At 39.9% G+C, this 72,089-nt stretch overlaps 2 protein-coding genes and 1 long non-coding RNA gene across 3 annotated transcripts in view; 2 read left to right on the forward strand and 1 right to left on the reverse strand.

Annotated features, from left to right (window-relative positions):
* LOC140498107 (uncharacterized) overlaps positions 1–4,190 on the reverse strand; it is an 11,538-nt gene extending 7,348 nt beyond the window's left edge. Inside the window, exon 1 of the long non-coding RNA XR_011965006.1 lies at positions 4,077–4,190. This is a non-coding gene — a long non-coding RNA (uncharacterized lncRNA). The remainder of the gene's footprint in view (positions 1–4,076) is intronic.
* Positions 4,191–16,239: 12,049 nt separating this feature from the next.
* On the forward strand, positions 16,240–17,630 carry LOC140498108 (olfactory receptor 7A10-like). Its single transcript, XM_072599398.1, has one exon. It carries the CDS (start codon positions 16,527–16,529, stop codon positions 17,592–17,594), a length of 1,068 nt encoding a protein of 355 aa, XP_072455499.1. The 5' UTR covers positions 16,240–16,526; the 3' UTR covers positions 17,595–17,630.
* Positions 17,631–36,792: 19,162 nt separating this feature from the next.
* Positions 36,793–37,852, forward strand: LOC140498109 (olfactory receptor 7A10-like). Its single transcript, XM_072599399.1, has one exon. It carries the CDS (start codon positions 36,848–36,850, stop codon positions 37,841–37,843), a length of 996 nt encoding a protein of 331 aa, XP_072455500.1. The 5' UTR covers positions 36,793–36,847; the 3' UTR covers positions 37,844–37,852.
* Positions 37,853–72,089: the final 34,237 nt, after the last annotated feature.

Below are 72,089 nucleotides of genomic sequence, written 5' to 3' on the forward strand. Positions count from 1 at the left end.
TTTTAAAATTTTTCTTCTGTGCATAATATAATATATTGCATATGAAAATGATTTATGAAGTATTCTGTGTAGGAATAGAGGCTATTGTGTTCATGGCCCTCCTTTAATTTCTGGGCATACAAGGAAAAAAATTAAAAACTATCCTTGTTTTCAACGAGTTTATATTCTATGGGGGCAGGATATGATATTTAATAAGATAAATAAATGTGGTGAGAGTTAGAGAACACTAAAGAATTGGAATATAAGGAAAAACTTTTAGAGTGAGATAGTGCAAAACCTGAGCCTTGAAGCAAGGAAAGTTTTATAAAGACTCTGATGAGAAGGAATGCATTTTGAACATGGGGGACAGACTGAGAAATGGGAGCTGGAGTGCTGAGTTTGGGGAATAGTGAATAAACCTGTTTGCCTGGAACACAGAATACTTGAAGGGGTATAAAATGAAACATGTGGAAAGGTAACATTGGAGCCAGACTATGAGGAGAATCCATTGCGAAAGTGAAGAGTTTTTTGTTTTATTAAATGGGCAATAAGGATCTCTAAAAGCTTCCTATGTAAGGGAGTGATATGGTCAAAGGGTGATAAACGTAGCAGTAGAAGGAACATTTGAGGTACAACCTGTGCTTTAGGAAGGTGGTTTTGCCAGCTGTGTGGAGGATGAGTTTGGTCAGGGAGATAGGGGGGAACACACAAAGCAGAAGGCTAATTAGGAAGTCCAGGGTAGTCCAGGGTTTATAGGACTGATTGGAGGTTATGTGAATGGATAGAAGGGGATAGAAATAATTATGTACATATATATGTATATATATATAGATATATAAGCTAATGTTAATATAGTATTTTAGGGGTTGCAACATGCTTTATACAATAGCTCATATGACCCTTACAGTTACCCTGGGAGATTGGTGCTATTAAATCCTCATTTTGCACATGAGGAAACTGAGGCACAGAGTGACTTGCCCAGAGTCACATAGCCAGCAAGTGTCTGAGGCACAATTTATATTTTATATTTATATTTTAATTATATTTAAATATTTATATTTCATTTACATTCAGTTCTTCCTGACTCCAGTCCTGTAAGCTATCCATTATATCACTCAGCCGTGTATGAGCTATGTTGGGGGGTAGACTAAGTCAGACTTGGCATTTGATTGAGTGTAATGGTTAAAGGATTGGGAAAAGTGGAGGATGAGTCTGAGAATGTAAACTAGAGTGACTAGAAGAACGATGGTACCCTCAACAGAAGAAGGGAATTTTGGAGGAAAGTCAAGTTTGGGAGAAGGGAATGTAGGGGATATGAATTCCATTTTAGAAAGAAATGAGAGAAAATTGACCATATGATTTATTCAATGGGGATGTTTCCCTGTGCAGATAGAACTTGTTGTAAGTCATGGATTCAGAAGCAGAGGAGACAGCAGTAATACTTGGGCCAGGCCCCCAAGAACTAGGGAAACAAAGGGTTTCTAGGTGGTAGAGGGGAGAAAGAGTTGTACCTGGAATTAGTAAGACCTGAGTTCAAATTTGCCTTCAGACGCTTACAAGCTCTGTGACTCTGGCCAAGTCACTTAACCTGTCAGTTTCGGTTTCCTCAACTTTAATAAGGTAACGATAATAATGCCTACCTCCCAGAATTGTTGTGAGGATCAAAAGATATCATATTTGTAAAGGACTAGACTGCCTGGAACATAATAGGCATTTATTAAATATTTCCTTCCTTCTTCACTCCACCAACTTTAATCCCAAGTCTTTGTATTTTTTTAGATGTTTTCTATGAGGCAATCTGAACAGAAACTAGCCATCACCTGTTGCCCAATGTTTTAAAGTTCATTTTCTATGCACTAAGTTAAGCTAGTCCTAGGTCAACAGACCAATAGCTACCCCTTCATTGTCAAATGTATTTAAGCTTGTAACACCTATCAGACCTTATACTGTGCTGGTAAACCTTTGAGGATCATGTGTCACTTAGATAAGTAATTGAAGAAGGAATAAATATAAAGTGTTATTTTTATTGTTATTAACTTTACTTTCATCATCATTACTGTATTTGTCCCTTTATCCTTTTCTTTAAAAATGAGAGAAACTTGTAGAATCTTAGTGTGACACAGTGTAAGGTGTGTGTGTTCTTTGTGGATATTCTATGTGATGCTAAATGTGGTATCAGTAGCAGCCCATACTAGCTTGGGTGTTGTCTTCTATAAGCCTATAGAAAGACAAGGTGAGTTTTTACAAAGGTGTGTGTGTGTGTGTGTGTGTGTGTGTGTGAGAGAGAGAGAGAGAGAGAGAGAGAGAGAGAGAGAGACAGAGACAGAGACAGAGACAGAGACAGAGAGACAGAGAGAGGCAGAGAGAGAAAGAGAAACAGAGAGACAGAGAGAGACAGAGAGACAGAGACAGAGACACAGAGAGAGAGACAGAGAGAGAGAAACAGAAAGAGAGAGACAGAGAGAGAGAGAGAGAGAGACAGAGAGAGAGAGAGACAGAGAGAGAGAGACAGAGAGAGAGAGAGAGAGAGAGAGAGAGAGAGAGAGAGAGAGAGAGAGAGAGAGAGAGAGAGAGAGAGAGAGAGAGATTGGAAGAATTTGTCCACAGGAGGTTCTATACTCAAGACATTAGTGCACTGATATTGTTAAGGTCTTTGATGTATATTTGCATGTTGCAGTAAATCCTTTCTAGTATACATGCTTGAGTGTATGGGGTTCAGACAGTCAGAAAAGAAAGAAGCCTCCACTGACTGCATTCTGAATTCAACCCTATGGATTAGTGTAATGTATTATGTGGGATTCCATAGCTCTTTCCACATTTCGGAAATTTTCTAGCTTGTTTCTGGCCCACTCTGTTAATATCAGTTCACCACGGAGACTCAAGAATCCCATTACAAATAAATAATCTCTCTCCTTCACACTCTATATCATTTTTTGGGATATGTATGTACATTGTTTGCATGTTATCTCCCACATTAGAACGTGAATCGGGACCGCTTTGTCCCCAGCACTTAGCACAAAACCTGGCACATAATATGTGCTTAACAAATACCTTTTGATGATGCTAATGAATAAACTCTTCAAATTTTAAAAAAGAAATAAAAAAGCAGAGGAAGATTAGGACCTGTGTCAGAACAGGGCAGAGGAAAGTGACACAGAAGAGGAAAAGTAAGAATGACCACTGAACATCTGGAGCTGAGCAATGACTGTGATTTCTTCCTTGAAGAAGAAGGGTCACAAACCTCTGAGGAGAAGGGAATTGCTTGCACTCCAAGGAATTGTGCTTGCAGGCCCTAAGCTGTTCTCAGCTAACAGATCATCAAAGGGGGCTAGAGGCAGAGGAGACAACACTGGTGGTTGCTGACTTTCTGCAAATGTTTGGCACTAACCACTAACAATATGGAAGTCTGGTATCTTCCAGGAAATGTATACAGTCCTTTAAATACTTGAGAAGAACTTCTGAGTCCCCCTTAACTTTTCTGTCCTTCAGATTGGAAAAATCTCATTTCCATCGATGAGTCCTCATATGGTATGAACCATGCCCATTTCCTTTCTGCGGACTCTGACCTTCTTATCCACATCCTTTCTAGAGGAGGACTTTATAATGCTTAAATGTGAGCAGAGGAGGGTATAGTGGGGTTATCACTTTCTTATTCCCAATTCACAGTCTTCTACCCTTACTCCTCCCCTTATCTTGGGGAGGGGTATCAATATACATGATGATACCTCTTTAAACACTCTAACCTCTCAATTTCTCAGTCTCCTCAATTCGGGTGAGTCCCTCACTCTCCACCTAAGCTACATGTAAGGGTGGTCACCCTTCTGATCTTCTGATTACTCATAGATGATGTGCTTGTAGGATAAAAAACTCAAATTCCTATATTAGATCATAACTCCCCATCATTCTGTCTCTCTCAATGACTTTATCCTCACTGAGGGCCTTGAATACCTCCATCTTTTAACATTCTCTCAGGCTTTCATTCCTGTTCCAACTTACCTTTCTTCTCTTCCCAAACTTGAATCTATAGTTAACCAGTTTAACTTTATACTGTCCTCTTCTCCCCAACCCTTTACGTCTTAATGTCTTGGCACTCATACCTGGCCCAAACTGCAGTTGTAATTACCTCCACCTCCTGCCTCCTCCATTTTTGCTCATTTGTTGCTAAATAAATATGAAGGAAATCACACAATTAAGGTGATTATATTCACTACAAATTTGTTATATATTCTCAACTGGGCCCTTATTGTTGCAGGACAATCCTTTTTATTCCTTCATGATTGATTCTGAATTCTACTCCCCATGGAGTTTATCCATACAAAAGTTCTCCCCATTATCTCAGCTGAGGACCTCACCTCGTATAGGAAGTACATGGTCTCTTCCTTTTCTCTGCTTCTTGAACCTACCTGACTTCAACTTTCATTCTTGGTTTTAATCCTAGTTCCTTTGACTTCTGGAATATCACATTCCAAGCCTGTCAATTACTTAATGTAGAAGCTGCCAGATCTTGTGTTTTTCGGATTATATTTCTATAATAATTGAATTGTTTCTTTCTGGGTGCTTGCAATATTTTCTCCATGACCTGGGAACTCTGGAATTTTGCTGTAATATACCTAGAAGTTTTTCTTTTTGGATTTCTTTCAGGAGGTGATTGGTGAATTCTTTCAATATTTATTTTACCCTCTGGTTCTAGAATATCAGGGCAGTTTTCCTTGATAGTTTCATGAAAGAGGATTTCTAGGCTCTTTATTTGATTCTGGCTTTCAGGTAGACCCACAATTTTTAAACTGTCTCTGCTGGATCTGTTTTTCAGGTCAGTTGTTTTTCCAATGAGATATTTCACATTATCTTCTATGTTTTCATTCTTTTGTAATTTCTTGGTTTCTCAAAAAATCATTAGCTTCCATCTGCTCCATTCTAATTTTTAAAGAACTATTTTCTTCAGTGTGTTTTTAAACCTCCTTTTCCATTTGGCTAATTCTGTTTTTTCAAAGCATTCTTCTCATTGGCTTTTTGGACCTCTTTTGCCATTTGAGCTAGTCTATTTTTAAAGGTGTTATTTTCTTCAGCATTTTTTTTTTGGGTTCTCTTTTTGCAAGGTGTTGACTCACTTTTCATGATTTTCTTACATCACTCATTTCTATTTCCAATTTTTCTTCCACCTCTCTTACCTGAATTTCAAAATTCTTTTTAAGCTTTTCCATGGCATGAGACCATTGCATAATTATTTTGGATTCTTTGGATGCAGAAACCTTGACTTTTATACCTTCCTCTGATAGCATGCATTGTTCTTCCTCATCTGAAAGGATGGAAGAAAATACCTGTTCACCAAGAAAGTAACCTTTTATAGTCTTATTTTTTGCCATTTTTGAGCATTTTTCCAGCCAGTTCCTTGACTTTTGAGTCCTTTGTTAAGAGGGGGGTATACTTTGGGGACCTGTAAGTTCTGAAGTCCTCCAAGGTGGCACAACCAAGGATGAGGGACTTCCTCCACTTGCACTCTGGGAGCAACCACAAGGTTTTCCGCCCAGGATCTGTGAGCAGAATTCCCTCTCCAGAGCCTCCACCAGCTCCACCAGTCAGCCTTCCTCCTGATCCCAGGATCCTCAGGGGTGAGACCCAGATTAGCTGCTCAATTCCCCCAGGGTGTTTAGCCAAGGCCTCCAAAAATGGATGCTGCTCCTACCTGGGGCCCAGGCCAGACCATGTTTCCTCCTCTTCGAGGAGAAAGAGCTTTCTCAGTGACCTTTGAAGCTGTCTTTGGCTTTTGTGGGTTGAGGAATCTGGTAACCACAGGTGCTGAGAGGGATTCTATCCCATGAGGCCTGCTCCAGTCCTGTCCCTCCTGTGTGAGTGGCTAAGGGTGGGCTATACTCTTCAGGCTGCACTGCACTCTGAGTCCAGTGCTATTGACCTTTCCTGTCAGCTTTTCAGAGTACCTAAGGGTGGAAATCTCTTTCACTGTGTTGTTTTGTGGCTTCTGCTCCTGTAGAATTTGTTTAGAGTCATTTTTATAGGTATTTCATGGGTTGTGTGGGAAGAGTTAGAGTATATGCATCTTTCTACTCTGCCATCTTGGTTCAGTTCCTATTTTCTTCCTTTTTTACAAAATAATTTTACTGAAATCTTTTGTTTTATATTGCTGACATTTCCCTCTGTATCCTTTTCCTTCCTCCCCTCAATGATTTGCTTCATATAACAAAGCATATCATAAAAGAAAAAAAATATGAAAAAGAGAGAAAAAGGCAAGTACTGCTGATCAAGATATTGAAAAAAAATCTGGAAATAAATGCAATGTTTCACGCATGTGAACTCCCCACCTCACCTCTGCTAAGGAGCTGGAGTGATGTCCCAGACCTTATAGTGCATCCTTTATAAATGCTTGTTGATTGATTATTGATTCTCTTCTTGGTGACTACTGACAGTATAGTAGAGCACTGGACGTTGAGTCAGGAAGACCTGAGTTGAAATCCAGTCTCAGACACTTTCTAACTTTGTGACTTTGGGGAAGTTACTTAACCTCTTTGATTGTCTCAATTTCCTCCATTATAAAATGGACATAATAATGAAAGCACCTACCTTACAGAGTTGTGAGAAACAAATAAGATAATACTTGCAAAAAGCACTTAGCACAGCATCTGGCACATAGTAGGTGCTACATAAAAGCTTATTTCCTTCCCTATCCCTTCCTCTTCTCTTATCTCTTCCTTATGGGCTATGCTTATTCTTTGTAATTTTTCAACAGTCAAGTTCACTAGTTTTGCGGCGTCTTTTCTTCCCATTTCCGTTGTTGTGGTCATCGTATACATTGTTCTTTTGGTTCTGCTTCCTTCAATTTGCATCAGTTCATGTAAGTCTTTCTATGCTTCTGTATTTTTATCAGTTTTATTGTTCCTTACAGCACAGTAATATTCCATTATAATCGTGTACCAATATTTGTTTATCTATTCTCTGATTGGTGAGTATTTATTTTCAATTCTTTTCTTGAACATGACAATCCATCTTCTGATCGAGCTTTCCTTCACGTCTGGAATGATTTCCCTTTTCATCATTGCCTCCTGGCTTCTGTGGTTTCCTTCAGATCTCAGCTAAAGTTCCACTTTCTCTTAGCAGTCTTTCTTGGTCCTTCTTCACCTTGGTACTTTCCTTTGGAGACAACTCATAATTTCTTCTGTACGCATCTTGTTTGTACATAGTCATTTGCATGTGGTGAGCTCCTGAAGAGCAGGGGCTATTTTTTGTCTTTTTAAAAATTTTCTCAAACATGATAGATTTTTAAATTAAATTATTAAATATGAAATAAATGTTTCATAAATGCTAATTCACTTACTGAGTGATATGCTACTAAAAAAGTATTACTATATATATCTTGACCTATATGGAAGTCTCTCTCTCTCTCTCTCCATATATATATATATGTATGCATATAAAATATATAAATGAATATGTATAAAAGGAAATAAGTTACTATATATACATGCATATACACACATATGTACATATATACACATACATGTACATATATGTATATAAAATGAGACCAGATCTCCATTTCTGTGTGATACGGCCCCCTTTGCAAAAAGAGGGGCAGAATCCTCTCTGTGTAGGCTTCTTCACGTGCATTGTTAGAATACATCTTCATTTACCTGGAAGTGGGGATTGGGCTCCATTTATCCTTTGGAGGGAAGTGAGGTTCAAAGAATGATGGGGTTCATGGAAGATGAACAACCCAAATGTCATACCTGAGAAGGGAGGATAGAGGAATCTCCACCCAGCAAGGAAATTGAAAAGAGTGCATTAAGGGGAACCTTTACCTTTGAAGCTGGTGTCCCAAAACAAGAAGTTGGTTATCACAGAAAATTACACATGAAAAGAAAATCAAAGGTCATATGTTCTAGCTCAGACCTAGGGTGGACATTCCAATATTATAAGATTTAGTGCCATAAAACAATTTAGAGATCTTCTAGTACAAATGAGGAAACTGAGGCCCAGAGAATTTTTTATAGGAGAAACAGGATTTGAATTTGGGCTCTCTCTTTAAAAATTCTTTGTTTTTTATCATTGAAAGTCTTCATCTAGTCCTATCTTGAAGATCTCAACTCACTAACTATGGAGCATTTGTATATTCATTAAACCTGGAATGGACCTAGGAGATAATTCATTCCAACACCACTCCTCAGGTAGGAGTCTTTCTCTACCTGACAAATGGACATCTATTCTCTGCTTGGTGACCTTCAGTGATGGGGAACTTAATATCTTCCAAGGAAATATACTCATAGATTCAGAGACTAAAAAGGACCTTAGAGGTCATCTATTCCAACCATCATCCAAATCATGGGCTCTGTTTACAACAATGCAGAAAAGTAGTTTTCTATTTGAAGGTCTCAAGGTTTTGAATATAGAACTGCGTTTTTGAATGACTCTCACTGTTAGGAAGTTTTCTGCCAGGATTTGTTGCCCCATGGGGAGCTGAGCTGCTCAGGGAAGGATAAGACAATTTTATGATTTTTCTAATGAGGAGCTGAGGGCGTTCAGCCTCTAAGGTCCAGAAACTTTAAGTATTTCTCCTGTTCCTCTTACTGCCCAGGTTCAAAAATTACTTATTCCAGGCTAGTAGAGAGCCTTCTTTTGTCTTGTAGAGACATTAATCATCATGTCTGAGGCCACTGGCCCAACTTTTTGGGGTGACTGCTGTTACCTTCCTTGTCCTTCCTGCCAATGATCCAAGAAAGAAAAAGAGTCAGGCAAACCAGTTTTCTCTATGATGTAAGTGGTTATGGGGAACAGGTAGAAAATGAGAAGAAGGGAAACAAGGGAAAGGGAATGGAACTTGTTCCTCTGCAGAAATTCAGGGAGATCATGCCAAGGCCTGTCCTGAGAAAATCATGGTTTAACCCAGCCCAGAGTGCAGCTCAATTTCACCTAGCCATGAGTCTAGCTGGAAGTTCAGACCCTAAAACTTAGCCTAGCCCTACCTGGTAGTAGGTGGGAGGGTCGGGCAGTACAATGGAAAAAATCCTGGACTCATAGCCAAGTCCTAGCCTTATCACTGATTAGCTCTAGGACCTTAGACAAATTCCTTCTCCTCTCTGGGCCTTAGTCATAAATGGCGATGATGCCTGCTCTATCATTGGAGTACATTGGTGGGATTTAAAGGGACTTCACAGAAGAACCAGATAAGTCACTCAATTCCAAAAGCAAGAGATCTTTTCTTCTTTACCTTGTATCTGTCAGGCGAACTGTCTAAGAAAGCAATTCATGTGAAAGACAACTGAGGAGGGTCTTAAAGGATTGAGAGTCATTATGTAATTTTCTCCAGATAGGTTTAGCAACACATTTGCATAAAGGGACCATCTGTGGTGAAGACTACCAGGGTTGAGATTTGTTAGGGCATTGATGGTAATAGGACAATGGAGAAAGGGATGTGACCATAAAAGATCAGACATATTCAAAATGATTAACTATAATTCCAAGACTGGACAAGGAGGAAAGTGAAGAGAGAGGAGGAGGTTAGGAGAGAGCAGAGGAGGTCAAAGTCACATTATGGATGAAGAATGTGTTTAAGAGGAATGAAGCTCATGGAGAGAAAGAAGGATAAGCAACTATGATGGGAGAGGGAAATTTCAGTATTCTTGATCCTGTAGCTGGAGCACTTGCGGGCACTGGTGAGACCCAGCATTTGAACATCTCTTTGTTTGGCTGAGTGTAAAGGTGTAAGATGTGGAAGTCAAGCAGACCGAAGAGCTGGGAGGTCAGGGGAATTGGAAAAACATCAACATATGTATTGAAGTCACCGTTTAAGGGAAAGGTATTGTGTTGGAGAGGAAGAGTATAAGCCAAATACTAAAGAAACTCAGGGGGAGGGAAAAATTTATCAAGCTCACTTGGATGTCTTTTTGAGGCATGTGTGTGTGTGTGTGTGTGTGTGTGTGTGTGTGTGTGTGTGTGTGTGTGTGTGTAATCCCACAAGCTACCCAGATAGTGAGAAAAGTCTCAAGAGTTACAAATATTATCTTTCAACGTAGGAATGTAAACAGTTCAGCTTTACAAAGTCCTTTATGATTTCTCTTTCCAGTTTATCTTTTCATGCTTTTCTTTATTCTTGTGTTTGAAAGTCAAATTTTCTCTTCAGTTTTGATCTTTTCATCAAGAATGCTTGAAAGTCCTCTATATCATTGAATAACCATTTATTCCCTTGAAATATTATACTCAGTTTTGCTGGGTAGGTGATTCTTGGTTTTAATCCCAGTTCTTTGACTTCTGGAATATTCTGTTCCAAGCCCTTCAGTCCCTTAATGTAGAATCTGCCAGATCTTGTGTTATCCTGATTGTATTTCCATAGTACTCGAATTTTTTCTTTCTGGCTGCTTGCAATATTTTCTCCTTGACCTGGGAACTCTGAAATTTGGCTACAATAGTCCTAGGAGTTTCCCTTTTTGGGTCTCTTTCAGGAGGTGATGAGTGGATTCTTTCAACATTTATTTTGCCCTCTGGTTCTAGAATATCAGGGTAGTTTTCCTTGATAATTTCATGAAAGATAATGTCTAGGCTGTTTTTTTGATCATGCAATATCATAATTTTTAGGTAGTATCATAGGTAGATATCATAGTATAACAGATCAGGTAGTATCATAAGTTTTAAATTATATCTCCTGGATCTGTTTTCCAGGTCAGTTGTTTTTCCAATGAGATGTTTCACATTATCTTCTACTTTTTCAGTCTTTTGGTTTTGTTTTCTAACTTCTTGGTTTATCTCATTGTCACTAGCTTCCCTGAACTTGATTCTCTCTTTTAAAGAACTATTTTGTTCAGTGAGTCTTTGAACCTTCTCTTCCATTTGGCTAACTCTGCTTTTTAAAGCCTCCTTTTCTTCATAGGCTTTCTGGACCTCTTTTTCCAATTGAGTTAGCCTATTTTTAAAGGTGTTATTTTCCTTAACACTTTTTTGTGTCTCCTTTAGCAGGCTGCTGACACACTTTTCTTTGATGGTCTGAGGCCCCCCCCCCCCCCCATATTCATTTTGGAGGTACTGGAGGCAGAGGCCTTGACTACCTCTGACAGTATGCCTTGTTCTTCCTCATCCAAAAGGAGACACCTGTTCACCAAGAAAGTAACTGTCTGTGGTCTTATTTTTTTCCCTTTTTGGGGCATTTTCCCAGCCAGTTACTTGAATTCTGAATCCTTTGTCAAGAGGAGGGTCCTAGTGCTCCTCCTCTCCACAGTACCATGCTCAAAACTGAGATTCAGATCAGCTACTCAACTTCCCCAGGGGCTTTGGATGGGAGTGAGGCTCCAACTGAGGGCTGAGGTTCAGATCAGCTGTTCAGTTCCACCAGAGACTTTAAGCTGAGCTGCCTGGACAATGGACCCAGGCTGCTTCCATGTAGCTGTCTACCTCTTGCTGCTGTCAGCGACCTGTGAGATAAATCTTTCCTGTTGGCCTTCCAGGTTACCTTTGACTGGAAACCTTTTTCACTTTGTTGTTCTGTGGCTTCTGCTGCTCTAGAATTTGTTGAGAATCATTTTTTACAGGTATTTGGCAGGCTGTGGGGGAAGTGCTAGAGGATATGTGTCTTTCTACTCTGCCATCTTGGCTCCTCCCCACTGGGAGGCTTTTGACTCCTGATCCAGATCTTCCTCTATTAAACTCATCTTAGAAATCAGTTTTCTGTCTCACCACTATTCTAGCTGAAAAATTGGATCTGGCTAATTCTATAAGCACTTACATTTAATTAATTCTAACTACTCCATCTGTGTTCCTTCTCAGCTATGGTAAGCACATCTATCTGCCCTGCCTTCCAACCACTAGTTTCTCTAATCTCTATTATCTGTCATTAATGTATTGGGACCAAGTTCCTCTCCTTGTTGTCTCTCCTCAGTACCTTTGCCTTAAAAAACTGGGATAAGATCAATTTCAGGTGGTCTGTGTATGTAGATAGGAAAAATATTAAATCATTTGTTTCACTAATCTCTAAGAGAATTGAACATTTCCTCTGTTTTAAAATGCTACTTTGAGAAGGGGTTGATAGGTTTCACAGGACTGCCAAAGAAATCCAGGACACAAAAAAGATCAAATACCTCTGTCTTAGACCCTTATGCCATATCCTCTTTGAACTATCTTCCTCCATCTGTGTCTTTTCATTTTGTTTGCCACATCTTTGGGAAACTTCTCCAATGATAATCAGTCCTCTGATTCAAAAGAAAGAATTATCCTTGTAGTTCTATGTCTAATCTTCTTCTTTACTGGTAAGGAAACAGGCCCTGAGAAGTTAAATGATTTACTTAGGGTAACAAAGGGCTGCTAGGTGATGTGGTGAATATAATGGCAGACCTGGAGTCAGAAAAACTCATCTTCTTAAATTCAAATTCTGGCTTCAACTCTTAATAGCTGTGTGACCCTGGGCAAGTCTTTTAACCCTGTTTGCCTCAGTTTCCTCATTTGTAGAATGACCTGGAAAAGCAAATTGAGAACTACTCCAGTATCTCTTCCAAGAAAACCACAAATAGGGTCATAAAGAGTTGGACATGATTGAAAACAACTGAAAAACAACAAAGGTCACAAAGTAAGAAAAGTTTAGATTTGAAAATGGCAGCTTCTGACATTAAATCAACAAATCAGAGCATGACAAAATTTTTAATGTTGATAGGGATGTCAGCATTGTCTAGTCTAACCCAGGGCCCAAATCTATCCAAGAAGTCATCAATTATCATCTGTTTAAAGACTTCCAGTTTGGATTTTAGCTGGGACTTTGGGCAGAGTGGAGGAGGGAGAGTATTCCAGGCATAGGGTATAGTGAGAGAAAATGTTCAGATTTGAGAGATGGACTGTCTTGTTTGTGGAACAGCCAATGCCATTGGATCAAAGAGTATCTGATGAGAAGGAAGGTGTAAGAAGACTGGGAAAAGGTATGTGTAAGGGAAGGGAAAGTCTAGATTATGGTGAAATTTGAATGCCAAAGAGGATTTGTACTTGCCTCAGAGGCAGCTAGAGTTTATTGAGTGTGAGTGGGGGTTAAGGGTTGAGTTGGGGGTAGGGTGTTTGGCTGGACCTGTGCTTTAGGAAAATCACTTCAGTGGCTGAATGGAGGATAGATTAGAGTTGGGAGAGAGTTGAGAGAGACAGAACTAGTAATAGGGTCATGCAGTAGTCCTCTTATGAGGTTAATAGAGCCCTGCTTTAGACCAATGGCAGTATCACAGGCAGTGATCAGTCATCCTGATTTATATCTGCGCACTAGACCCAGATGACTGAGGAGGAGAAAGTGAGACTGCAGACTTTGCACAGCCCTCCCTCACTTAAATCCAATTCACTTGGATGTCATGGCATCACATCCCTGATGTCATGGTTCTCTGAGAATGAAAGACAAACAGCAAGTCCAGTGTGGGAAAACCCAGTATCTCTGTAAAACACCCATTTCACATATTGATAACTCTCATATGGAATTTCTCTTGACATCAAGCCTTAATCGGCCTTTTTGTAGTCTACCCAGGGCTTCCCTGCTCTCTGGGAGCAGATAGATTGTCTTATCCTTCAGCCCTTGAAATACTTATCCCCTTTTGAACCTTCAGCTCTTCAGGCTAAACACCCTAAGTTCTCACAATCAATCCTTCTATGTCATGGACCCAAGGCCCTTTAGCAGCCCAGTAAAGGCACTCCTCTCCTCATTCTCCAGTTTATCAAAAGCATTTTAAAATGGTAGCCATAGTTGACTAGGTAGTGACATGCTCTGACCTGGAAAGATTATAGAATGATCATAACTACTTTATTCTTGGAAACTAGGCTTCTATTAATGCAATCCTAAATTGCTGTAGAGTTTTATCCCTCTTGATTCAAATTTTTTTTCTTTTACTTTTCCCAGTGGGTGGATGGGAAGAGAAATTTGAAAGAGGGAAAACAAATGATTATTATGGAAAAACCTTTAAAAATGGAGAAAATGTTGCATGTTTAGTCACTAGGTGGCTATTCTGTAGTTTGTATTGCGCTATAATATACTATATGTATTACACAGTTCGTATATATGTACTGCATAGCTCCTGTTCAACAAAATTGAACCAGTGAAAGCAAATACACAATACATAAGAATAAAACAGCACATTATAAAATGTATAACACATGGCTGCATCGCCACAGTCCCAGATACTACACCAGGTGTCAGTGGTCTTTCTAAAGCACAGACATGATCATGTCACTGCACACCCTAGCTCCCCTGCCCTCTCCCTGCCTTAGTAAATTCTAGTGACTCCCTATTATCTCTAGAGTTAAACATAAAATCCTTTGCCTGGCACATATAGGTACTTAATTAATGTTTGTTGACTAATTGAATGACTTCAAAGTCATGAAATCTGGGAAATGAGTCATTTATTTTGCTTAGTTCTGATGACTGCTGAATTGAGCGGGCAAAAGAGTATAGGCAATTAAAGACAGTTCAAAACTCATACCTGTCTCATATATCCACCAGGACCATTCCATTAATTACCTGGAAGACTCAGGAACCCTCCCAGAGCTTTGGATCTGGAATCTCTCCTAATTCCCAAAACCTTTCTTACAGATTATTTGTAGAGTGTTTGTATTTTTTTCTCTATTTCATGTTAAACAAATTTTATCACTTGAAAATAATAATTTTTAAGTTTCAGATTCCCTCCTTCTTCCATCCTTGAGAAGTCAAGCACTTTGATATAGATTATTGGAAATTTGTAGTCATGCAAAACATATTTCCCTATGAGTCATGTGGTAAAAGAGACCACAGACCAAAACAAAAAACCCCAACCCAGTAAGAAAAATAATGAAAGTGAAAGAACCTCTGCTTTGATCTGTATTCAGACTGCTTCTGCTCTTTTCCCCAGAGGTATATAGCATTTTTTTCATCATAAGTCCTGAGGAATTGTTTTGGATCATTGTATTGCTGAGAATAGGTAAAGCATTCACAATTAGTCATTGTGCAACAACTGTACAATATTGCTGTTATTCTGTATCATGATCTCCTGGTTTTGCTCACTTAATTTTATATCTGTTCATATAAATCTCCCCAGATTTTTCTGAAACCATCCTCCTTATCATTTGTTAGTATTCCATCATAATCCTGTACCACAATTTGTTTATACATTCCCCAATTGATGGGCAGCTCTTCAATATCCAGTCCTTTGCCACCACAAAATGAGCTGCTATAAATATTTTTTGCTATAAATATATCTCTTTGAGATGTAGACTGAGTATAGTGGTATTACTGGGTCAAAGAGTATATACAGTTTTATAGCCCTTTGGGCATAGGGGCAAACTGTGCTTCAAAATGGTTCATCAGTTCACAACTCCACCAAGAGTGCATTTGTGTCCTAGTTTTTCCCTCCAGCATTTGTCATTTTCCTTTTTTGGCATTTTAGTCAATATGATAGATATGAGGTGGTACCTGATAGTTGTTTGAATTTGCCTTTCTCTAATCAATAGTGACAGAATATTTTTGTCATGACAATAAATAGCTCTGATTTCTTCTTCTGAAAGCTTGCTGTTCATATTCTTTGATCATTTATCAATTGGGAAATGACTTGTATTATTATTAATTTGACTCAGTTCTCCATATAGTTGAGAAAGAAGATCTCAATCTGAGAAAACTGTTGTAAAATTCCTCCCCTCCTTCTGGGTTCTAGCTTTGAGAGGGAAGAAAGTTCACACTAACCACTTCAGGACAAAGAGATTTTGGGAAGACATGATGGAGATAGCCAGCTCTTTTTATGTCTTCCCAGAATCTTTTTCTTCAGCACTTTGACAAGGGATTGGTCTGAACCATCTTCCCTTTTGAAGCTGGAAGCCAGAAGTGCCCAGAATGACTTGAATGCTGAAGAGAACTCAAATGAGGTTGAAGTTCTCCTTCCAGCTGTACTCTGCACCTCACACAGAGCATGGCATTCATCTCTACCAAAAAGGAGACAGCCCCATACCAATGGGTTTTGTAACTGGAGTTACATAAGCAATTGCATCCATCCATCCATCCATTCCTCCATCTATCTATCTGCCCATTAAAAATTAGGATAGGCATATCACCTTCCTTGCATCCATCATCTTACAAAGTTTCCTGCAGCACTTAGAAGGTAACTGACTTTCTTAGGGTCCCAGAGCTAATGTCAGAAGCACATTAAAAAAATTCAGCTGTAAAGTCAAGGGCATATAAACTAGATCACAAGCAGTCACTAAGAAAAATATAAAAAACATTCCACATAAAGAAAGAGATTAGAACACATAGCTCCTAGGCTCATATACTTAGAATTGGAAAGGACTGAAGAGGCCATTTCATCCAAAGTCTTTTTTGCAAATGAACAAACTGAGTCTTTAGATAGAGTAAGTGACTCATCCTAGGTCTCAAAGGAGGTAAGTACAGAGTTGGGATTTTAGACCAGATCTTTTGATTCCAAACCCAGTGCTCTGGCTATTGCAATTGCCCCTCACAGACAGAGTGGTGTCACATCTGATTAGAAGGAACCACCTAGTCCTATCCCTTTAGAAGATGAGGAAATGGAAGATCAGAGGGGAGACATGATGTGCCAAAGGTTGCACGGTAAATGGTAGAGTGGGGAACCCAATTCATAGGCTTCCTAATTAATGTCCTGGATTACTTCTTCTGTGTGAAGAATTTCTGCATTTTCTATCTCATGTCCTCCCATCTCTTTCTTGGCAGAGACATTATCCACATGGGACCAACTAACCAAACATGGATCTCGGAATTCCTCCTTCTGGGACTTTCTGAGAAGCCAGAGCAGCAGCTGCCTCTCTTTGGGCTGTTCCTGGGCATGTATACAGTCACCTTTCTTGGAAATATGCTTATCATTCTGGCCATTGTCTGTGACTCCCACCTCCACACCCCTATGTACTTTTTCATTTCTAATCTGTCCTTGGTGGATTTTTGTCTGGTGTCCACCACAGTCCCCAAGATGCTGACTAACATCCTGACACACAGTAAGAGCATCTCCTATTCTGGCTGCCTCACTCAGATGTTTTTCTTCTCAGTCTTTGCTTGTATGGACAACTTCCTTCTTGCTGCGATGGCTTATGACCGTTTCGTGGCCATTTGTCACCCTCTGCGTTATATGGCCATCATGAACCCACTGCTCTGTGTCCTGTTGGTTCTGATATCCTGTGTTCTTAGTCTCTTAACTTCTCTCCTTCATGGTCTCATGATGATGCATCTGTCTTTCTGTAAAGACCATGAAATCCCATACTTCTTCTGTGATATTACTCAGGTTTTGAAGCTTGCTTGTTCTGATACCCTCATTAACAACATTTTGATTTATTTTACAACTGGCCTGCTAGGTATTGTTCCCCTCACAGGGATTCTGACTTCTTATACACAGATCTGTTCTTCTATTTTGAAATTCCCATCTGCTGAGGGGAAGTATAAAGCCTTTTTTACCTGTGGGTCTCACCTCTGTGTTGTTTTGTTATTCTATGGCACAGTTTTTGGAGTATACATGACCTCCTCGGCTACCCGCTCCTCCTGGAAGAGCATAGTTGCCTCAGTGATGTATGCTGTGGTAACTCCCATGCTGAACCCCTTCATCTATAGTTTGAGGAACAAGGACATAAAGGATGCATTGAAGAAATTCATTAGCAGATCAAGCTCTTCTCAATGATGAGTCATAGCCCTGGGCCTAGGGATATAACTTTGTTAGCTGAGACCAAGTACCCAGGAGTCAGAATCTTGGATTCCAAATATAAGGTTCAGAGCTGCCCAGGGTTGTGTTCTTCTGGCTGACTCTTAACTTTTTGATTGTAGATAACTATACTTCTGTTTCCTGGCCTGTATTTCCCAGCACTTCAATGGCAATGATTTCTGGCTTTATTTATCTTGCTTCATCAGCACTTAGTCTGCTTTTACCAAAGAACTCTTGATCTTATGTCTCATGATATGGGTTTTTGTTATTGGTCCACCACTTTAAATCCTTGGCAAATCAGAAGTTTTCAGAGACTCAGTTCCTTTATCTGTTGAAGTAAGAATTATAATATCTCCATCAATGTTTTTAAAATTTTCCTTCTGTGCATAACATAACATATTGCATATGAAAATGATTTATGAAATATTCTGTGTAGTAACAGAGGCAATTATGTTCAAGGCCCTCCTTTAATTTCTGGGAATACAAGGAAAACAAATTAAAAACTGTCCTTGTTCTCAAAGAGTTTATATTCTGTGGGGGCAGGATATGATATTTAATAAGATAAACAAATGTGGCAAGAGTGAGAGAACACTAAGAAACAGGGAGATAAGGAAAGACTTTTAGTGTGAGATAGTGCAAGAGTTGAGCTTTGAAATAAGGAAAATTTTATAAAGGCTCTGGATGAGAAGGAATGCATTCTGAACATGGGAGACAGACCCAGAAATGGGAGCTGGAGTGCTGAATAGTGAGTAAACCTGTTTACCTGGAACACAGAATACTTGAAGGGGTATAAAATGAAACATGTGGAAAGGTAACGTTGGAGCCAGAGCATGAGGAGGATTCATTGCCAAAGAGAAAAGTTTTTTATTTTCTTAAATGGGCAGTAAGGATCTCCAAAAGCTTCCTGTATAAGGCAGTGATATGGTCACAGGGTGATAAATGTAGCAGTAGAAGGAACATTTGAGGTACAACCTGTGCTTTAGGAAGGTGGTTTTGCCAGCTGTGTGGAGGATGAGTTTGGTCAGGGAGATAGGGGGGAACACACAAAGCAGAAGGCTAATTAGGAAGTCCAGGGTAGTCCAGGGTTTATAGGACTGATTGGAGGTTATGTGAATGGATAGAAGGGGATAGAAATAATTATGTACATATATATGTATATAGATGTATAGATATGTAAGCTAATGTTAATATAGTGTTTTAGGGGTTGCAACATGCTTTATACAATAGCTCATATGACCCTTACAGTTACCCTGGGAGATTGGTGCTATTAAATCCTCATTTTGCATATGAGGAAACTGAGGCACAGAGTGACTTGCCCAGTGTCACATAGACAGCAAGTATCTGAGGCATGATTTATATTTCATATTTTTAATATATGCATATATTTAATATATTTATATTTTATTTACATTCAGTTTTTCCTGACTCTAGTCCTGTAAGCTATCCATTATATCACTCAGCCGTGTATGAGCTATGTTTCGGGGTAGACTAGATCATACTTAGGAACTGATTGAATGTGATTGTTGAAGGATTGGGAAAAGTGGAGGATGAGTCTGAGAATGTAAACTAGAGTGACTAGAAGAGTGATGGTACCCTCAACAAAAGATGGGAATTTTGGAGGAAAGTCAAGTTTGGGACAAGAGGATGTGGGGGATATGAATTCCATTTTAGAAAGAAATGAGAGAAAATTGACCATATGATTTATTCAATGGGGATGTTTCCCTGTACAGATAGAACTTGTCCTAAGTCATAGATTCAGAAGCAGAGGAGACAGCAGTAATGCTTGGGCCAGGCCCCAAGAATTAAGGAAACAAGGGGCATCTGGGTGGTTCAGGGCATAAAGAGTTGTACCTGGACTTAGTAAGGCCCGAGTTCAAATTTGCTTTCAGACACTCACTAGCTGTGTGACTTTGAGCCCAAGTCACTTAACCTGTCAACTTCAGTTTTCTTACCTGTAAAAAGGTAATAATAGTAGCACCTACCTCCCAGGACTGTTGTGAAGATCAAAAGAGATCATATTTGTAAAGGACTAGAGTGCCTGGAACATAATAGACATTTATTAAATATTTCCTTCCTTCTTTACTCCACCGTCTTCAATTCCAAGCCTTTGTATTTTTGTAGATGGTTTCTATGAGCAATCTGAACAAAAACTCTTCATCACCTGTGGGCCAACTTTTTAAGGGTCAATCTCTATGCAATCAATTAAGCTAGGCCTAGGTCAACAGACCAATAGCTGTCTCGGAATTTTCAAATATATTTAAGCTTGCAACACCTATCAAATTTTATACTATGCTGGTAAACCTTTGAGGATCATGTGTCACTTAGATGAGTAATTGAAGAAAGAAAAATAGAAAGTGTTATTTTTATTTTAATTAACTTTACTTTCATCATCATTACTACATTTGTCCCTTTATCCTTTTCTTTAGAAATCAGAGAAACTTACAGAATCTTAGTGTGACACAGTGTAAGCTCTGTGTGTTCTTTGTGGATATGCCATGTGATGCTAAATGTGGAATCGGTAGCAGCCCATACTAGCTTGAGTGTTGTCTTCGATAAGCCTACAGAAAGGCAAGGTGACTTTTTAAGAAGATGAGAGAGAGAGAGAGAGAGAGAGAGAGAGAGAGAGAGAGAGAGAGAGAGAGAGAGAGACAGACAGACAGACAGACAGACAGACAGACAGACAGAGACAGAGAGACAGAGAGAGATTGGAAGAATTTATCCATAGGAGGTTCTATACCCAAGCCACTAGTGCAGTGACATTGTTAAGGTCTCTGAGGCATATTTGCATGTTGCAGTAAATCCTTTCTAGTATACATGCTTGAGTGTATGGGGTTCAAACAGCTGGAAAATAAAGAAACCTCCAGTGACTGCATTCTGAATTCAACCCTATGGATCAATGCAATGTATCATCTGGGATTCCATAGCTCTTTCCACATTTGGGAAATTTCCTAGCTTGTTTCTGGCCCTCTGTCTTCATATTGGTTTGCCATAGACACTGAAGAATCCCCTTTCAAAGAAATAATCTCTCTCCTTTACACTCTGCATCTTTTTGGGGTATGTATGTACATTGTTTGCACGTTATCTCCCACATTAGAATGTGAGCGGGGACCGTTTTGTCCTGGCACATTATAGGTGGTTAATAAATACTTTTTGATGATGCTAATGGATAAACTCTTCAATTTTTAAAAAATGAAGAAAAAAAAGCAGAGGGAGATTAGGACCTGTGTCCAGACAGGGCAGAGGAAAGTGACACAGAAGATGAAAAGTAAGAATGACCACTGAACATCTGGAGCTGAGCAATGACTGTGATTTCTTCCTTGAAGAAGAAGGGTCACAAACCTCTGAGGAGAAGGGAACTGCATGCAGTGCAAGAAATTATGTTTGCAGGCCCTGAGCTGCTCTCAGCTAACAGATCCTCAAAGGGGGCTAGAGGCAGAAGAGACAACACTGGTGGTTGCTGACTTTCTGCAAATGCTGTGCACTAACCAATAACAATAGGGAAGTCTGCTGTCTTCCAGGAAATGTATACAGCCCTTTAAATACTTGAGGAGAACTGCTGAGTCCTCTTTAACTTTTCTCTCCTTCAGATTGGAAAGATCTCATTTCCATCGATGAATCCTCATATGATATGAACCATGCCCATTTCCTTTCTGTGGACTCTGACGTTCTTATCCACATCCTTTCTAGAGGAGGACTTTATAATGCTTAAGATGTGGTCTGAGCAGAGGAGGGTACAGTGCGGTTATCACTTCCTTATTCCCAGTTCACAGTCTTCTACCCTAACTCCTGCCCTTATCTTGGGGAGGGGTATCAATATGCATGATAATGCCCCTTTAAACACTCTAACCTCCCAATTTTTCAGTCTCCTCAACTCTCATGACTCCCTCTCCACCTAAGTTACACGTAAGGGTGGTCACCCTTTCTTGTGATTACTCACAATGACCTGCTTCTATGATAAAAAACTCAAATTGCTATATTAGATCAAAACTCCCCATCATTCTGTCTCTCCCAATGTCTTCAGCCTCACTGGGGGCATTGAATACCTCAGTCTTTTAATAGTCTCTCAGACTTTCATCCCTGCTCTAACTTATCTTTCCTCTCTTCCCCAATATGAACCTATAGTTAACCAGGTGACCTTTATACTGTCCTCTTCTACCTTTTACTGTCTTGGCACTCATACCTGGCCCAAACCGAAACCTGTAGTAATTACCTCTGCCTCCTGCCTCCTCCATTTTTTCTCATTTGCTGCTAAACAGATGTGAAGGAAATCATACAATTAAGGTGATTACATTCACTACAAATTTGTTATTAATTCTCAACTGGGCCCTTCCTGTTGCAAGCCAATCCCTTTCCTCTTCCATCATTAATTCTGAATTCTATTCCCCATAGAGGTTACCCCCACAAACTCTGTCCCCATTTTCTCAGCTGGGGACCTTTACTCATATGGGAAATAGATGGTCCCATCCTTTTCTCTGCATCTTGAACCTACCTGTCTTCAGCTCCCATTCTTTTCTATTTTACTATTCTCTAATGAAGACATGCTCCTTCTAGCCACAGACAACCCATCTACACGTCCCCTTGGTAGATCTCTTTCTCACCTAGATTACTCCCACCATTATCCCCTCATCTAATTTTTAGCCCCTATCTACCATCCTTTTCATGTTTCCTATAAACATATCTCAATTTCCTCCAGTCTTAAAAAACCTTTACTAGAACCTTCTGTAAGCTATCTTTCAAGCTGTCATCCTATATCTTCTTTTTTTCATAATAAAACCTCTAGAAAAATTTCTCCGTGTCTATTGCTTCTACTTCCTCTCCCCTCATGCACTTCTGAACCCTTGCAATTTGCCTAACATTCTCACTACTCATCTGAAACTACTAATGATCTCTTACCCGCCAATTCTTCTGTCTTTTTCTCAGTTCTCATCCTTCTTGATGTCTCTGCATTATTTTGCAGTATTTACCACTGTTTCATCCCAGATACTGATCTCTCCAGGTTTTTGTGACACTTGTCTCTTACCTATCTAATGGCCCCCTTTCTGGTTCATCATTCACATTATGTCTTCCAAATGTGAGTATTCCACCTGGACTGATCTTAAGTCCTCTTTTCTTTTTACTTTAAACTGTCTTAATTAGTTATCTTATCAGCTCACAAGGATTTCAGTGGCCATCTCAATGTAGATGATTCTTTGATCTATACATACAGCCCTGGTATCTCTCTTTTAGTCTTACGTTGTTGTTATTGGTGTTGTTGAGTCAGTTTTAGTCAAGTCTGACTCTTTGTGACCTCATTTGGTTCTTGGCAGAGTTACTGGAGTGGTTTGCCATTTCCTTCTCCAGCTCATTTTACAGATGAAGAAACTGAAGCAAACAGGGTCAAATGACTTGCCCAGGGTCACATAGCTAGTAAGTGTCTGAGGCCAGATTTGAACTCAGAAAGATGAGTCTTCCTGGCTATCCACTGTGCCACCTAGCTTCCCCTCAGTCCCACATTGCCTGCTATCTTTTGGACAGCTCAGATTGAATATCCGAATTGAGATTTAGGCATCTCAGACTCAAGCTATCTAAACTGAAATTTATTCTTTTTCTCCTCAAACCCACTGTCTTCTGAACGTCTCTTTTTCTTTCAATCACCAGTTCTTTTAATCTTGGTGCCATTTTTGACTCCTCAATCTCCCTCACTTCATATATCCAACCATTCACCAGATCTTGTCATTCCTACATCCACAAGACCTCTTGAGAGAATTTTACTCTCTCTGCTTTCACAGCCACTACTTTTGTTCAGGTCCTTAATACCTTTTACTTTTTCTATTGCAGTAGCTTCTTAGTTGGTTTCCTTTCTTCTAGTCTCTTCCCTTGCTAATCCATCTTTCATGGAATCATTAAAGTGATTTTTCTAAAACACAAGTCTGGCCATGTTGCTACCCTATTCAACAACCTTCAATGGCTCCTTATTGCTTTTAGAGTAGCTCCACTATTTCACTTTTAAAGCCCTTCACAATCTGATATGATACTATATTTCCAAGCTTATTTATATACCTTCTCACATTATATAGTCACATGTTTGATTAAACATAGCACTCCTGGTGTCTTTGCACTCATGCATGGAACACTCTCTCTCCTCACCTTTATGTCCTAGAATCTCTGCCTCTTCCCACTCCCCACATCAAAAATTCTCGGTTCAAATGCAGCCTTTTACATGAAACTTTTCCTGATCTCTCTATGTGCTAATCTCCTATCAAACTGCCTCATTTTGCTTACATATTTATGCTTATGTATGTGTATATATGCAAAATATGTAAAAATATGTATGTATATAATATGTATTCTATGATAGAACATAAACCCCTTGAAGGCAGAGATTGTTGCATCACTGTCTTTGCATCTCTAGTGCCTAGCACAATGTCGGACACATAGTAGGTCCTTAATAAATACTTATTGATTGTCAGTATGCCTTTTCTAAAGCTGCTACTTTATTTACTATGCCATTTCATTAGGCTTGTGTTTTCATTAGTTTTCTGGATTACCACATCAGTCAAGTTGAATGATGACTCATTGAGGTTTCAGTAACTGAGGCCACCAGATCTTTACAGAGAAATTGCTCTGTGGCCATGTTTCCTCCATCTTGAAGTTGATTTTTTGAACCTAAATGAGGCACTCAGACATCTTCCATTGAACTAATACCTTCCAGAGCCAAGAACCTCTTCATTTTCACTTGTTACCACCAAGTTCCCCTTCTCAAATATTTGTTTCTTGTTTTCCTTCATGACTTGAAATTCTTGCTTCCCTTCTCAAGCACTGGGGATGGACCATTCACTGGCCAATTCCTAATGGCTCTCTGGGTGTTGTAACTTCTCTAGGGGTTTATGAGGTATTCAGGGAGGACTAGCTTTTCTGGTGTGAGGACTTGAGCCCTTTTTAGGCTTTGGTACACCTTTGGTGTACACCTATCGCCCAACTCTTACCTGTGGTTCCAAGAAGCTGTAGGGGAAATGTCAGCTGTCACAGCAGGCCCTTTGTCTGAAAACCATATTTAAACCCAAGTCTCACATTGTTGGTTAGGACCATCACCCACAGCATGCTGCTCCATAAGACAATGGGAGCAAAGAAGTCTAAAGGGGCTTCTAGCCTTGACTGCACCTGTTTACATCATCCTACATCACTCTTGGCAATGACTCATACTAACCCATGCTGGTATTGGTGAATACCATTCACCTAGAATTCACCCTATATTTGTATGATAGTCACATGCATTCTCCACACATATGCCTCTCACTCATGATCTCCATGTGTTCCCACTCTTTCTACTGATCATATTTCTATATACACATATACAACATGTACACATATGTATACATACATAAACACATATATTTGTGGGATAATGTGCCCAAGGTTAATGGAAGGATTACTCTACTATCACTTTGTTCCCTTACTATTTCCTTAAATGTCTTTGTTCTAGCTGACAGAAAAAGAAAACGTCAGTGAGAGTTCATGAACTATGGTTTTTAAGAATGCTTTATATGTGGGATAGCTACTTGGAGAGCTCCACATATAAGGGAAGGGTGCCCCTGGTACTATAGAAGACCTATCCATTGCCTCTGCTTTCCCAATGTCAAAAGAATCTGGGGTTGGAGCTGCATCTTGAAAATTGCACATGGGGCAAGTGTATGAGGAAAGAGGCGCTGGGGGAGTCTCAGGAAGGAACGCGCATGGGCCTGATCTAGAGAGCCCCTCATCTTCCTCTGTTGCCTTGGAGGTAGGGAAGAACTGTGTATATGTGTGTATGGTTTTTTTTGTGTGTAAGAAACTCATTCATAGACTATGATTATTTCTATGCATATTTGTATGTTTGTATGTATATATCTGAGTGTCTGTATGGTTTCTGTGTGCATTTTTGTATTTCTCTGAGTGTTTCTTAATGAATATATGCATGTGTGTATACGTGTGTATGTATGTGTTTATGTGTGTGTGTGTGTGTGTGAGAGAGAGAGGGAGAGAAAGAGACAGAGAGAGAGAGAGAGACTCACCATGTGTGAAAAGGGGCCTCTAGCAGATTTCTGTCAGTGAGGAGGGAGAGGAAGGCAGGGTCCTGTCTCTGAAGTTGGGGCAGGGGAGTGATAATAGCGGAAACATTTCCTTTCTAGAGCTGGAGGAATTTCTTTCTAGTTCCCACTTGATCCTTATGGGGTTTCTGTGAAAGTTATACTTAAGCAGGGGATATTTTGCTGGAAGGTATTGAGGTCCAGAGAGAAGAATAACTCACTCAATATCCCCTCAAAGTCCTTCATCTCCTTTAGGGAAACCCATCTGCTTATCTCTTCTTACTCATGTTTTCTCTATAATTATATTATGAGAAGATATAAGAAGACTCAGGGAAGAGTGGGTGCAATGGAAAGGGCTGATCCTGAGAGGGAAGATATAGGAGTCTTGCTCTCAGCTCTGCTGCTAACTCCCTGTTAGTCTTTAGTCTAGCTCTTCTTGCCATCACTATCTGGATGGGGGGGAGGAGGGAGTGTCAGGCTCCCTTCCTTTGGATGACCTCCACTCATGAAGCCTCTGAATGTGATGGTGCTCATGAAACCAGTTTTCTGTGAAAGGAACCAAAGAGTCAACGTAGCAGAGTGGAAAAAGTAATGAGAATGGAGCAGAACCACGTTCAAATACCACATCTGCATTTAGTACCTAGACAACCTTGAGCATTTCACTTTACCTCTTTAGGCCTCAGTTTCCCCATTTCTAAAATAAAGGGGCTGTGCTAGACTATCTCTAGGATCATCACTATTCCAGCACTAAATCTGTACTCCTATATTCTCAGACAGTTGATCAGAATAGAGATGGCCCAGATATGGCTGCCAAGGAGGCAGATACTATGGTTTTTCCCCCCAAGAACACAGAAGAAGGAGAGGATTAAAGATGGTGACTGAGTCAGAGTGGGACCACTCCAGGTCATGCACTAACTTCCTCCAATGAGACTACAATGCCTTGGAACTAGTATAATAAGTATAAGAAGGGAGGAATGAGCTTGTTGGAGGCATGGTTTGGGCAGAGTTTCTGGCAGGAAGACAAGCTGCTGGAGAATCTTCTTTTTACCCTAGGAGTTCCCATCCTTCCCAGTCCTTCCTCATACTATGAGGAAGAGGATAATCTTTCTGAACTCCTTCATTAACTTGATTGTAACCCTCTGGGCACTTGTGAGGGGAATTGCAATTTTGGAATTGTGTTTTATTGTTTGAACCCAAAACAACTAAATTGTATTTTCCCTAACATTATTAGATCCAGAACACTAATATGAACTAGTTGCAGGTGGTCTGGGACTGGAAGAAACTTTAAGAACCAGTCACAGAGCAGTGGTTAAATATATTCTAATTTTCTTTTTTTTGTTGATTCTGTGTCTACCAGTAAAGAAGCTCCATGTGCTTTTCTGGTTGCTTTCTTGGTCAACTCATTGATGCTTTACTCATGTGACTAGAGTTCAGTGAAATACAATAGATTAAGAGAATTTTCCTGGGGGTGGGGTCTCAAGAATTATTTTGATGAGATAAATTGGTCCTGACCACATATCTGAGACAGAAGCAAGCAGCTGCCAATCAGAAAGAGGCATAATTGGGGGAAAGTAGTTATTAGTTCTCTGGGAATCATAGAAAGCTTGATCCTTCCCAGAGTTTTATTTGGTATTGGGTAGAAGGCATAGTTACCATTAGGAGTGTGGTTCAGCCTGGTGACTGGAGTTTGTCGTGAATAAGATCAGACTAGAGGCAAGCAGCACCCTCTGGTGGCTACATTAGGAGCCCCATACACTTTCTAATACTCGTTTTCCAAGATCACACAGGGAGTCCATGGCAGAATCAGGAGTAGAAGACAGGTCTCCTGTCTCCCAGTCCAGGGCTCTTTCTGCCAGGCAATGAAGAGATAAGCTGGGAACTTTGGGAAAAAAGGGATCTTTCCTTCCACTACGTGACCTTGACTGCAGGAAACTTGGAGGAATACCCTGAATGTGAATTCTTCTGTTGTTAGGGGTGTTGGGCTTGAGCTCTGTGCTGGGATGATCATAGATCTCAGAAGTAACTTCTAGTCCAACCACCTCATTTTACAAATAAGAATGCTGAGGCCCAAGTAGGTTAATACACCTTGCTCAATACAACCCATTGGCATAGTAGAGCTAAGAATTAAAATTAGACCCTTTGAATCAAAATCCAGAGCTCTTTCCTTTGTGCCATGCTGCCTCCAAAGGAAGGAAGCTGAGACCCTCCCATATTTTATAATTTCTTTAGTTAATGAAATCTTTTCCAGATCTTTCTCAAAAGAGGCATAACAGTTGAGGCTGGGGAGAAGAGGGCAGAATGGGGATAAAAGGGAGAGTGTAACTCCTAAAGTTCTTCTCTTCCTTTTTAGATTTCCAGGTCTTAGGCTGGGAGGGGATAATGGTGTATGTCACACACATGAAAGTGCATACATGTAGACATACTAAACCATTTTTCAAGGGATCCTTGCTGAAATAGCAACTGAATGTTCTATGTTGTCCTTTCTAGATCTAAGGCCTGCTATGTTTGTGTGTCTTTCTATGTGAATGTGTATGTTTGTGTATGTGTGTGAGTCTGTATGTGATAGGATCATAGGATTTTGAGCTGGATGAATCCTGAGAGATAACCAAGTCCGTCTCCCTCTTTTTACCCATGCAGATGTCTCCCAGGTCTTTATATTTAGTCTCAGTATCCCATCTTGCTGCCTGCTGGACACCTTATACCTAGATATATAAGAAGCATCTCAAACTCAACATGTTAAACACAAAATTCCTTATAATTTCCCCTAAACCTGCCCATCTTTTAAATTCTCTTATTGTTTTGAGAATGCTACTCTGCTTTTAGCCTGGTCACGCACATTTACAACCTCAGAGCTCTATTTGCCAAATTCTTGACTACTCATCTCTCTCATGTAATCAGTGCCAAGTCTTTTCAATTCCACCCCCATAGTATTCTACAATTGACTTCCTCCTTTTCACTCAAATGGTCACCATGATGCCTTAATCACTTTTCATTTTCTATTCCAATAATCTAACTGGACCCCTTACTTTCACCTTTCCCCTCTCCAATCCATCTACACAGCTGTCACAACAATCTTCTTAAAGCACAAGACTAACTATATCACTCCCATGCTCAAAAATTTTCAACATTTCCCTATTGCCTTGAGGCTAAAATACAAATTTATTAGTTTGACATTTCAAAGTCTTCTATGGTCTTATTCCAATTCTGACATTCTCTGTTATAAGATTTCTTTAAGCTTGAATATTCTATGTTCTAGTTCTGAAATTCCAAGTTTGTTCTATAAAGTACCTTCTGGCTCATTGATTCCTTCCTGTTGTGTGAAGGACTCTTCTTTTTGCCCTCTCATTCCCTATACCAGCCAAATGTTCCCACTGACTTCCATTGGTAAAACAGTCTAACTACACCAAATGAGGTGTTTAGGAAGCATCATCTTAGCCCATAGGACAAGAGCAACTTTCACTGTGAGCCACATTGCATAGGATAATAGACAGGAACATTTTCTCTGAGTTGCTCACTCTGTTTGGGAAGATACTTCCAGTTCTCAATGCCCAAAGGTTTTTCTAGTATTTTATGCCTTTTCCTGGCTCCTGGAAAGTGTTGAATTTAAGAGCTAGAAGAAGGCTCTGTAGAAAGCTCTGTACTTCCAGGTTTAGCTTTTTCTTTGGTTTCCAGAGGATCCTCTTTTCTTCCAAATCTTCTGAGCTGTTTTTACCCTCAATATTCTTTTTGCTCCTACAACCTGACCATACTTCCTCATTTTTCCTACACATAATAGTAAACATCCCTTTTGCTGTTCCAAAACACGATCAGATTAATTCTGTACTTGCTCCAATATATCAAAGATTTACGATTTCATTTGCATGGATACTTCTCCCAAGCACATATGTCAAAATTTCTCTGTAATTTAGTAGACACTCTGAGAGTTATTGTGCTCAACCTGGTTTAGAACAACTCTAAATCCATCTAAACTGGCCTTTGAGTAACTGATACATTACATTATTGAGGCCAAGTAAAAGAAAGACATTAGGCTGGGAGGGAAACAACAACAGTGACTATTGATAATCACTCTAAAGCCAGGAGGGTCCGTAAGAGCCTTTAGGCAGGGGCCCATTGGCATCCCAGCTTCAAAGTGCACTAAGTTTAAGGTTTTGGGAAAGGAAAAGACAGGACAGGACATGACAGGGCAGGAAAGGAAAGGAAAGGAAAGTTAAGGAAAGTAAAGTAAAGGAAAGGAAACTGGCCAGTAAAACCTAAGTCAGCTGGGCATCTTTTGGCCCAAATTTACCTTCCTTTGGAAAGGAGAAGGAAGGGAAGGGGGAGGCAAACAGGAGAGGAGGAGCTGAGTTACCCAGCTAGCTGGGTCCCCATTCAGCCAGCTGTGTCCACTCACAGGATTGTGTTCACCCTTCGTTGCCAAAGAAGACGATGCCGTCAGAGAAATGATGACATGACTTGCACTTGACATGCCCTGGCTACTTCTTAAACAGGCCTATTTAATCAATGTGCATTACTTTATCCTAAGTGAGTACCTGCAAAGACCTTGGCCGAAAGGGCCCAAAGTCTCCCAGTGCATCCTACGTCATCTCCAGTCATCCTGATGAATATCTGGTCACTGGATTCAGATGGCTCTGAAGGAGAAGTGAAGTTGGTGACCTTGCATAGCCCTCCCTCACTCAAAACAAAGACAAGTGCAAGTCACGTCATCATTTTTCTCATGGCATGGTCTTCTTTGGCAACAAAGGATGAACACAAACAAACACACTCCATTACCAGAACCTGGTAGTTTAGCTTCCCTGTCCCAATCCAACCCTATCCAAACTAATCCAATTCAGTCTGTTAGAGCCCACTCCAGTCCAATTAGTCCAATCCAGTTCAGTCCTGTCCTATCCTATCCTATGCAATTCAAATTAATTCAATAGGCATTTATTAAGAATTTGTTACATGTAAAACATCATTCTAGGTTCTGGGGTTACAAAGCAAAACAAAAAATGGTCTGTGACATCAAGGAACATGAGGTCAACTGAATGGATAGAACGTATTCATTCACCAGCATATGAGATATGAGTCATCAGCACAGCTTACATGTACCTATAATATTTCTTTACACTCAGGGGGTGAGGTTCACTACATATACTCCTTTATCTGACACCTTTTCATTCCTTCAACATCATCCTTTATTCTTTTCATTTTTTCATTTTTTTGCTCTATCAGTCCCTTTTCTTTGCCCTGTCTCTGTACTTCATTATTGGACTAGGTGATCTCTGAGTTCCTTCCAGTTTGAATAATTTATGAATTTATTTGAGAACTGCCTTTGTAGGTAGTGATTTCCCTATCACTGGAGGTGTTCAAGTAGAGTCTAGATGAACACTTGCTAAGGATATTGCAGAGGATCTCTCCTCCTCCTCCTCTTATTTCTCTTTCTTCTTGCTCCTTCTCCACTGAATTTTTGTTTTGCAAAACCAAACAAATAAGAGGATCACAGGAACATACAATTTTGACCTGGAATGATCATGCAATATTCAAGCTGAAATATTTTAGAATATAATATATAAATGCAATATTATAGCTGGAAGTTACCTTAGAATACAAAACATGAGATTTCAGTGTAGGAATGGGCCCTAGAATATAAAATGTTAATACTGTAAAGGGTCTTTAAAATATGAAATGTTAGACCATAGAACAATGGATTAACACTCTAATTTAGCACATGAAGAACCTGAATGCCAGGGAAGTTCAGTAGAAAAAGTGGTTTTGATTCCTTTGATTCAAAATCCGTTACCCTTTCCACTTGTTTATCCAGTCCTAGCTTAAAAACTTCAGTGATGTGGAACTCAATATGCTATGAGGTAGACCATACATTGTTCATAAATTGTTTGAGTTAGGATGGACTTAGGAGATCATCCAGTCTACTCTTTCTCCTTAGGGAGGAATCATCTCTTCAATATAACAGCAAAATAGTCATCCATATTGTCATTGGCAATTTTCAGTGATGGGAATCTCAGGGCTTTCTAAGACAGAGTATTCATAGATTTAGAAGCTGTTACCTAGGGGTGACTTTAGCAGTCATCTAGTGTAATGCCTCTACAAATTATGAATACAATCTACAACAAACCAAAGAAGTCATCCAGCCTTTGTGTAATGGGTAATTTGGTCACCCATGAGATAGTCTTTCATTGTTGGACAGCTCTCATCATTAGGAAAATTTCTGCCCCCCAGGGAACTGAGCTGCTCAGGGAAAAGAAAGACAATGTATTTATTTTTCTAATGAGGAGCTGAGGGTATTTAGCCTCATAGGCCCCAGGAACTGTAATAATTCTCCTGCTCCCTCTGCTGCCCAGCCCCACAAATCAGTTATCTCAGGTGAAGAGAGAGCCCACACATGCCTCTCAGAGACATCAGTCACCATGCTTGAGGCCACTCTCTTATGCTCATCATGGGTTAGAGCTGCTGTCTTCCTTGTCCTTCTTGCCAACAAGCCAGGACAGAAGCAGAGTCAATCAAACCTGGCTCCTTTTTGATATCCAGTAAGTGTTTGGGTGGTGGAGACAGAAAATGAGAGGCGGGAATACAAAGGAAGGGGAACAGCATGTTCTTCTTCAGAACCCCAGGAATGTGGTGCCAAGCTTATCAAAAGCCAGATCATGATACAATCCAGGTGAACATGGGACCTTGCCTGAGCCTAGATGACAGCCCAGACCCTGGACCCCAGCCTAGGGACCAGGGAATGGCAGTAGAAAGATCCCTAGACTCAGATTTGTGAGACTGAGATTCAGGTCTCAATGTGGTCACTGACTAATTCTGGATCCTCAGACAAACTACTTCCTCTCACTGGATTTTAGACTGAAAGTGGGTGTACCTGCCTGATGATTAGGGACTATAGCTAGGCTTTCCAGGGACTTTGCAGAGGAATCAGATGAGACACACAATACTGACAGGCATAAGTCCTTTTCTGCTTAATCATTTTTTATGTCAGTACCTGATGAGATAACATTTGTGGAAATATTCTATGACTGTAAATCACTAAAGAAATATAGATTGTCGTTGTCATGATTACAACAGAGATCCCAGTCCAGTGGACCTTAATCCATTTCAGTCAAGCCTAGCCTAGTGCCCAGGTCAGAGCTCAGGTCAATCAAGTCTCAACTGCCCCAGCTTGGAGCCCAGTCAGGACAGAGGGATCATTGACGCTACCTCCAGAGGCAGAGTTCTGGGGCCTTTCCACACCAACCATGGATGCCCCATGAAGATTCCTGACTATACAAGACAGAGCTGTGAGAAACCCTACAGGCAAGTTGTCCACAGGGACAAACTTTCATGGGACACAATCTGAGGAGATAAGTGTAGGAAGTGGAAGGAAGGATTCTCTCCCTTGCTAGAAACTCATAGGGAAGCAGAGACCATTTCCTATGAACCAAGGCAGAGCTCTAGATAGGAATCTAGAAACTAGGAGGGAGATTTCCTAGGTACCATGGCAAGAAGAAGATATATGGATGTCTCAGAAAGAGGGGAAGGGCAAGAATTGGGTGATGGGGATGTCCAAGTATATTGAGAAGGGATGGCAGGATTGTTGCTTTCACTGGCACTCTGAGTCTCATTTTCCAAAAGTATCCCTTTTGAGTATGGTGGCTCTGGTGTGGTGTACTAGACTGGGAATTCTAATGGAAGAAAACAGGAATATTAGTTGGGCAGGTTTAAGAGAAGACCTTGATGGACTGAGCACTGTGGGCCAACAGATTGAGACTGTTTCCCCCAGCTTGTCCATCTTAGTGGTAGGCACAGAATGGGGCCATGGGAAATGAATAGTATTGAATCATAGACTCATACATCCAGAACTGGAAAGTTCTAGTGTAGGACTTAGAGCAAGGAAGGCCTGAGTTCAAATCTTGCCTCAGACGCTAATTGTATGACCTTGGGCATGCTATTTAACCTCTGTCTGTCTCAGTTTTTTCATCTGTAAAATGACAATAAAAGCACCTACTCCTTGAAGTTGTGAGGACTGAGTGATTTACATAATACATTCAATGCTTTGAAAACCTTAACGTGCCTTATGATTGCTAGTTATTTTTATTGCTTTTATTATTGTTATTAAACACAAGGAAGTTGATGCTGAGGGAGATGGATTTATCCAAGGGAAAGTAATTTATGTTTGAGGTGGGATTTGAACCCAAATTTTCTAACTTTAGAGTCAGTACTCTAGAGAGTACTGAGAAAAAAATAGACATGATTTACCTTTGTGAACTTGGAGAATTCACCTAACCTGTATTTCTTCATGAACAAAATGTATAAAGTCAGGAAGTTGAAATACATACATAAAAGCTAAGGTCTCTTATAACCAGAGGTGTGCTGGTCAATGTTTAACAACTAATTCTATGAGAAAAAAAATGCATGTACTACACGCTTTAAGTTTCACTTGTATTATTAACATTTTCTTAAGTCTAGATACTCAAGAAAACGGTAAATCAAGCTCTGATTTGTAGCACTTGGACAATTTCTGAACTCTACATGGCCATACTGAAAATTTAACAGTTGGCTCTTACAAGCTGGTATGAGCTGGCTCTAGCATATCCCTGCTTACTGATCTAAATGAATGATCCTAAGACCTGGGTTCTGGGCTTGGCTTTGTCACTGACTCACCGTTTGAGATGATGAGCAAAATAGAGCCCTTCTTTGGGGCTGATTTTCTATAGGCATAAAAAGAGGGGGTTGGGGAGAAAGAAGATGATCCTTAAGGTTCCTTCCAGGTCTGACATCTATCTATCTATCTATCTATCTATCTATCTATCTATCTATCTATCTATCTATCTATCTATCTATCTATCTATCTATATCTGTATATATATGTTTGCTGGAAGGTCTCTTCTGGTTTTGAGAGTCTAAACTCTAAAGTCTCTTCAACTCTTAGATATTTAAAATACATTTTGTTGATGTCTTTTATTTTTACATGAAAGTCATTTTGGCCACTCAACTAGCATTTATCCAGTGCCTACTGTAAATTGGGCAGAGAAGCTGGGTAGTTTATTGGATAGATATTGTAATGGGCCTGGAGCCTGGCAGACTCATCTTCTTGTGATCAAATCTGGACATAGACACTTACTAGCTGTGTGACTCTGGGCAAGTCATTTAATCCGGTTTACCTCAGTTTTCTTCTCTGTAAAATGAGCTGGAGAAGGAAATGGCAAACTCATCCAGTATCTTTATCAAGTAAATCCCAAATGGGGTCACAAAGAGTTGGATGTGTGTGAAAACAGCTGAACAACAACAAACAAATGTTCTGGGCACTGTACTAAATGCCCAAAGAAAGGGGAAATAAAGCAGTCCTTGGCCTCAAGGACTTTACTACCTAATGGTGGGGGTGGGGGCAGGGAGAGGCACAACATGCCAACAACTGTATACCCAGTATAATTTAGGAGGAGTAGACTTAGAGAGATAGGCACTAAGATTAGGGGGAACTAGGAAGGGCTTCTTCCTGTGCTAGATCCAGAGGGAACCTTCCTATCTGACAAAGAAAAAAATTAAGCAACAGCATTAAAAACAGAGGCTGTTACTGGAGAACAGATGCAACGCTGTGACCTAACCGTCCTCTACCTCTTTTAATGGGGGAGGAGGAATACTTTGTCATCTCTTCTGCTGGACTTTCTTCACTGGCTTTTCCATTACTCAGCTTTTCACTTCCCTTGAGGGATCTGTTCACATGCTTTGTTTATTCATTAAATAAATATTGCTCTCTTGCTTCTTTGTATTTTACTATATATCAGTTTACGTAGATCTCCCCACAACATCTATGTAGTGCAGTGGGGCATAGAGTCAGAAAGGTCTGAGTTCAAATGTGACCTCAGATCCATACTAGCTGTGTGACCTTGGGCAAGTCACTTAACTTCCTTGCCTGCCTCAGTTTCCACACCTGTAAAGTGGAGATAATAATAGTTTCTATCTCCCAGAGTTGTTGTGAAGATCATGTGAGATAATATCTTAAAAGTATTTTGCAAATTTTAAATCATTATGTACATCTAGCTACTATTATCAAAGATAACGTCAGTGTTTCACACCTGGCATACAGATTGTGCTCCTGACAAATGCTCAGTAGTTTCTGCTTGAAGACCTCCAGTGATGAGGAACTCATGACTTCCTCGGAATCTTATTCATTTAGTGGACAGATGAAATTGTTAGAAATTTCTTCCTGATATAGAGCCAAAATTTGTCTCCATAATTTCATGCATCAATTCTCATTCTGTTCAGAGCTTAGCACTGTGCCTGACACATAGTAGGTGCTTAATAAATCCATATTGACTTGACTTGACCCTGTGAAAAATGCTTTCATAATGAATGCATTGTTTGAGCCAAATCATCAAATGCCTGCATTATCGGACTTTGGCATGAATCTTGGATTCTACTCTAGATCTAAGACTGAAGCAGAGTTGACTTGATTTCATGATTTTGTTCATTTTTTTCAACTTCTGGTCTCTGCCTGCTTTGTTCATTTTGGTAATGAGTTATTTTCATGTTTCTATTGTAATAATGGGTCATGCTTTAAATGACCCTCGATTTTGGGAGTTATTGCTCTGGGATCCATTGCCTCCTCTCAGGGGTTGGAGGGTGTCTTTGGATAGATTTTATGTGAATTTGTATGTGAATTTGGGTGAGAAAACTACATGTTCATTTTCCCAATTTCTAACTGAAATTTAGCATTTTCTTTAATTATTTTAAAAAATTATTCTAAGAAGAGATCCATAGGCTTTACCAGATGCCTAAGTAGATCTGTTACTCAACGAGGTTAAAAATTCCTTCTTTACTTGTTTCTTGCCTCTAAGTCCTGTTAAAATGAACCCACCCCACTGTTCTGCCACATTACTGCCCTCCCTATAGAGGGTTCTTGAAACTGAATACACCAAGTTCTGGCCCCCAAATACACTTCTTGGCTCCAAGGATGCTGATGCTAAAAGCAGTTTTTGTGATTTCACTTATATATTGCTTACGTTATATAATACCATGCTATTAATGTTAGCAGAATTCATAGGATGTGAGAACTGGAAGGGACCTTAGTATCACTTAACCCAGAGCCTTCATTTTTAGGTGAAGAAATTGAGATTGAGAGAAGTAACTTGCCAAAGGTCACAAGGTGGTAGACCTGTAATTGAAATCTAAGTCTTAAGTCCCTATCCTAGATTTTTTTCATTATGTGAACAAGGGATGCCTATATTTCCATTTCCTGTTCTTCCATTTCTTTGCTGCAGATCTATCATCCACATGGAACCAGTAAACCAAACAGATGACTCAGAATTTCTCCTTCTTGGATTTTCTGAGAAGCCAGAACAAGAAATGCCTCTCTTTGGACTGTTCTTGAGCATATACATGGTCACTGTAGTTGGGAACCTTCTTATCATGCTGACCATTGGCTCTGACTCCCACCTCCACACTCCCATGTACTTCTTTCTCTCCAACCTGTCCTTGGTAGATTTGTGTTTGGTATCCACTACTGTCCCTAAGATGCTAGGAAACATCCTGGTGCATAGCAAAGCCATTCCCTATGCTGGCTGCCTTGCCCAGATGTACTTCTTCATGGTATTTACTTGTATGGACAATTTGCTTCTAACCATGATGGCCTATGACCGCTTTGTGGCCATCTGTCACCCTCTGCACTATGTGTCCATCATGAACCCACAACTTTGTGGCCTGTTGATTTTGTTGTCCTGGACTGTAAGTCTTCTAATCTCCCTGCTCCACAGCATGATGGCAATGCAACTCTCCTTTTGCAAAGACCGTGGCATCCCCCATTTCTTCTGTGATATTTCTCAGGTTTTGAAACTGTCTTGTTCTGACACCTTCATCAATAACATCTTGATGTATTTTGCAACCAGCTTGCTGGGTGTTCTCCCCCTCACAGGGATCCTTTTCTCTTATGCTAAGATTTGTTCTTCCATACTGAGAGTTCCATCACCTGGAGGAAAGTTTAAAGCCTTTTCCACCTGTGGGTCTCACCTCTGTGTTGTTTCATTATTTTATGGCACAGTTTTTGGGGTGTACTTGAGCGCCTCAACAGCTCACTCTTCCTGGAAAAACGCAATCACCTCAGTGATGTATACGGTGATCACTCCCATGCTGAACCCCTTCATCTATAGCCTGAGAAACAAGGACATAAAGGATGCCTTAAGGAGACTTGTTAGCAGACCAACCTCCTCTCAGTGATGGGGAGTAGCCCTGGACCTGGGAATGTGTTATTATTAGTTGTGACCAAATACCTGGCCATTAGAAATCTTGGATTCCAAACAATGACTAGGGCTCTCTCTCTCTCTCTCTCTCTCTCTCTCTCTCTCTCTCTCTCTCTCTCTCTCTCTCTCTCTCTCTCTCTGTCTCTGTCTCTCTATTTCTATCTCTGTCTCTGTCTGTCTCTTTATTTCTCTATCTCTGTCTTTCTTCCCCTTCTCTCCCTCTTTCCTCCTCCTCTTCCCTCCCTCCCTCCCTCCCTCCCTTTCTCCCTCACTTTACCCTCTTCCTCAGAGACAGATCTATTACATGGCCTCAAATCTGGAAGAATCGAACATTTAATTCTAGTTCTGCAACTCTGCTTCATCAGAATGTTGCTATTTTATAGAAGAGCTTTGAGTGTGAGTCCATAAAATGAGACTTCTAGTGCTCAGTATACTGCTTGTAAACTGTCTGCCATTGAGAAGTCAGTTAAGCTTTCTGAGCTTCACTTTTTTTGGTTTGTGCAATGAGGTTTGTACTCCCTCACAGTATCTTTCTCTTGTATATCAAATGTTACAAGAGGCAGCAAGTATAATTGATACAAAGTTGCCTTTGCAGTTAGGAGACTGAGTTTCAGACCTATCTTTTCCATATGCCTCTTGACTGTCTCCCCCAGTTCTCATTGGTACTTGTTAATTACAGTCTCAAAGTGATGAATGCTCATGCTCTCCTCAGGGTTCTAGGGCTAGCCTTAGGGGTTGTGACTTCTAAGACTGATATTCATGAGCCCCCATAAAGTATGCTCTCTAATATTAATTATTTAGTAGAACTCTGTTAGATTTTGTAAAAGGGTACTTGCTGGAAACACATAAAAAGGACAAAATATATCCCCCCTAACTGGGAGTGGGAGTAGTAGTGTGCACTCTTCCCTTGCATGCATAAGGTCCCTGGGGGGAAAGAGTTCAAACTTAAAGTGCAAACATAGTTGGGCATATATATGGAGAATTTCTGGGACTTAGGGTTACCTTCTGGCCCAGGAGATCCTTTTTTCCCTTTGTGGAGCCCTCACAAAATTCTCTTTAAGTGTGGGTCTCTGTTGGGTTCCAAAGACTGTGCCTTTCTAAGGTCCATAGTTAACATTGCTCTCCATTGTGGGGCAATCCCTGAAGCTGCTGTGCACCTTAGGTAAATGTCTTTCTACTTCTGTCTACAGGTATCTCCTCTGCCTGTCAATAGCTGTTAGTTTGTCTGGTGGACCCTCTATCAACCCTGGTTACTAGGGAGAACCTTTCGATGGACCTTCCAACCTTTCAGGGTTCACAAAAATGGAACCTAGTCAGTTATATCTCTAGACCACTTAAGATCAGTGGAGAACAAACACAAAAGAAATGGAGATGATGTGTCCATGGTGGCTGGATGGGGCATAGGGCGGTTCCTACTTCTCTCTCACTTGGCAGCCCATAGCAGTTCTTTCTATGTTCTTGCTCCAACAAGAAGGAAATAAGCCAAAAGGGTCAAGAGAGGTGTATATTGATCATTTTATATGGGAATTCAGTTCTAACTTACCACCTCTTGAGTTATCAGCTCTCCTGTAGCCAATCGGAAGGCTCCTAGTTACCACATAGCCCTAGCCCAGTCACTCATGGCAGAAGGAGGCTAAATAAGTCTTCATATGTAGTTGGATTAGAAACTGGCATATAATCAGTATAACCTACCAGGAAGAGAAAATTTGAGCATACTTCAAGGACTGAGCCATCATTGGTCAGTCTCCCAACTAAACATACACTAGCAATATCATCCTGGGCAAGTCTCTTAATCTCTCAATGTTCCACACAACTCTAACATTATAAGTTGAAGAAAAGATATTGATTTGAATTCATAGAGGAAGTTCTTTTCTATGACCTTCTACACCTATAAAGTCACTGGTCCCATTTAAAAAAGTTATCAAATTATATAATATATGTGAAAGTGCTTTGCAAGTTGTAAAATGCTCTACAAATATAGAGAGTTCAATAAGAAATATTCATTAAACACCAGTTATGACTATAATACTGTATTAAGTCCTACGGATATAAATACAAAAATAAAAAATGATTTATATCCTCAAGGAGCTTATATGCTGTGGGAAAAGATAATAGTTATGCAGATAACTATTAGATAAGTTGAGGAGGGAGGAAGAATTAAAGGTTTGGGGAGAAAGAGACTTTCTGTAGGAGTAGAAAGCCCATGAACCAACCTAAGGATTCCAAGAGGTAGAGATAAGAAGGAAGTATGGGAGACAGGCCTGGGAGGAAAGCCTGGGCAAAGACATGGAGGCAGGAGATGATTGCTGAATTCAGGTAACAGTAAGTGGATCTGTTAGTCTGGATTCAGAAGAAGAAGAAGTAGAAGAAGAAGAAGAAGAAGAAGAAGAAGAAGAAGAAGAAAAAGTAGAAGAAGAAGAAGGAGAAGAAGAAGAAGAAGGAGAAGAAGGAGAAGGAGAAGTAGAAGAAGAAGAAGAAGGAGAAGAAAAAGTAGAAGAAGAAGAAGAAGGAGAAGAAGAAGAAGGAGAAGAAGGAGAAGGAGAAGTAGAAGAAGAAGAAGGAGAAGGAGGAGGAGGAGGAGGAGGAGGAGAAGAAGAAGAGAGTTCATTGAGGGGAGTAAAGTGAAATAAGTCTGGAAAGACTGACTGGAGCCATTCTCTGTAGAGCATTAAATGACAAACTAGGGAATATGAATTTGACCTTAGAAGCAGTAAGGAGTCATTGAAGCTTCCTGAGCATGGGTGTGGCATGGTTGTAGATTCATAGATTTATATCTGGAAAGAATCTTAAGGGTAAGATTTGTGTTTTAGGGTCTCTTTTTTACCACTTGAATGGAAGATAGACTAGACAAGGGGAGAAACTGGAAATGGGGGATGAATTAGAGGCTATTAAAATTGTCTAAGGTGAGAGTTGATAACAGAACCAAGATGGAGGCTGTGAGAGAAGAGGGCAAGCATGAGATATATTGTGGATGTAAAAAAGACCAGACTTGGCACCTAATTGGGTGTGGAAGCAAAGAGTAGGAGGAACTGAAGATGACACTGAGGCTGTAGAACAGGGAGACTGGCAGGATGGTAGTGCCCTCAATAGGAAAAGGGAAGTTTATAGGAGGGTCAAATGTAGGGGTATGTGTGTGTGTGTGTAAATTCCATTTTGGGAAGAAAGGAGAGAAAGCTTGGTGTCTTCTTCCACAAACTCTGATCTCATCCCTTCCATTCCTTAAGAGATGGACTTTATCAGGTACTGTGGCCAAACACATCACTGGCAAATCTGTTGGTGGCATCTTTGTATTATCCACAGCAAACATAAGTTGTGTAATGTTACATAATCTTCACTGATCCTTCTCTGCAGCAAGGCAGTCCTTTTATACTTTCCTAGTCACTCACCTTCCCACTCACCATACTGACTCTTCTTCTTTAAGACTCCCACAGCTCCTTCTCCCCATCCTCTCAGTTGAAGACTGTGCCTCATACTACACCAAAAATTGGAAACCATTTCCCCCTTTTCCTTCTCTTTCATCAATCAGACATATTCTTCCACTATCTTTTCTCTCCCATCTTGAACAAAATGCCAAACCCAACTCACTAGATGCGCCCTTGATCTCTTCCCTCCCATCTTCTCCAAGTGAGTGTTCTGACAGTCTCCCCATTGGTCCTTCCCTTCTAATTCTTAATCTTTTCCTAGCCACTAAAAGGCAGCTAGGTGGTTCAGTGGTTAAAGCACTGGGCCTGGAATCAGGAAGATCTTGGTTCAGATTCAGCTATAGAAACTTAACTAGCTAGATGACCTTGGGCAAGTTTTTCTCAGTTTCTTCAAACGTAAAATGGGGATAACAATAATACTTCATAGGACTGTTATGAGGATCAAATGATGAGATAATATTTGTAAAGCACTGAGTGTAGTGTTTGGAACGTAGTAGGTGACTAATAAATGTTTGTTTTCTGTTTGGCTGTTGCCTACAAACACACTCATGTCTCTTTAATCCTTAAAAAGTCCTCACTTGATCCTACTACCCTTCTGCTAGTTATCATTCTATAGCTCTCCCTCTTAGCTAAGGTTCCTTTTACTTGCTTCTGAAGCCCCTTCAATGTGGTTCTGACTTCATCATTCATTCAAAATTATGCCCGCCTAAGTTACCAATGATTTCTTAATTGACAAATATATTTGTCTTTTTTCAGTCCTCATCCTTGACATTTCTGCAAGATTTGACAATGTTCTTCAACACCTATTGCTAGGTATTCTTTCTCTTCTAGGTTTTCATGACATTACTATTCCTTGACTCCCCTTCAATCTATGGACACTCCTTGTCAATCTCCTTTGCTGGATTTTCATCCATGGTGTCCCCTGAGGCTTTGTTCTGGGTTCTCTTTGTTTCTGTCTCTAAACTTTCTCACTTGGTGACCTCACAAGCTCCTATGGATTCAGTTATCCTATCTATTAAGATTTTCCCCAAATATAGATATCCAGGTCTGATCTCTCAGCTGAGCTCTAGTTCCACATTGTCAATTATCTTTTGGAAATCTCAAATTGGATATTCCATAGGCATCTCAAACTCAACAACAGAACCCATTAAATTTCCCCCCAAATCCTCTTCTCTTCTGAATTTCCCTATTACTCTCACAGATATCTCTATCCTTACTTGCACTCACCTCATATAGATAATCAATTGTGAAATCTTGTCATTTCTATCTTTTTTTAAAATTTATTTATTTAACTTTTAACATTCATTTTCACAAAATTTTGGGTTCCAAATTCTCTCCCCATTTCTCCCCTCCCCCACCCCAAAATGCGGAGCATTCTAATTGCCCCTATCACCGATCTGCCCTCTCTTCTAACATCCCTCCCTTCCCTTGTCCCCATCTTCTCTTTTGAACTGTAGGGCCAGAAAACTTTCTGTACCCCATTACCTGTATTTCTTATTTCCTAGTAGTAAGAACAATACTCGACAGTTGTTCCTAAAACTTTGACTTCCAACTTCTCTTCCTCCTTCCCTCCCCACCCATTCCCTTTGGGAAGCAAGCAATTCAATATAAGCCATATCTGTGTAGTTTTGCAAATGACTTCCGTAATAGTCGTGTTGTGTAAGACTAACTATATTTCCCTCCATCCTATCCTGCCCCTCACTGCTTCTGTTTTCTCTTTGGATTCTGTCCCTCCCCAAGAGTGTTGACTTCAAATTGCTCCCTCTTCCCACTGCCCTCCCTTTCACCATCCCCCTCATCATCCCCCCCACCCTGTTTATCCCCTTCTCCCCCACTTTCCTGTATTGTAAGATAGGTTTTCATACCAAAACGAGTGTGCATTTTATTCCTTCCTTTAGTCAAATTGATGAGAGTAAGCTTCATGTTTTTCTCTCACCTCCTCTCTTTTTCCCTCCACTAAAAAGTCTTTTGCTTGCCTCTTTTATGAGAGATAATTTGCCCCATTCCACTTCTCCCTTTCTCCTCCCAATATATTTCTCCCTCACTGCTTGATTTCATTTTTTTTAAAGATACAATCCCATCCTATTCAATTCACTCTGTGCTCTCTCTCTCTCTCTCTCTCTCTCTCTCTCTCTCTCTCTCTCTCTCTCTCTCTCTCTCTCTCTCTCTCTCTCTCTCTCGCTGTGTGTGTGTAATCCCACCAACTACCCAGATACTGAAAAGTTTCAAGAGTTACAAATATTGTCTTTCCATGTAGGAATGTAAATGTTTCAAGTTTAGTAAGTCCCTTATGACTTCTCTTTGCTGTTTACCTTTTCATGCTTCTCTTCATTCTTGTGTTTGAAAGTCAAATTTTCTTTTCAGCTCTGGTCTTTTCATCAAGAATGCTTGAAAGTCCTCTATTTCATTGAAAGACCATTTTTTCCCCTGAAGTATTATGCTCAGTTTTGCTGGGTAGGTAATTCTTGGTTTTAGTCCTAGTTCCTTTGACTTCTGGAATATCCTATTCCATGCCCTTCTATCCCTTAATGTAGAAGCTGCTAGATCTTGTGTTATCCTGATTGTATTTCCACAATACTTGAATTGTTTCTTTCTAGCTGCTTGCAATATTTTCTCCTTGACCTGGGAACTCTGGAATTTGGCCACAATGTTCCTAGGAGTTTCTCTTTTTGGATCTCTTTCAGGCAGTGACCTGTGGATTCCTTGAATACTTATTTTGCCCTCTGGTTCTAGAATCTCAGGGCAGTTTTCCTTGATAATTTCATGAAAGATGATGTCTAGGCTCTTTTTTTGATCATGGCTTTCAGGTAGTCCCATAATTTTTAAATTGTCTCTCCTGGATCTATTTTCCAGGTCTGTTGTTTTTCCAATGAGATATTTCACATTATCTTCCATTTTTTCATTCTTTTGGTTTTGTTTTGTGATTTCTTGGTTTCTCATAAAGTCATTAGCCTCCCTCTGTTCCATTCTAATTTTGAAAGAACTATTTTCTTTAGTGAGCTTTTGGACCTCCTTTTCCATTTGGCTAATTCTGCCTTTGAAAGTAATTCTTCTCCTCATTGGCTTTTTGAACCTCTTTTGCCATTTGAGTTAGCCTATTTTTCAAGGTGTTATTTTCTTCAGCATTTTTTTGGGGTCTCCTTTAGCAGGGTGTTGACCTGCTTTTCATGTTTTTCTTGCATCTCTCTCGTTTCTCTTCCCAGTTTTTCCTCCACCTCTCTAACTTGATTTTCAAAATCCTTTTTGAGCTCTTCCATGGCCTGAGCCCATTGAATATTTATTTTGGATGTTTGGGATACAGAAGCCTTGACTTTTATGTCTTTCCCTGATGGTAAGCATTGTTCTTCCTGACCTGAAAGGATGGGAGGAGATATCTGTTCACCAAGAAAGTAACCTTTTATAGTCTTATTTTTTTCCCTTTTTTGGGCATTTTCCCAACCAGTTACTTGACCTTTGGGTCCTTTGTCAAGAGTAGGGTGTATTGTGGGAATCTGTGAGATCTCAGTTCCTCCAAAGTGGCACAACAAGCGTGTACTGGTCTGGACTCAGAGAGGGATATTTATGCCCAGAATCTTAGCAGATACCTCTCCACAGCCACTTGGCCTCTAGTTCCCAAGTCAGCACTGGGGGCTGATTTTCAGATAAGCTGGATGGGCAGGGCCACCATTCAGTGTGAGACAAAGACCAGCTCTCCCAGGGCCTCCATCCAGGGTGGAGGCAAGACTCAGTTCTTCAATGCACCCAGGGGTTTTTACACTCCAACCATGGAGCTTCGGTAAGGGCTGTGTGCTACTGCCTGCTGCTAGAGCTATGGGAAAGCCCTTCTCCCTTCCTGGCCTGCTGATTAAACCCCGTCACTGACCTTTTCCACCTGCGGTCCAAGGGATCTGAGGCCCCACTACTGAGACTGGAGATTCCACCCCTGAGGTGTCCTTCTCCCAGAGTCTCGTAGCAGCATGTCGTGCAGCTGAGGCTGGGCTGGGCTCAGTGCTCGGCTCTGTGTCTGGTGCAGCCGACATTTCCATGGGCCTTTCAGGTCACTGTGGGCTGGAAATCTCCTCCACTCTGTTGTTCTCCACTTCTGCTGCTCCAGAATTTGTTGAGAGTCCCTCTCTACAGGTATTTTATGGACTGTGGGGAGGATCCTGCTTAAGTGTGTCTTTCTAGTCTGCGTTTGTCATTTCTATCTTTACAATACCTCTCATATGTCTTCTCTTTACTCACATAGCCACTACCCTACTTCAAAACCTCATCATCTCTCACCTGAACAGCAACAATAGATCTCCATTCAGTAAGCCTCTCTACACTCCAATTCATCTTCCATTCATCTGCCAAAGTGATTTTCCTAGGTGTAGCTTTGCCCTTCATCATCTTTGCTCATATCCTTTCCATATTTTAGTAGATGGCCTTCACGAGAGGTAGGAGATTAAAAATATTTGTCACCTTCTGAGGATGAATCTCCTTACATTTAATTATATTGCTGCTTAAAACTACAGACTGTTGCAGAACCCATCCTCAAACCTTTCAAGTTTGGTGAGATCTGAAACAACTTGTTTTCAGTTGACATAACCTTTAGAAATACTTTGTCATCTCCACTGCAAGAAGACAGTGGTGGAGGTTATAAGAACAAGGTGTTTATTAATTCTACCACCATTTTTCCTATTGCTTTTGTTTCTTTCTCCTTCTTCTAAAATCACACCATCTTAGTTAGAGTTAGAAGGGATATTCAGTGTTCTGTGTCATAGCTTCTTCCATGATGGGGAAATCCTCCAAATAGCATCCATGAAATCATGCCATAGTGGCAAATGTGTTGGACTGGGCATAAGAAGACTGAGATTTGAAGCTATGTGATCTTGAGTAAGTCATCATCTCTTTGAGCCTTGGTTACCTCATCAGTAAAATTATCCCATGATGTCAAAATTATCCCATGAGAACTCACACATTATACCAGTCCATTGAAAGATACTCAATTTGACATTTTATTGAGCGGAACTAGTCATAAGAACTTACTGGCAAGTAGGCTAAAGACTGCTTTCAGAAAGTAAATAGGGTGAATTTTGTGTTGTGCATGATATTTTGTGTGTGTGTGTGTGTGTGTGTGTGTGTGTGTATATGAGGTTAGTCTAGACAATTACCTCACTCTTCTTAAAATAATGATAAGAAAATATTAGATGAGAATGCATCTGTGTTGTTCACTAGACAGGAACAGGGCCAGAGTGTACGTATTACTAGAGGCAGTGACTGGAATGGGGACAGAGTTGAGGCAGGGAGACCAATTGAGATTCTGTTGCAATAATCTAGGTCAGAGGTGATGATGAGGACTTTTTACCCAGGGGGTAGCTGTGTGAGTTGAGAGAAAGAGTCAGCAGCAGGATGTGTGAAGGTAGAAATGATGTTTGAAATGAATATTAGCTCAATCACATAATTACATGAGAAATAATTTCATCAACATCTAAATGTAAGTAATAAGAAGACGGTTTCTGTAGATTTCCTTATCGGGCCTAAAAATAGAGGTACTGTGAGCTCTTGGCCAGGGATAGAGTGCATCTCATGACAAAACTGGGAAAATTCTTGCATAGTTTAATCAAAAGAATGTGAAACTGAATAAGAAAGAGGAAGGAGAAAGCTGCCTAACTATATTCGGTGTCTTAGATGTCATAGAGACACTTCTAACGCGGGAAGAATGATGATAGAGACAACTAGTCTATCCATAGGAAACAAAGTAAGAGGACTGAAGCAACATTTTATAAAACCTCTGTCCTCTGAGATAGACAATTGAGGGAAATTAGGAGGTCAAACAACCTTTAGAGTCTTGAAAACTTGAAAAATTTTAGTTTTGACAGTAGTTTGTCTGAGTATATGCTATCCAGCATTTCAATGCCTCACTATTTTTCTCTGAAAATAGGAATGTAGATTTCTGTTTTATATATATATATATATATAATTTTCATATTCATTGATCATACGGGGAAATTTTAGTTGAAAGACACATAAAATATTTGTTTATCAAATAAACCAATCACCAAGTATTTATTAAACACTTACTCTGTGCTGCTAGACATAATTAGGTGCTAGGGATTGTTGGGGTTTGTCCTTTGTTCTCAAAGAGGACCATGACATCAGGGAAGTGATGCCATGATAAGCAAGTGAATTGGATTTAAATAGGGAAGGCTGGTGCTAGGGACAGAACTGAAAAGGATGAAACAGTCTCTGCTTGCCAAGAACTTACAATCAAATGTGGGGGAGACAATAAATATACATAAAAATATGTACAGCATCAAAGTAAAGTTAATAAATACAAATGTATAAAATTGTTCAATAGGAGGTAATTCAGGTGAGCGTGCATTAATGGGAAGGGACAAGAAAGCTTCATGCAGAAGATGGGGCTTAAATTGTTTCTTAAAGGAAAAAAAGACTTTGTGAAGCAGAGATGAGGAGGAAAAATTCTAGGCATGTGGAATAGCTAGTGCAAAGGCATGGAGATGGGAGATGGAATGTAGTTTGTGAGGAACAGACTGAAGGCTAGTTTGACTGGATCCCAAAATACTAGAGGGAAAGTATTGGCCAGTGAGTCTGGAAAGATAGATTGGGATCAGATTCTTTAGATCTTTAAAAGCTAAACAGAAGAGTTTGTAATTTTATTCTAGAGGAAGGAGGAAAAATACTAGAGTTGATTGAGAAGTATTACATGTTTAGAATTGTGTTTAAGAAAAATTATTTTGTCCAACCGTAGGATGGACTGGAGTGGGGGACAGACTTGAGGTAGGGTGGCCAATTAGGAGGCTGTTACAATAATCTAGGGGAGAGATGATAAAGGTCTGGACTAGAGTGATGGCTGGATGAGTAGAGAGAAGGGCCAGATGTGAGATGTTGTGAAGGCAAGTTCAAAATGAACATTGGCCTAAAAAGGTCGTTATTTTACATGAGAAACAACTTCAGTAGCTTCTAACAGTAAATCACTCTCCTTCTCAACCCCAGCCCATAAGAAAAATATATAAGGGCAATGAACAAGTTTAATGTTTATGAAATAGAAAATACATCTATACATTAATGGACTATTGGACACAGAAGCAAAGGATGCAATTTGCAGTGACAGCATCTCTATAAAGATGGCAAAACATTAAAATACTCTCTCCAAGGTCCTGCTGAACTGTTCTTGCTAGAATGTACTAGAGTTCTAGATTGAGCAGAAGTGAGAGATTAATAAAATAACAATAAGCACTTATATGGCATTTTAAGATTTGCAAAGTACCTTACAAAGTAACCTATTTTTATCCTCACAACAATTTGGAAAGATAGATGTTATTATTATTCCCATTTTACAGATGAGGAAACAGAACCTGAAAGAAGATGTAACTTACCCAGGCATCACTCAACAAGTATAGAGAAAGAAGAGGAGACAAGAGGAGAAGAGAGGAGAGGAAAGGAGAAGAAAGGAGGGGAGGTAGGAAGGAAGAAGAGAGGAGAGAGGGAGAAAGGAAAGCGAGATGGGGCGGGGTGCAGGGGTTGTACCAAAGCTTACTCCAAGCCAGGAAAAGAATGGGATAGCCTAAATAAAACAATATACCCTCCCTCCTTTTCCAAGACAAAAAGAAGCAACTATAAGAAAGAGGAACACAGAATAGCTTGTCCTCTCCATTCCACTTCTCCTCTATTCTAGGTTCTTGGGAGTGGAGGAAGAGGGGGATGAATCTGTAATTCAATCTGAGAGTAAGAACCAAATTTATTCGATGTCTGGGATCCCAATAACATCACATGTGAGTGATTCTAGAAGCCCACCACAGAGAAAGAAACATGAAATTCAGAGTATATGCCACATGGCATTGATACACTCTTATGTTTAAGTTCCAAGCATTGATGAAATGTCTACAAGTGGAGTCATATCAAAAGTGAATTTGCATCCATTTAACTTGTACCTATAATAAGTAATCTATAAATAATCTATAAGTAATAATTGAAATCTATAAGTAATAATTGAATTCTGACAGAATAGTTCAGTGGCAAGAACACAAATTCTGGAGTCAGAGAATCCTACCTTTGTCACTTAATCCTGTACAAATCTTGGGCAAAGCGGCTTAAACCTCCTGAGATTCATTTTTCTCATCTAAAAAATGCAGGGTTTGCTCCAAATGGTTTCTGTGATTCCTTACAGAGCTATGGTATAAAAATGTTAATTACTTTTGCCAAATTATGTTTTGACTAGAAGCAGGTTTCATATTTTTCAATTTCATAAAAATCTATTGAAATTTTGACAAATAATCTATGTTATGTATCTCACATGATATCTAGACAAGATTAATATGAATAATTAGTAATCATTACACAGGATCATAAGTTTTATGATTCTAAATCAAAATGTATTGCTATTTTAGTGACAAATTCAAAGAAATTTGGTAATCCATACTTTCTGAACATTTTCTTTTACTGAAGTTGTTATTCCCACATGCTTCTTTCCACCTCATACATGCAGAGTCAAAAGCTGGATAATTTCTTTCCCAAAGTAAAATGCCTTCTGGTGCCCCATTAAAGTCTGAGGTTCTTACCAGCTTGCGATTTCATTTGTAGAGCTACATGAATTCTGTATGCATTGCCTGGTTTACATAGTCCCAAACCATTCTTTACACTTTGCCCAGGGAATTCTTATTCTAAATTGGCTCCAAGCCCATAAGTTCTATCTGAACCACACATTTCATCTTAGAATAAAGAACACACAGTCTCTCTTATCTTCTCTTTATATGTAAGCAATAGATAAAATATACATGCAGCTTAACATTTCTGCTGGCCAACAGGGTTTTATGTGAAGTAAAAGTAGTTGAGGATCTTTTCCCTCACCCTCATGAAGCATCCCTTGGTACCATTCCTGGCTTTAAGATATGTGGAAATGTGTGGATTGGTGTGTGTGTGAGTGTATGTGTGTGTGTGTGTGTATGCAACTCTTTCTGACTATTTATGAATCATCACTCAGAGATATAATGAAGAGTTCCTTAATTGGCTACTGAGCCAGAGAATCTGGTAACCCAGCGGATGTACAAAAAGGACTGCCTTGTCCCTGTGTCTCTCTTTCTCCGTGGTTACAAAGAGGTGTGGACCTTTTTGAGCTGCATCCCAAGAGTCAACTGTAAGAAGGAGTAATTATCTCTATCTCTCACCTGGCCTTGTGCAGCTTTGAGCACATGTATTGCCTAGGCAAGGCTAACCTTGGGCTGTTTCAGTTTTGTGCTTCCTTTCCTGGAACACATAATTTTGTGAGTTTGAAAGGTCTAGTGATCTACAAATACAACAGTAGTAGCATCCACTGGAACATTTAGTTGCATTTATGATGGTGACAAAAATAGACAAGTAGAAAATGAAGCTTTTGTGACTGACCTAAGATTAGGATTAGATTAGACAGTCTTGAAGCAGGTAAAATATAAAACAGCTCATTAGTAATATTGAAAATCTCCTTTATTTTCTGATGAGGCTTAATAATATTAACTAACATTTGAATGGTGTTTTAAGATTTGCAAAGTGTGGTACATATTTTATCTTATTTGATCCTCAAAACAGCTCTGTGGGGTAGGAGATATTTCTATTTTACAGATGAGAAAACTGAGGTTGTTACTTGCCTAGCATCACTCAGAGATAGGATCTGAACTCTGGTCTTCCAGACTCCACAGCTAGCGTTCTATCTACTATATAACCAAGATGCCTCAGAAAATGCCCATGTAGGGCTTGGGTTTGATTTAAATGTAAGAGCTGGTCTTCTAGAGCAGAGATGATATCCCTGGCCTCAACATAGGATAGGAGCTCTAAGACATGTCCCTTGAAGTAGGGGTGGCAAATGCTGAGCCTTTTGATTTCTTTTGGTAAGTTGGCCCACCTCTCTACATACACTGAAAAGATAATAAAATCATAGCTCTAGATCCCAGAAGCCAGTTAAACACCTGAAGTGCAATATGATTTCAGATCTTCCCCATTGCAGATCCAGTATTTCTTCCCACTGCCCCCACAAATGTTTAAATATTAGCTTCCCAGACAATTGTATCAACAGTTATATGTTGTTGCTGAATTCTGTGGATGTCATTCTGTTAATGCGTGCTGTGATTCTTTTACGTTCAACATTTTTTTTTCCGGGGGGGGGGGGGGAAGATGGGGAATAAATTACACGTTCCTACAAATTTGTATTGTACATTGAGTACTTTTGCTTTTTGATGAATTCTGGATTTGTAAGTCACAATCTGATTTCTATTATCATCTCCAGGACCTCAGAGTACAGGTTTGTTAATGAGTCAATGAGTATGTGAAAAGAAAGCCCCTTCTTAATAGACAGGTCCCTTAAACTACCTTAATTTGTTATGAAACTCCATTAGGGAGCAGAAATGCTAAGGTGTGTGTGTGTGTGTGTGTGTGTGTTTTATCTAATGCTTACAAATAAAGAGAAGATAAGAGACTGTGTGTCTTTACTTTAGAAAGATGAAATGTGAGATTCAGATAGAATCTGTGAGCTTGAAGATAGTTTAGAATCAGAATTCATTTGGCAAAGTATAAAACTGTTGTTTGACTGTACAAATGTGGCAATCTATTCAGAATCTGTATACTCCTACAAATAATGTTGTAAGATGGCAAGAACCTAGGCTTTAATGGATCAAAGAAAGACATTTTGCTTTAGAAAAGGAATCAGGGTTTTGACTCTAAGTGTGTGTTGGGAAGAAGCATTTTGAGTTAATGATTTCAGCGAAAGAAACCTTTTAGAAGGTTTAGACACCTGGAAACATGAATTTCAAATTTCTTTGAATTTGACCCTAATGTAGTTTTTGATTTAGAATTGGTAAACCAAATATCTAGGTTCTTCTAGGGAAGAGCAAGTGTTCTTTGACCTTGTGGACCCCAGCATTAGTTTCTCATTGATGGAGAAATAAAAACCACATTGAAAGTGACATATAAGGAATAAACCAGCTGACTTACCTGGCTAATAAGAGACAAGCGACTTTGCTAAGAGGTGGGAGGGACTCCAGGATCCGCCCAAACCCTGTAACTGACCTGACTTAACTTTGAGCAGCTGTTCTCTAATCTTCCTGCATGGCCTGACCATGCTCTGGGTTCCTTGTAGTTATTCATGATAGCTATAGTAGTTGTCCTCTCTCCATGCTTCTACATTCTCATCTTTTTCTTGGGATGAACTGCTGCTGTTTCTTCCTGCTTTCTTAACTTTCTGTCTGCTTGGTTTCTACAACTCATACCCACAAGCCCCCTTGCCAAATGTGTGTGTGTGTGGCGGGGAGGGGAAACTTTGAAAATCAAGTTTATTGATCAGTCTCCTCCCTACCAAGTCTTTTTAAGAAGACCTTGCTGTTTTTGTTCATGCCTGACTCTTTGTGATCCCATTTGGGGTTTTCTTGGCAAAGTCACTGCAGTGGTTTGCTATTTACTTCTCCAGCTCATTTTACAGATGGGGAAACTGAGGCAAACAGGGTTAAATGACTTGCCCAGGGCCACATAGCTAGTAAGTGTCTGAGACAGCATTTGTACTCAAGAAGATAAGTCTTCCTGACCCTATCCACTGTGCCACCTAGCTGCCCCTCCAAGACTGGCTGTATATAAATTGCAAACCCACAGACAGATGTGTCATGACATACTACACATGCATCATATTTAATCCTGAGTCATAATCATGGCTTTCAAATTCTTAATTTGCTGAAGGATGAGATTATTTATTTTTTTCAAATCTATGTCAATTTAGTTTTGTTTTTTTCAGTACTCTCTTTTCTCCCTTCTTCTTCCCCATTTTGGCCTCCTTAGAAACAATGGTGAGAGGGAAAGAAAGATTACTTTCCCTTCTTTTCCCTTTTCCATCTGCTCAGTCCTTTTCTTCATTAAGACTTTTTCAATGTCACTTTTCCCCATCCTACTTTCTTTCTTGGATCACTTTTCTCTACTACAGAAGACTTTCTCAGAGAGGAGTTATAGAGGAGTTTTTTTCTCCTCATTCCACACTATACTAAAAACAAGTCAGTCCAAAATACAACTAAATCTTTCACTTTAGCCTTTTGTAATAGGAGTTTGAGGACAGACTGGAATCCTGGGTTTTATAGTTTGTAGGGACAAGCATTTCCTTTTAGCAATGAGAATGATTTGGACTATTGCCATCTCTGAGCTGGAAGGCAGATTTGCATCATACCTGGGTGTTTTTAAATCTTTGAGAGAAAAGAGTGAGAGGACGGAATGGAAACTGAAAGGGCCCACAACAGCAGTTTGCTGGAATCAGACTCCACCTCTGACTGTGAATTAAGAGGAAATGGAAAGAAATAATGACACTGGAGCAAAAGGTGAAAAGAGAAATGGAAAAGAAAGCTGAACTGTAGCAGAGAAGGGAGGATTGAGATGGGTTGTCAGTGTTCTGCTATCATCTTGAAACATCCTGAACTGAAACTGCCAGTTATTATCTCCTCTTCCAGAACTAAAGGAATTTCCAAAAACATCTGTTCTTTTCCCAGTTTTCCCCTCCCATGACTATCTATTTATAGGCACTGTAATATAATCTGCTCACATTTTAAATTTCCTGTATTATGACTTTACCTAAAATAAAAAGAAGCCAAGACTAGAAATACAGAAAATATAAAATCTGGTGGAAAGTTAAATCTTTGTCTAAATGTTAAAAATTTCCCTCACTGGGGGCCTGACTTGTTGTGATTGTATTGACAACTTTTTCATCTAATATTTGCTGTTGTCTAACTCTCATAATCCAACTAGGGGTTTTCTTGATAAAGACACTGGAGTGGTTTGCTAATTCCTTCTCATTTTAAAATATGAAGAAATTGAGGCAAACAGGGTTAAGTGATTTGCAAGGGTCACACAGCTAATAAGTGTCTAAGATCACATTTGAACTCAGGTCTCCAAGCACAGTGGATAATGGATAGAGATACATTGCACCACCTAATTGCCCATCATCTGCTATAAATTCTATGAAATAGCAGTGAAAGGGACCAAGTAAACCCGAGGACCCTTACAGCACCTTTAGGTTAAGGATGAGGAATAATAGGGTATGGCTAATTAAATCTCTAGAAAGTAAGGGGACAGCAGAAAGAAAAGACCATAAAAAATGATGACATCCTAAACCATCACCAAGGGAGGAGACTTGGGAAGACAGACAACTCTTTCCCTTCCCAAAAGAGAGAAAAGAATAGATAGGATTAAGTGTAAGACAGCTCAACCATACCAGTAAAACTGACCAATGTTAGATTTCTGATTTGAAATAGGGAATTTCTTCCACACCTTCCTTTCTTATTTCTCCTTGTGTCTCATATTTCTTTCATACAAAGCAAGATGAACTAGAAATCTTAGGTAGGCAGGGAGATAAAATTAAATTTGTGAGTATGATTAAAATTTGGTGGGATGGAGCCATCAAAGTAATCTGAAAATAAAAGGCCCTAGTAGTTGGGGGGAAGAGAGTGGAACCACTAAAAGCCTTTTGGAGAAGGTAAGACTTGAGATGAGTCTTGAAGGAAGTCAAGGAAGCAAACCAAAAAGCATAGGGAAGGATCATGTAATTCCTGGAACTGGGACAGATGGAGTGTCCAATTCCAGTAATTGTAAGATCTTATGAAACCATATTTGAGAATTGTGTATTCTGTCCCTATCACTCTTCTTTGTACTTTTTAGTTACTCATGATCCATTCTAATTGCTTTTGATTTTATATCTTCATTTTATGCTTTATCTTCTAGTTGGAAATTGTTTGTAATAAGAGATCTTTGAATGTCAAAAAAAATATTCCGGTACTCTAACAACTCTCTCTGAAATTGTTCTTTTCTTTTTTTTTTTTTTTTTAAAGCCAAAGAAAACAGAGTTTATTAAAGATTAGCCAAATTGGGTTGCCTCTTTAGGAGCCTAAGCATTTGTAAGGCTCGTATTCACAAGCGGGCCTGATAGAATCTCAGCTAGACAGAGTCTGAGATGGATTGAATCTGAGCACCTTCATGGAGGCAAGATGGAACTAAATACAGAAAAGAGTATAGGAGGAATCTGGGGGGTGGTCTGGTAGTCCAGGGTGATGGGAGGAGGGATTTAGGAAGGGTCTTGAGGAGAAGTCCAAGGAGGGAATCCAAGAAGGGTCAAAGGCTGGAAACAGCTGGAGGCTATCAGGAGATATCAGACAATGAAGGGTTTGGGTGGAAAGCAGGTGGGGCAATCAAGAGATAACATTCAATGGTCGCAGATTTGAGTATGAAAAGCCTGGTTCTGTGGAGAGATACAAGGTGAGCTCAATTTGAGTATGAAAAGCCAGGTTAAGTGAGGAGGTTCCAGGGGAGCTCAAGGAAGTTCCAAGATTTTGAACCCCATCATTCCCCCCTCAAACAGATTGAACCCAGATTCTTTTGGGGTAAAGGGCGAAGGTCTCAGCTTCTGAAACTTCTTCCTGCTGGCAAGGGGCGTAGAGCCATTCCTGCCTTGATGGGTCCTGTTCAAGGGGTCAGACTTCAGAATGTGGGTGGTTCCAGGTCCAGTGGGCTGGAGACCTTGGATTCAGACAGAGGTTGGTATACAGTATGGGCTGTCATCTGGAAGTTGATGGCTTGCACTCTGGAAAAGACAAACCTGGCAAGGAGGTTAGGCAAACACACACCAAACAGATACAAAAGGAGTATAAAGAAAGGACAATTTCCCTGTCATAAAAGATAATTTCTCTGGAGAGAATTAAAGATGACTGTGGCAAGGCCAAAACATAGAAGGGCATGTTTGATAGGGGAGTTGAAATTGTTCTTAATAATAATAAACATGTGTCCAACAGACACTAGACAAAACAAAGTGATGTTTGTTTTTTACACATTAGTTTAGTTAAAAATTTTTGATCCTCTTGAACACAGCGTGGAATGAAGAGGAAAGCTCTCCTATAAGAAACTCTTCTGTGGTTAAAGTATATGATCCAAGGGCAAAGGAAGAGAATGGGGGAGGGCAGAGCTGAAGTCAGGGAAGCTCCAAGAAGGAGTAAAAACAATTGATGAATGAAGAAGAGGAAAATACCGATTTTTCTTTCTCTTCCCTCACCTTTGATCTGTTGACCTGAAAACTTGGTTAAAGAAAAGGCAACAGGCTAAATGCATACATTTTATAATTTAATTAATTAATTAATCAATTCCCTATTAAAGAAAACGGTAACATAATGCATTATGGAGCCAGAAATGTTCTGGCTACCCAGTGCAGAAATCTTCTGGCTTATATACATTTTACCATGAGAAAGGAACTCTCCTAGTTGAACAAATCATAAATTTAGTAAGACAAGACAATTAACAAAATAATGTCGGTTGGGCCTTGTGATTCCAGGCTGTGTAAACATATGTCTTGGTGACAAGGAAGGAAATCCCACCACTAGTGAGTGGCAGGCTTCCTGCCCTAAACAGATAACTGACATAGGAAAGGGTAAGCAAAGTTCAATAGAAATTACGACCTAAGATGTCTATATTTTCTTTACCATTAATATGCCATAACATAGTATATGTCTATAGATAATAAGATATAAAAGAAAGTCCCATTTTTCAAGATAATGTCCTAGGTTAAAGGTCTCCCAAGGAACGCAGAGTCAGCCCTGGCTGGCCTTGCTGACATAGGAAGAGGCACCCTCTGAGTTTGCTTCAGAGAGAACAAAGAGATTATTCCAAAATTTTATATTAAACATTATCAGATCTTAAGGAGAAGAAGGTAGGGGAAGAAAGTACTGAAAAACAAAGTTAAAACTCATTGTATAGCAATGAAGGAGGAAATAAATGATTAAAGAGGAATCAATTGCTCATAGATGGGTCATGGTAATATAATACAATGCACCTAATTAATTTGTTAATCAATACAACCTAAATTAATTTGTGGATTTAAGTCAAACTACTAAGGCATACTTTATAAAAGTAGACAAAATAATAACAAAATTCTTGTGGAAGAACAAAAGGTCAAGGATCTCAAGGGAAAGAATGAAAAATAGCGGGAAGGGAGGAGGCCTAAAGTGTCATATCTCAAACTATACAACAAAGCAGTTATTATTAAAAGCACTTGATACAGGTTAAAAAATACAAAAGTTAATCAACAAAACAGATTGTGTACACAAAATCTCGAAGCAATTGAACATAATAACATAGTGTTCAATAAACCCAAGAGTACTAACTTCTGAAATAAGCATTTGCTATTCAACAAAAACTGCTGTAGAAATTAGGCTTAGACCAACATCTCACACCATATACCACAATAAGCCCCAGATGGATATACAACCCAGATATTAAATTTCATATCCCAAATAAGTTAGAGAAGCAGGAAAGGATATACTTTTCCTAACTATAAATAGGGAGAGGTGTTCTTGACCAAAAAAAGTAATAGAATCATAAGTGTTAAAATGAACAATTGTTTATAATGTACTATATTGACATTGTGCATATTTTCTTGTTTCTGATTATTTCACTTTGCATCAGTTCATGTGAAACTTTTCGTGGATCTCTGTATTAATCATGTTTGTCACTTATCACAAAGCATTAATAATCTTTTATATTGATATACTACCATTTGTTTATCCATTGTTTAGTCCAGAGGTATCTACTTTATTTCTAGTTCTTTGCTATCACAAAAAGTGTTCCTCTAAATATTTGGCTGCATGTAGCTCTCCAGAATGGCTGTAGCAATCCATAGCGTGACCAAAGGCATTCCTGTCTTTCTACATCCCTTTCAGTATTGACTATTCTATCTTTTGTTATCTTTGCCACTTTGGGGGGTTGATTTGTATTTCTGTTATCATTAGCAATTTTTAGAATTCTTTCATAGAATTGCAAATAGTTTGCAATTTTACTTTTGAGAAAATTTTCATATTCTATGAACACTCTATTGAGGAATGGTTTTTGGTCTTATGTAGGTATACACACATATATACATACATGCCTATAGGCATGTATATATGTACATATATATATATATTTGATATGAAAAATTCTCAATTATATTCTTAATGTAAGAAAACCATGTTTACCTAACTTGAAAGCAACTGTTCTCCTTATAAGTCAAGTGGGAAAATGACTAAGTATAGAGAGAATATACACCTTCCACTCAGCCTTGTACTTAGCATTCTGCAGTTAGTAAAAAGTGCTAAACTTGGAGTGATGAGGACTTGGTTCACATCCCTGATTCTGCTACCAGCATGACCTTGGGATCATCTCTTGACCTCAGTTTCCTCATCTGTAAAATGAGGATGTTAGACAAAATGACTCTAAGATCCCTTCCAGAACTAATCAATCAATCAACATGCATTTATTAAACTCTTACTGTGTGCCAGACAAGGTATAGTCCAAGGCCATATTCACCTCCAAAGCAGGAGATGCTTTTCTCTTCCCTCTATTATTTAATGTATTTTGTTCTTCTTGGCTTCATTGCTAATATTTTTCAACAGTCCATAATCATGGGGACCAATGAAAAATTGCCTCTATGTCTCCTCTCTGCGAAAGCCTTTTGTAGTGAAGAAAAGTGATTCAAAAAGGAGAATAGAGTGGGAAAAATTGAAGTCAGAGAAGTCTTATGAATAAAAAGTTGTTTGTCCTTCATTCTCAAAGAGGGCCATGACATCAGGGAGGTGATGCCATGACATCCAAGTGAATTGGATTTAAGTGAAGGAGGGCAGTGCAAAATCACCAGCCTCACTTTCTCCTCCAGAGTCACCTGCATCCAGTGGCCAGATATAGATTAGGATGACTGGAGATGGCCCAGGATGCAGTGGGGGGACTTTAGACTTTTCAAGCTAAATCAGACAGAAAAGTCTCAGTTTGACTGAGGCAATGCCCACTCACTGATCACTGAATGAAGAAAAAGACAGAGCAAATGGAGATGGAAAAATAAGGGAAAGTAATGAATCTTTGTTATTAACCTTTGTTTCTAAGAAGGCCAAGATGGGAGAGACTGTTTTTGACTTTTTTTTCTTTTCTTTTGGTATCCCTAGTGCTTAGCACAGCGCCTGGTACAGAATAAGCACTGAATAATCGCTTGTTGATGATTGACTGACCATCATTTAAAATCATAACCACCACGATAACAATAACAGCATCTAGCATTTGTATAATACTTGAAGGTTTGCCAAGTCTTTGACAATCATCTCATTTTATCCTCCAAACAACCTTGGAAGGTAGGTGCTATTATTATTCTTATTTTACAGATGAGGAAACTGAGGCAGAGAGTGGTTAATTGATTTGCCGAAGGTAAAACAGCTACTAAGTATATGGGATAGGATTTGAACTATCTTCCTGACTTAGGTCCAGGGTACTGAGCACTACACCACCTAGATGCCTATGAGAAGGAAAACATTGAGAATGATAAGGACCCATGACAGATTTGATTAATGTTTGGGATCCCCTGGAGATCCAGCACCACCTTCATATTATATCCTTATAATAGAAACCTTTAGTATCAATATTTTAATTAGCGATTCTCCTCTGTATTTAGATGTCCACATTCCCTGTCTGCTTTTGTTTTCAGACACAATCTATGGTCATTTGTTTTTTGGGTCATGCAGTTAGATTATCGTAATTGAGACTCATCACTTTCCTAGGGTTTTTGTGAATATGGAATGATTTAAATTTTGTATAGCAATGTTGCGATGCTTCTAATCAATCATACCTGATGGTATTTTCTGCCATCACTGGCATAGCTCTTTTCATTACCATGTTGTCTTATTGTATCCTCTAAGGCAGAACTCAGTTCACTAAGAATAGAGCCGAGGTCCCTTGTGGAACTGTGATGACCCATGGGTAACATCTTAAAGAAGTCTGACCTCTAAAAGAGTGAATCAGGCTCCTCCCAACTCCCTGCCTAGCTCACTATGCTCCAGTGCCAGGGAAAACCTTTAAAATGGTCAATAAACATTTATTAAGCACTTACTATATGCTGGACACTATGCTAAGCACAGGGGATACAAAGAAAGGCAAAAGACAGTACCTGCTAAAGAAACCTACAGCCTAATTGGGGTGGGGAGAGACAACATGCAATTACATACAAATAAGATATATATATTATATACAATACATTATATATATACATATATAATATATATATGAAGTCTTGAAAATTGCAAATAGTCATTAAAGGGAAGTAAATAGAATTAAGGCAGATAAAAAAGGCTTTCTGTAGAAAGTGGGATTTTGCCTGGGACTTGAAAGAAGCTAGGGAGAGCAGGAGATAGCAATAAGGAGGAAGAGCATTCTAGAAATGGAAGGCAGTCAGTGAAAATGCTCAGAGCCCGGAGATGGAGAGCAGTGTCTGAGGAACAGCCAGGAGGCCAGTGGTGCTGTACCACAGAGCAATATAATAACAGCAACAATGGGGGAAGGAGAGAGGGAAAGAGGAAGAAGATTAAAGTGCCCCCAAAAGGGATTTAATAATAATAATAGTAATAATGATAATAATGTCCTTTCCGAAAAGGTTATCCAAGGTACAAAGTAATAATCATAAGACTGTTGTTCAGTTCTTTCATTCATGTCTAACGTTTGGGGAGCCAATTTAAGGTTTTCTGGGCAATGATACTAGAGTGGCTTGCCATTTCCTTCTCCAGTTCATTTTATAGATGAGGAAACTGAGGCAAACAGGGTGAAGTGACTTGCTGTGGGTCACGTAGCTAGTAAATATCTGAGGCTAGATTTGAATTCAGGAAGGTGAGTCTTCCTTACTTTAGGTCTGGTGCTCTATCCATTGTGCTCTATCTATCTAGCTGTCCAGACAACAGGTATAGGGCAGCTACTTATTTCTCCCACCATAAAACAAGTGCTTAAAACACAGAAGACTCAGAAGCATTCATTAACATATATTTAAATTATGAACTATAGCCATTGCCTCTATTATACTCTCTGGAGTTGTAAAGATTACTGGAAGACTTGTAGGACTACAAAGCAGATACTTCAAATTCAAGTTAACAAGTCAACAAGCAGTTATTAAGTGCTTCTGAAGTACTAGGAACTGTGCTTGGAGATGTGAATGAATGAAAGCACAAGCAAAAACAAAACAAGTCCTTGTACTCAAAGAATTTATAGTCCAATGAAAGAAGGCTCCAGGAAAAAGAGTTGAAAAGCAAAGGGAATTTGAGAGGAGGAAAGGACTCACTGGGATTTGTTAGGGATGAGGGGAGGAAGAATCTTGGAGAGTCAGAAGCAGAGAGCCCAGAGAAGAATGAAGTAGTGAAAAAGGAGCATATATAACTGACCCAGGCACTTTTCCTAAAATAGGGATTTCAGGGGAAACTGATGAATCAGAGGGAGGGAAACATGTACGGATTGGTCTTGCAGGTTGAGAAGGGTCCTGGGTAATGCTGGACAAACAAGTCTGGTCATCAGGAGTAGAACTTGGAGAAGAATGAGGAGTGAACATTCACTGAGGATCTGAACCATGGAAGTAGCTACTCAAGGTCTTTGTCTTCTGGAGAGACGGGCAGACATGGGCTCATTTTCCATGCTGAGCTTCTCCTGAGAGAAGGATATAAATGCCAAAAGCATCACTTTCAGCCTCTGGGGAATCTCAGCTTCCTGAACTCACAAGGTAGTCATCAAGTCGAATCAACAGAGAAACTTTCATCTCAGGGTTGCTGTTTGCCTATTTTTGCCAGGGAAAGACACACAAAGCAGAAGGGGCAGCCAGAGATTTATTCAGCCCCAGAGGAACCCAAGCAAGCGCATTTACTTACTGCCAATTATATACAGTCATTCTAGTTGCTTTAGGGGAGAAGGGAGGAGAGAGAGATTCTCTTCTCCATTCAACATGCCACCATCACACTGGAAGTCTAAAGGGAAAACTGGTGTTGCTTGTCCAAAGCAGAAGATTTTCTATTCCCTCTATTATTTAATCTTCTTGACTTCATTCCCCATCATCTTTAACAGCCCATACTCATGGAGACTAGTAAGAGATTATTGGGTCACTTGAAAGATCAAGTCCTTTAGAGCTGAGCAGGAAGATAGATCTCTCCCCAGAGAGTCATGGAGCACAGGCTCAGCCCCTAGAATTGGGGGGCTACCTCCTTCACAACAACTCTATGAGGAAATTACTTTAGAAGCCTATGTAAGTGTGAGCTATTCTTATTATCGTGGTTATTGTTTCTTATTACCACCTTTTTCTTTAGTGCTCTTTGCAGTCAGAAACTCAACTTACTTTTGTAATGCTGTCCAGGTAGCATTGTCTTCAGTTAATGACACTTCGGGCATGTATTTTATGTAAGAATCTGTCTTGCAAATTTCTGGCAAATGCTTTCTGTGAAGCAGCGATCAGATGAAACTGCAAAGAGTGAGAATTTCTTTCTTCCCTTTTTATTCAAAACTTTTTTTGATTGCTGTCTTTTGTTTTTAGATCATAGTTATTTCCAGATGTGACACTACCCTCTCATCAGTGAATTACTGCTGCTTATGGCAATTCTTTTGTTAATTGAAGCTTGTGAAACTCTTGAGCTAAGCATTTCTTTCCTGTGGAGGAAATAAACAGCTGGGCTATTGTTCACTCTTGTCCTACTCTTCTCTGATGCAGTGTTGGAGGAGCTGTAAACTGAACCAACCATTCTGGAGAGCAACTTGACACTGTGTCCAAAGGGCCATAAAATTGTGTATACCTTTTGATCCAGCAATACCTACGTCTATATCCTGAAGACATCAACCCAAAATAAAAAAGGGAAAATGACCTATTTGTACAAAAATATTTATAACATCTCTTTTTATGGTGGCTAAGAATTAGAAATCAAAGGGATGTCCATCAATTGTGCAATGACTAAACAAGCTGTGGTGTATGACTTAAATGGAATATTATTGTGCTGTAACAAATGAGAAGCAGGATGATTTCAGAAAAACTTGGAAAGACTTACATGAACTGATGCAAGATGAAGTGAGCAGAACCAGGAGAAGTTGTACACAGTATCATGAATTGTTGCTTGTCCTTCATTCTCAAAGTAGAACATGACGTCAGGAAAGTCAGGAAATGTTGGGACTGGAAGCTCAATTCCGTGTGGACGGTCTCGGGCGGGTAAAAGTGGGACTTCTAAATCTTAGAGTCTTACGAGGCCCTCCATGAACAGCGGGGGTTCGAGAAGGTCAGACTGAGCTAGCTCGGTTAGCTCGGGTATTTCCGCCTCTCCCCCGGAGATACCTGATGGGTGGAGTCTCCCTGCCCTCGAGGTCGTCCCGGATTGGAGCACACCTAGTTACCTAACAGCATGGTATTGAGATGCAAACTGTGTGGCTGAAGATTAAGTAGGATTGAGGAAGCCAGAAAGCTCTCTCTTAGCACGTGTGGAGCCAAAGAGAAAAGTAGGGTTCCGCTTTTTCTTCTTTCCTCTCTCCCCTCCCCCTCTCTCCCCGCTTGTACTTCTACTTCCAATCCCTTAAGCTTAGCCTCCTTAGGAAATCTCCCCCTCTTCCTCCTAAGGAAGAGCACCCTGCACTTGTAACCGAAACCCTGTAATAAAGCTCAACCCCTGTTTGACTCTGGAACGTCCTTTCTCTCATACGTTTATCCGGTTTGGCCAACCGAAGACCTGGGACAGGTAAGAAAGACTCGGGTAGTCCAATACAGGCCTCTAGGTCTGGCAAGGAAAGACCTGCAAGTGAATTGGATTTAAGTGAGGGAAGGCTGTTCAAAGTCACCAGTAACAGCAATAATGATGTTTGATGAACCATGAATGACTTAGCTAGACTCTGAAATACAATGATCCAAGACCATCCTAAAGGAGTAATGATGAAGTATACTATCTGCCTCCAGAGAAAGAACTGATAGTGTTTGAATACAGACTGAAGCATGCTATTTTAATTTTCTTTTATTTATTCTTTTTTTATTTTAGCTTTCTTAATCAAAATGACTAACATGGAAATGTTTTACATGTAGAACTTATATTTGATTGCTTACTGTCTCAGAGAAAGGGGAGAGGAGGGAGAGATAGAATTTAGAACTAAAAACTTAAAAAAAAGTTAAAAATCATTTTAACATGTAATGGGAAAAAATGAAATAGTATATACATTTTAAAAAGTCAAGTTTGACTCTTGGTGACCTCACAGATTACTCCAGGCTCTTCTATCCTTCAATATTTCTGTCCTTAGCATATATTGTGCATTGCATGTTTTTCTACCTAGTCCTTGAGAGGTCCTTGAGCCAAGCTGAAGCTTTAAGTAATTTTTCCTCAGGATTCTGATATGGAATGTGAAAAGCCAGGGAGTTTTAGAAAAAAGAGGCAGTCTCCTTTGTTTAAGGGACATACTCCCCCTTCGGACTGGACCCTGCGTGTGCCTAGTCCTAAAGCCCAAGGAGACCTGAGTAGAGAGGGAGAAGGCAAATACCCCAGTGCCCTTCACCTAGGCCTTGTTCACATCATTATAGCTAGATTTTAGCAAATCATTTGATAAAGTCTCTCTTGCTAGTGCAAGGAATGTTGATCAAGGGATTTCTCTGATCAACTTAATGACCTTACAGGGAGAGGGTTGGGCTCTTAAAAATCATTGTTAATCATAACAACAGCATTTATATAGTCTTTTAAGGTTTACAAAGCACTGTGTAATCTCATTTGTTCCTCATAACAACCTTGTGGGGTAGATACTATTATTATCCCCATTTTACAGATGAGGAAATTGAGGCAGACAGCAGCAGCACTCTTGACTAATAGCTAACATTTACATAGCACTTACTATGTGCTGGACACTGGACTAAGAAATCTACAATTACTATCTCATTTAATCCTCACAATAGCCCTGTGAGGTAGGTGCCATCATTATCTCTATTTTACAGATGAGAAAACCGAGGCATACAGTGCTTTAAGTGACTTGTACAGTTAGAGTATCTGAGGTCTATTGAACTTCCTGGCTCTTGGTCTGGGGTTCTAACCTGGCTGCCTGACTCGATTTTCTCTAACAAGCTCACCCTGGCAGGTCACTTTACCCTTGGACTTCTCATATTGGAAGTACCCTCCTCTCCTGTAGCCTCTTCCTTTAATTGGCTGGTTCTTCCTAGAATCTCCATTTCAAGGATGACACTTAGGCTAGCCATGGCTTCATTCCCCTTTAGACTGTATATTCTTGGCTCTCTAGACTTTTTTCCCATGACCCAACATCTCTTCTTCCCTCCCTTGCTTCAGTCTCCTTTTATGTATAGAATCCCTTTAAAGTCAGGGACTATCTTTCTTCCTGCTTGCCCTTCTATTCCCAGCCCTTACTCCAGTTCCTGACACATAATAAAACTCGTTGACTTAAGTGACTTGTCCAGGGTCACACAGCTAGTAAGTGTCAGGTAAGATTTGAACTTAGATCTTCCTGACTCCAGGTCCTGTACTCTATCCACTGTCAGTTAGCTGTCCTTTTTTGAGGAGATTTGATGGGCATCTTCCTATAGAGTAAGTGGACAAAAAAAAAAAGGTATCTGATGAAAGTTTCGGTGGCTGAGGTTTTCACAAAGATGAAGTGATTGGCTTGGACTGTTGGGAGGGTGGTGTCTTGAGGAAAGAGATGCCTGTTTTCACTGGCCTTTAAAAAGAGTCTTCCCCCACTTTTTTCACTTTCTACCTCTTATCTGGAGAGATCCGGAGAGCATAGTGGTGTCTTGGGATAGATGCTTAACAGGGTTGGATACGTTTACTCAAGTAGAACAAAGGGGATTTCCTGTGCAATGTTGTTCCTGGCTTCTGGTCTCCTGTTTAGAAGGTAGGGGGGTAGGTTTTCTTAGGCTGAATAATTCAATAATCTAACTACCTAGCCAGGAAATGGGGATATTCCTATTCAGTGATAATCTTAGGAGTTGCCTTGTGGTTAACCCCAGCTTTGGTAGTGTAGGAATTTAACTTTCTAGCCAGAGAAAAGAAATTTCCAATTCAGAATCATCTTTTTTTAAAAAATATTTTATTTTTAATTTATGGAATAAAACAAGCATTTCCATAACATAGTATAGTAAAAAAAAAAAAGGTGATTGCCCTTGAAACTGCAAATCTATTATGTACAATTCAAGAAGAGGCACTTAAAAGGGGGGATTTTTGGAGCAATGTTCCTCTTGATGAAAGAAGAGGATTCCACCCACGGCTCTTGGTGCTGCTGGAAAGCAACAGCAGTGAACCTAAAGCTGCTATATGGGACAGCATGAGACCTGACCTTTGCACTCTGCTATTAAAGTGGTCTTCTTTTTCTTCTTTTTGGAGGAGGTTGTCCCCTGGGTGTGTTTCATTTCTGGTGGAGAGTGCAGACCACCTGAGAAGACTGTGCGTAGCGCTCTTTCTCTCGACAAGTGGTAAGTGTTCCCCCCCCCCCCCCCCAAAAGAGGCAAGGGGATTCTGTCAATCATTGATATTTGCTCCAGAATAAACTTAAATGATTCAGTTTGGCTTTTTTCTGCCTTCTTCAAAACTCAGCTTAAATTCCATGGTCTATAGGATGTCTTTCCTGATCCACCCAGATGCTAATGCCTTCCCTTTTCAAATTACCTTTGTACCTGGCAGATATGTTATCTGCCCATTAGAATATATTTTCCTTGAGGAGAGGAATGATTTTTGACTTTCTTTGTATCCTCATCGCTGAGCACAATGTCTGGAACATAATAAGCAATTAACACATGCTTGTTGACTAACTTATTGATTATTGTGAATCATTTTATGTGCCAAGTTAAGTCAACAAGCATCTACTATGTGCTTGGTATTATGCTAAAGACTAGGGATACAAAGAGAGACAAAAGACCGTCTCTGCTCTCAAGGAACTCACAGTCTAATGGTGGAAAAATATAATAACTAAGTTCAAACAAGGTATATACAGGATAAAATGGAAATAATCGATACGGGGAAGGTACTAGCATTAAGAGGGATTGCGAAAGGCTTTTGGTAGAAGGTGTTATTTTATCTGGGGCAGGAAGTCATGGAGAACAGTAGATGGAGATGAGAAGGGAAAGAATTCCAGCCATGAGAGATAGCCACAAAATGACCTGAAAATGCCTGGAGTTCAGAGATGGAGCATCGTATGGGAGGAACAACATAGAAGTCAGTGTCATTGGATTGTGTACAGTATGTGGTGGGGGGGAGGGTGTAAGATTGGAAAGGTAGAAGGAAGCCAGGTTATTATATAGGGCTTTAAATACCAAACTGAGGATTTTACATTTGACTCTAGAGGTGATAGGGAACTATTGGAATTTGTTGAGAAGGAGGTGACATGGTCAGATCTTGGAATTTATTGAGAAAGGGGGTGATGTGGTCAGATCTCTTTAGTAAATTAATTTGGCAGCTGAGTGGAGAGTAGATTGGAGAGGTGTATTTTCAGCACAGTACAGATCCTGGAACATAGTAATCTCTTAATAAATGCTTGTTGACAGACTGTTCTGAATTTCTTTATGTATTTTCTGCATGACCTGACTCTGAGTGGTCCGAAGGACTGGGTGGAGCATGCACTTCCTTCTACTTAGCTGCAAGCCATTATCTTATGGCCTTCTAGGCAAGTTTGTGCCTGGGCTAAGGCCATCTCCTATTTGTATCTTTTTTCCTTTGGCATTGAACCTTTTGAGCTCTTGAGAGGTAGCTGACATTTTCCATTTCCTGGGCACCCGAGAAGCAGTATAGTGCCTACCGGAGCACTTCAACATCCACAAAAATAGACTGATAAGGAAAAATAACTAGCAGAGAGAGACCACAATGAAGAGAAAAGAGCCCACTTGGATTTAATAGGACTATGCTCAGTGTAGGTGAAAACATAAAATGAGGTTGGCCCCACAGAGCAACTTTGTAGAAGTCCCAATGAAGCCTGAGTATTAGTTTCTAAACAGAATGTACCAGTCAAAATCAGTGACTGCATTCTGTTCTAATCATTCCATGATTTTTAAACATTGATTAGAATCCCCTTTTCTGTGTGGAGGAAAAAAACAACCAACTACCTGTTTTGTAGTTGAATCGTGTTTATACTCAGGGTACTTTTTTTTTTTTTTAATTCTCCTCTTCCCCGCCACTCCCACTCCCTTGCTGGGGAGAACCCTCAGAGTAACACCAAAACCAAAATTGTCCCAGGAGTAGCTGAGGCAGGGGTATGAGCCAATAACTGTGAGCAGTTTTCCTGCTTCTGTGTTGGCCATGCTGGTATATGAGCAAACCTAAGTGAGAGCAAATCCTCTCGCCTATCCAGGTCACTAAGAAGCAAATTGCTGTATAAATCGATCTCATTTGATCCTCACAACAGGGTAGATGATTTTGTCTTAATTTTTCAAACGAGGAAACTGAGCCAACCAGAGATTAAGTGACTTGTCTAGGGTCAAATAGTTAGTAAGTATCTGAGGCTGGCTTTGAACTTGGATCTTCCTAACTTCAGGGCCAGTGCTCTACCTACTGAGTCACCCAACTGTTTCACTGCTCTATGAGGGAAGGGGGAAGAGGAAGGGAAAAAAAATCTATTTGGTTCGTACTATGTGCCAGGCACCATGCTGAATGCTTCACAAGCATAACATTTAACATACACACACACACACACACACACACACGCACACACACATATGATTTTTTGATTTTTGATATAACATCAAAACTCTAGGAGGTAGGTGCTATTATTATCCCCATTTTGCAGATGAGGAAACTGAGGCAGAAAGTCATTAAAGGATTTGATCAAAGTTATACAGCTCATAAGTGTCTGAGGCTGGATTTGAACTCTGGTCTTCCTGACTCTGGACCAGTGCTCTATCCAGCTTATATGAATCTTTCTAGTCAAATTCATTATTAGAAATGGAAAGAATGTCAGAAATCATCTTATTTAACTATCTTGAGGAAGGAAACTTCTCTACAACAACACAGGTGAGTAGTCTTCCTGTCTCTTCATGAAGGGTTATAGTGACAGGTAAGTTGCCTTCCCTTCTCTACCCCCTCCAAGAGATAGTTTATTAATTCCATATTTGGACAGTGCTCCTTATTAGGAAGTTTTCTGTTGGTGTTGTTTGATCCTCAGGGAGCTGAGCTGCTCAGAGAGTGGAGTGATAATTGTATGATTTTTCTAATGAGCAGTTTTGGGAATTGAGTCTCTGAGGTCCTAAAAACTACAAGTATTCCATTTTTTCCCTGACCACTCTGGCCTCTCATATCATCTGTCTCAAATCAGGAGAAGGTCCGCTTATATCTGTCTCCCAGAAACATTAGTCCCCATGCCTGAGACCATCTCTTCTCCTTTTCTGGGACCCATAACTGCTAGCAACAATACAGGACAGATACAGAATGAGCCAAACTTGTCTTCCTGGTGATGATGGGTATGTACTTTGGAGGCAACTGACCGAAAAGGAAAGGAGAAGAAGAAATGGGAAGGGAGGCAATCTATTTTTCCTCAAATTCTGCAAAATCTAGCACAGCCCATGTCATACCTGTCTAGACCAGAACCCAACTCAGTCTGACCCATACCTTAGTCTATCTGAGAACCCAGAACTCAGCTCAACGCAGCCATTCTAGGACAGGGCAATGGAGAGAAATCAACCCTCAAAGTCAAGAGATTAATGTTCAAAGCCCCAGTCCTGCTGTGACATCCTAGACAAGTACTTTTCCCTCTCTGAGCCTTCCCAGTAGAATTAAGATGACACCTTCACATATATCTGTCAGGATCAAATGAGCTTCAACTCAGTAAATATTTATAATGCACTTACTATGTGCCAGGTACCAGGGATACAGAAACAAAGATGAAATTCTCCCTGCCCTCAAAAAACTTCTATTCTACTAAGGTAGGGGAGACGTAACATGTAGATAAATAGAGACAATATATAAATTTTTACACAAAGTCATTTCAAAAAGGAGGGAAGGGTCATTGGGTGAATCAAGAAAGGCTTGTATGGCAGAGAGTAACAAATTTGGGGATTCCAAGAAAGAGAGATGAGGAAAGAATACATTTGCCACATGGGGTCCACATGGGCAAAGGCACAAAGGTAGTAGATGTAACGTCACATACAGGCAATAGCTAACAGCTCGGGTTTTGTCTTGGAATAGAGGGCAGTTTTTAGTGTCTGTGTCGTTAAGTTCACCCTGGGCAAGGCTCGTGACATTTCAATGCTTCAAGAAACTTTCTAAATGAGTAATCTGTAGAGTAGTTGCAGGGAGTTTCCTTATCAAGAGTTCCCCAAATGGATGAGATCACAAATCTGACTAAAAAAAAATATGAATAGAATATGCCAAGATCAACAAACACTTATTAAGTATGCCTTTTATGCATCATGCACAGGGCTAAGCACTGGGGGTACATAGAAAGGCAAAGGTCAATCCCTGCTCACAAGGAGATCACAGTCTAATGGGGGAGAGTGATTATGTTCAAACAAGCTACATGCAGGATAAATGAGATGACCAACAGAGAGAAACTGGCAACCTTAAGGGGCATCAGGAAAGACTTCCTGTAGAAGGTGGGATTTTAGCTGAAGGCAGCCAGGAGGTGGAGACAAGGGTACAAATATAAAAATTAAACCAGTCTCTGCACTTGAGAGTCTTAGATTTTACTAGGGGGTGGGAGGTACTCAGGAAAAACGTGTAGGAAGCAGTGTCTGCACTGTGCTCTGAAGGAAGGAAACTGGAGTTCCATGAGGTAGATAGACGAATTCTGAGCATTCTAGAATGAGAGACAGTCTGTGTAAATGCAGAGAGCTGGGAAATTATATGTAATGTATGGGAATAGCAAATAAGGCCAGTTGTCTAGAATGGAAAATGCATAAAGGCAACTAATATGTAATGAGTTGGTCTCCAGTGAGTCTGGAGCCAGATTGTGAAAGGATTTAAATGCCAAGTTCATCCTAGAGTGAATAGGGAATTATTGAAGTTTTTGGAGACATGGTCAGATGTGAGTTTTAAGAATATCAATAGGGTGGAAAGACTGGAGGGGAGAGAGACTAGGGGCAGGGAGACTGATAAGGAAATTATTTAATAGTCCAGGAGAGAAATGATGAGGACTACCTAGTTCAAGAGTGGAAGACCTGCTGCCTTGAGGCCATATGTGGCCCTCTAAGTCCTCAAGTGCAGCCCTTTGAATCCAAACTTCACAAAAGGATTTGTTCTATAAAACCTGGACTCTATCAAAAGGTTGCACCTGAGGACCTAGAAGACCACATATGACCTCCAGGCCACAGGTTCTCCACTCCTGACTTGGGAGATGGACTTATGAGTGGAGAGAAGGAGATGATGGCTGAGAAGTTGTAGAGGTAGAATAAACAGTACTTGGTAACTGATTGGATGAGAGGGGCTATGAGGGAGGATGAAGAATCAACAATGGACTTAGAGGTTGTGAGTCTGGCTGACTGGAAGAATGAGAGAATTAAAGGAGGTAGGACACGGTTAAAGTGGAAATGTGTTTTGCATGACTTCATATGTATAATGGCTGTCAGGTTTCTTGCCTTCTCAATGGGTAGGGGAGAGGTTAGAAGGAAGGAGAGAATTTGGAACTGAAAATAAAAATAAAAAAGAAGTAGGGAAAAGGGAATGGAGGTTTGGGTTTTTAGCAGACTGAAGATTTTTCTAAGGGCAGGGAAAAACCCATCAGGAATAGATTCTACCTCCCCCAAATATAGGGTCACCTGGACAGTAAAAAGCAGGGGAGATGCCTGGCTGAGACTGGCCTTTTAGAGAGTTGGTGAGTGTAGGAGCAAGGTTGGAACTCTGGGCTGGGAGTGGACCATGGAGCACATGGTCAGAGGGTGCATACATAAGACTCAAGGGTTAGAGTGGGTAGGACAACATAGGAAACACCTCAGTGGTAGTAGGACATGGACGAGGGTGGTCTCGGTGTTTTCTTGTGACTGTCTTGTTTTAGACCAATGGATGATGGATTCAGATGAAACTGATGGATGGATTCAAGGGTGTTTTTTATCTGGACTCCATTCTACAGGTTAAA

The sequence above is a fragment of the Notamacropus eugenii genome, chromosome 4 (assembly GCF_028372415.1).
Source record: "Notamacropus eugenii isolate mMacEug1 chromosome 4, mMacEug1.pri_v2, whole genome shotgun sequence".
Lineage (NCBI taxonomy): Eukaryota > Metazoa > Chordata > Mammalia > Diprotodontia > Macropodidae > Notamacropus > Notamacropus eugenii.

Excerpts from the sequence above, each read along its gene's own strand:
- LOC140498108 (XM_072599398.1), top strand. The coding sequence starts at position 16,527 with ATGGTAGAGTGGGGAACCCAATTCATAGGCTTCCTAATTAATGTCCTG.
- LOC140498109 (XM_072599399.1), top strand. The coding sequence starts at position 36,848 with ATGCCTATATTTCCATTTCCTGTTCTTCCATTTCTTTGCTGCAGATCT.